The following is a 72,089-nucleotide window of genomic DNA, read 5'->3' as shown; positions in this document are numbered from 1 at the left end:
TTTTGGAATTTTGTAGCAAAATTTATGCCCTAAATACCGAAAAATGTTTAGGACTCAAGGTTGCACTATGTTAGTAACGATTGCTTTGTTTTTTCTTATCAAAAAGCATTTTAATGATTTAAAACATTCTTGGATAAAAATATATGAAATATATTAAGCCTAATGAAGATCAATACTTGTACAAAAGATTTTTCCTTGAATATAAGATATCTTGTTTTATGAAAACACACTTTAAATTTATTTTGATATCTTATATGCTTAATATGTCCTTTATAGAAATATGCTTGACTTTTAGAACTTTAGGACATACAGCTAGTTTTACAAAATCGGGACCAAGTTTTGAAAACTTAATTGAGTATAGGATTATTTTGACAAACTCTTTGTTTTTACTTTGAAAACTATGAATTGTGAGTTTGTTACTTTTGTGCAAATCCTATATGCTCATGTGTCATAGTATGCTTATGCAATGACTCAACTCTTACTCAGAAATTATGCAAGACACACACCGCAAGAGTTACAATATGCACTCACTCACACAACTTGTAACCCCCCAACCTGGGTCTGCCAGGGAGAGCACTGCATCTCTCCTCCTCCACCTGGCCAGACAATAGGGGGCGGGCCTTATCGGACTAATGACTGGCCTCACAAATCAACACGTGTCCTTTTTAGTGTATTTTGTCTTCACTCACACACTCCCTGAGAAAACTTCCCAGGAGGTCACCCATCCCAATATTGCTCCAAGGCAAACACACTTAACCGTGGAGTTCTTATGGTAAAGTTCCCGAAAAAAAAAGGTGCACCTTGTTGATATGGGTAGTAGCTTTTAATCTTTATAAGTCTTTTCATCCATGGAGTATCACATTCTCCCCCACTTATTGAATGCAACGTTCTTATTGCGAACCCACATTTCCAAACCCAGACGATGTGAATCTCATCACATTTTTGGCTAGGTTTTGGCTTTGATACCATCTTGTAATGCCCCAACCTAGGTCTGCCAGGGAGCACTGCATCTCTCCTCCTCCATCTAGACCAGACAACAAGGGGCGGGCCTTATCAGACTAATGACTGGCCCCACAGATCAACACGTGTCCTTTTTAGTGTATTTTGTCCTCACTCACACACTTACTGAGAAAACTTCCCAGGAGGTCACCCATCCCAATATTGCTCCAAGGCAAACACGCTTAACCGTGGAGTTCTTATGGGAAAGTTCCCGAAAAGAAAGGTGCACCTTGTTGATATGGGTAGTAACATCTAATCTTTTTAAGTCTTTTCATCCATGGGGTATCACACAACTAGTATTACAATTAATTTATACACAATAAAAACTCTAGGATGTGCTTTGGTGCTTCCAGTATCCGACACTTTATACCTGTGCTAGATAAAATCTGTAAAGATGGAAAATATTAAGAACAACAAATAGGTTAATATCATCAAAACATATAAACCAAGATAGTGTAGTTGTTAGGGCTAATATTCTCCCCATTTTTGATAATGTCTAACCTATACAAAATCTACTTAATCTTTGCATTTGTATTTGTTCTTACTAAAGCTTATTATACAAAGATAAGCTTACTTAGGACCACTAATGATTTGTTGTCATCAAAACAAGATAAATGAGATCATGTAGCCACTAAGGCTAATACTCTCCCCCTTTTTGATGATGACAAACCATTGATGTTCTATATGGGGTATGTTTTAAAGCTCTCCCTTAATTTATGCATATTGTTAAATGATATTTATAATCTGCTCCCTCTTACTATATGCATATGAGGCATAAAAACAATTTATGTTCATTTGAGTTTTAAACATGCATTCCATAAAATAAAAAGTTTATAACATTACATGCATATTTTCCCCCTCACATATATAACACCATAAATCTTATCCCTATGCATAACTCCAAAAAGAGGGAGAACATTATGTATTTTTTATACTTAAAAAGATGTATGGCTAATTGTTTTTTAAATTGTTTCAAGAATAAAAAGAATTAAGCTATGTTTGGTTAAAGTTAACTCAAATTTTTGAGGAACTTGAGAAATTTCTCTATACTGCTAAGGTTAGTATAAATACATATGATGTAACCCTATTTTGTATATAGTGAAATTTAGCCACCACTCGCTCCTATGGATGTAGGCATACTGTTGAATCATGTTAAATCCGTGTATTTTTGTTTCTTTATCGTTATATTTTTCTATACTATTCATCATAATTGTCGTACGTTTCACAATAATTAAGAACCAATTTTTATTTAAATATGATTGAAAAATTTTTAAATTAAATATAATGACATGTGAACTAATATTTTATTTATTCATTTATTACATGTACTTCATTTTTTCTCACATTCCTTTTTAACCAACCGAGAAAAAAAGTAGAAAATTTCTATTTTTCTTATCCTTTCTTATGTTTTTTAAATCTTAAACAAAACTTTATGTTTTCAAATGCATTTATCTCATATTGAAAGTTTGGAATTCGAGTATTAAATTGAAATTTGCCTCAATTTAAATAAAAATATAATACAATCTTATTTTGAATATCATGTAAATTTATACAAATTTAAATATAAGATGTGAAATTCATATTTTCAAACACAAGTTTTCTCGTATTTAACATCTTAGGGTTTTGAACTCAATTTAGTTGTATATAAGTTTTCAACAAGATGCAATACACATCTCCAAATCTAATATCTTAATTCTATGCAATTTAAAAACACCTCAACTCTCTCCTAAATTTAATTTTAATTATAATTATTGTCATAATACCCATGTGTGTAATATTAATAATATGTATCTTTGTCTGTAATAATAAAATGTTTATAATATTATCCTCTGAATGTAATGTTATTTTTGGTTCTTGAAAACTCTATACTTATGAATGAATTAGTTACACATTTTATAAATCGAGAATAAGCCATAGATAATGAATAAATAGTCTTAAATTTACCATGAAATGTTTATTTATTTATTAAATATTGGATGAAATAACAAGGAATATGTAATGAATAACTATTTTCATTATTCTCAAACTTCTCATTGAACTCTGCTTTATTCAAGAAATAGTTATTCCACGAACCAAACGTAACCTAAGGTAATAATTATATCTCGTGTGTGAGGTAATTACTTATGTTAGAAACCCCAAGAGATGTTTTTACAATCTTTTCATATTTTTTTGTTTTTGAAAAATAAAAATTCTCTAACCCAACATACATTTGGGAGCATGAAGTTCGAGTTTGAATTTTTGTGAATTTAGACCAAATATAATATAAAATTGTATTGAGTTTCTTCTAAATATGCATGAATTCAAGCCCAAATCCTAAAATTTAAGCTCCCAAATACTATCTAAGCTTGTTGTCCAAAGGTCGGTTAGGATATAAGATTTTGTTTAGGAAACAAAAAGAAAAGAAAATAAGAAAGAAATTTATTTTTCATTACATTTTCTCTCCATGGTAAATACCATTAAAAATGAAAATTTATTATAATAAGATCAAAAGTTATAAAGAAAAAGCATATGCTAGTTGTGTATAAAATCAAATATTTGCTCATTGATTTGTTACATATTTCTTTATTTACTTTTATTTCTCAATATGAAAATACTAGGAAAAATAATTCTATTTTCAATTTTAATTTTTATAGTTTTCTAATATTTGTATAGGAAAGTTGAATATTTTTTATTATTATTTTTCAATACAAATTTAAAATTTTTTTCTTAAAAATATAACATTTTTATAATTCACTAAAAATGGAAATTATTTTCACAATAAACAATCCCTTAACTTTTAGTATGGTTTAGCTTAAAAATCTAACCTTATTAATCATTTTTGTTATTTTTAAGTATTAATAAGACTACTCTTTTCAATTGTAATGCCCCAAACCAATAAGGCATCCTCCTAAAGTTCACTCTTACAGGAATTATTAATGTGCAAAATCATTTGTATTCATAAAAAAAAATATATTCTTCAAAAATAGAATATGATCTGATAATATAAAGATAACAATCTTTTTTTCTAGCGACCACATATCAATCTTTGTTCTTATTACGCTATACATTGTGTTCATCTTGAATCTCATAAAATTTCACAAAATTTATATTTGAAACCTAATTTATGATTTTCAATATTTATACTACAACCCTAATAAAATTCGTGATAATGACCACAACGTATAGCATAATAAGCATAGACAATGACATAATTGAAGAGTTCATGAACAAATATCATGTAGAAGCCTTTACGGCTGTTATGGGTAACCCAATTCACTGACACATGCCCTAACAAAGAAATTAAAGCTCTTCAAGAAGTAACTTGACCTTTGAACATAAGAGTTGTGCCTCCTCCTCCTCACAATACGTCTCCTAACTTGATGGGCTAAAGTCACTCATCTTTGGACCTCATGCATACTCTTATCCCAAGACCAATCTATGTAATTCCCTAGTTAGAATTGAGTTCAATTAGAAACTTGTAAAAGTTGCACGATATTATAAGATAGTTTAAATATAACTACGTTCATAATTGACTTAACAAGTTATATTAGATACTCTCATAATTTCATTAGTAGTCAAACTAATAATCATATATAAACTCATAAGTAGATAAGTAGAGAAGAATGACACTATAACTCAATTTTTCTTTATATTTTTTCACTTTTAGTTTTGACTAGTGCATTGAAGAAGCCCTCCCAAGACATTATTATTATCATTGATTGTGTGTAGGCTTAATTTTGCTCACAATGAGTAAATTTGGTAGCAATATAATCCAAAAATTCTAGCATGTTAGACATGTGATACACACACCATCACCTAGATGGTCTATATATAAATACAACAATTAAATTTTAAAATCAATACACAATTCTTTAGGATGATATGATACTACAAGTACCAAAAGTAGTATTTATATTAATTCAAGTTTTCAACGTAGCAACAATGAAACATATATTTGCAACATATTAATTATAAGTAATTATTGTTTTACCTTCAATAAAATAGTGTAACGATTTTGGGCCCAACTCCGATAAGGTATTATCCACTTTGGTCCACTGGTCTCACAAATTTATCCTATAAAAGACGTCTCATATAATTGGAGTTCAAACAATCCTTATAATTATTATGCTTGCAAAATGAAAAGGAGTAAACCAGCCAAATACAAAAGTTATGAAACCTAGGTTCGGAAAATATTTTTTATCTAATTTTAAGTTTTTTTAAGAATTAAAAATTTTAACTCATTTTTCATTTTTTTCTAAATTCGTATTAAAAAGGTAGAAAGTAAAGAGTTTGTTTAAATATGCAAAATATTTTTTTTTATTTTTTATTTATATATTTCAAAATATCACAAAAAATGCAACTTGTAATTCATTTTTCTAAAATTTATAAAAGGTACTATTTAGAATCATAGATTTTGGGGTTTGAATTAGAGTTATGTGAATTTAGAAGAAGCTCTATACATAATCTAGACAAATTAAAGCCAAAGATCCAAATTTTATGCTCCTACACACAAAGTAAGAGTTGGAAATTTAGAAAAATAATGAAAAAAAAAAAGTTTTCTCTATTTTCTATATAATGTGAAAAATTAGAGAAGGTGTAATTTTCGTAATTATTTACAAAATTTAAAATAAAAAAAGTATTTCCACAAGCAAATAATGTCACAACTACTTATTGTTGTTCATTTATTTCATACAAATGTTTTAGAAATGAAAAATTAACTAAAATTTTTTAATAATTTATGCAAAACTAAAATGGCCTTATGTTTTTCTAAGTAATTTCTTTCACATTATCGTATAGTAAAGGTTAAATAACTGAAGTACAAAAACAATTTGTCAAAATACTCATTTTTACAATTCAAACCTTAACTTCTATTAAGCATGCTAACGTAATCAAACGCCACCCATTTTCATTTATTTTTTTCACATTATAAAGCTAATAAACTTGTGAAAATATTCTAACAAGGATTGTGCATTCAGTCAATGCGGTTAATTTGGTACATTAACCAAATTAATCAAAAAATTTAATTAATGGTATATGCATATCAAACATAACTGACTAGAAGTTCCTATCAGAATCTCAACCAAACCAAATTAACCAAATATCTTACCGATTAATTTGATTAACCAAATAAATTTAGTTTTGTATAGTTGAAAAAAAAAAAAAAACATAGCACTTCACACCCTAAACTAGAAAGTTACATGTTGCGGGATAAAATCAGTGATGACCGATAAGACTGCTCCTGATCTCCGGGGGGGCTGAAAAAGATGGAAACAGAAAGACTTGGAGGACCCGGAGTGTGCTCCGGGGGATCACTCTAATGCCTAAGTGAGAGGAATGCTCTGCAGAGGTTGAATGCAACAGTAGAATGAGTTGAATGACTTATCTTGGCTTCTTCCCCACATCTCTTCTTATCGGGGCTCGAGTTGACCCTTGGTTGATTCTTCTTTATTGTGTTGGAGCATGAATCGCTCCCAGGTCATAAAGTGTTTGCGCCCATCACTCGGCTATTTAAGCCGCTGGTGTGGATCTCTCCTCCTCTTTATTGGGTTGGAGTTGATTGCTCTCGTCAGAATGTTTGACCCGGGGGGGAGGCGCGTTATTAGGTGTTGTCTTGCTCTTATTGGCTAGTTTATTTTGGGCATATCAGTTGTCCCTGTCACGCCCCAAACCTAGAAATGGGACCCAGGGTGAGAATGTAATCTAACCTGTCCCTGTATCATACAAATCACCACAGATACAGTACAAAGGATGAGGGTCCGACCCCGTGGGGTTCCTAGCACCCTAAACACATCCAAACACAATCATATACACATCAGAAAAAGGTCATCTATATACATATGCAGTACCATACCAAAGTCTATACAAGAGCAGACACAATGCTCTATAAAAAACGTACAAACAGGTGCCCAACACATCTCAAAATGGCAACCCACCAAAATTACAGTCCTAACACTTACCTAGCACTAAATGCGGTACACCGGCCACTACGCTCCCTACACTAGGACGCTAGTTCCAGTTACTCGAAGAACCTATAAAAATGTACGTACAGTAGGGGTGAGACACCTCTCAGTAAGGAAGAACACAGGTTATATCGGTGTGTGGCATTTGAGTGTTATCATGATACAACATACACGCTGTTAAATGCATTCCAGTACTTATTTACACAGTGCATACACGCACACATATGGGGCCATTTATACGCAGCCCCGTCACAATACATACACATGATCAGTAATCCTCAGTGTCGTCACACTCTTCAGCCCAAAGCTGGCCCGCGACATACTGCGTTGGCCCGTAGCTAACCCGCGAACACGCGCCACCGGCACATGGCTAGTTCCCGACTCCCATGGCATCGTACCGGCTCTAAACTGGTGGATCCACACCCTTCATCCTGATCTGCCGGAATAGGCTCACGCCCTTGGATATAGAGCCGAAAACTCTTTCCTACATGGCAGGCAATAACACGCCCTCGGATATAGAGTCGGACACTCTCAGTACCTGGAACAATTTCGGAACCGTGTTCCTACTAGCATTTCAACATATCACACACACATGTATGCTCATATAACCAAACAAACCACACTCATTTGGTAATCTTCATGGTTTTCCAAACAAATACAGTTTAAACAAATTCAAAGCACGGCCATCCTAATATCATAGCATAAATCACACATATACTCGGTTTTCAACAAAACCAGGGATTCAGTCCGTCGCCCCCTTTTTCCCAAAACTGTAATAATGAAAAACCCATAGTTTTCCCCATTAGATCCCCTCAAATGAGTAGCCAAAACACACACAGGACCGTGGACCATAGTTCCACTGAGTCCTATTTCAAAAATAACCAATATAACACAGTTTCCCCTTACCTTAACCCCGTAAGCAAATCCCGAACTCCAAGGTCCCTAAATAGCGAACCGAGTTCCAAAACCTACAAATCACAGTATAGAATATACTCACAAGACTTATACCTACAAAACTACCGGATCAGAATTGAAAATTGAGCCTTACCTCAATTTTACGCCGAAACCCAAAAATCTCCGAAACGAGATTCCGATCCGTAGAAGTTGTAGAGAATCCTTCCACGATCCTCGTGGTAACTTTCGTTTTTCGATTTTGTCAACGATCAGCGAAGAAATCTAGAGAGAGAGAGAGAGAGTAGGGAGAGTTTAGAGAGAGAGAAAGAGATAAACTTGAAGTAACTTAATGAAGAAGTAAAGGAAATTTCCTTTTATAACCCTTTGACCCGGCCCAATTTCATCAACGAAATGGTACCTTCATCGACGAAAAGTCAGGGATTTCGTCGAGCAATCGGAGATTTCGTCAACGAAGCCTGATATTTCCAATTTCCACCTCTCGGCTTTTCTTCGTCAAAGAACCTCTGAATTTCGTCGACGAAAATCCTTCTACCTTTGTCGACGAATTATGGCTTCGTCGACAAAGTCTGCAGAATTTCGTCTTTTACCCCTCTCCTATATATATATATATATATATTTATATATATATATATATAAACCCATTATCCCGGTTCGGGTTCTTACAATCCCCCCCCCCCCCTCAGTTTAAAATTTTTGGATGGAATTTTGAAAAATTGTTGTATCTGCACTTTCCCCCTTGTCTCTAGAATATATAATGCTCCTTTTTTTTTGCCAAGCCGGTGTTCCGAGCTGGGTAGAACTTGCCGAGCTGATGTTCCAAGCTGCTTTGTGGAGCACTTTTCCCGAGCTAATGTTCCGAGCCGAGCTGATTTTTTGAGATGATTGGTAAAGCACTTTTACCGAGTTGGTGTTCCGAGCCGGGCAGATCTTGCTGAGCTGATGTTCCGAGCTGCGTCGTGGAGCACTTTTTTTGAGCTGATGTTCTGAGTCGAACTGATTTTTTAAGCTGAATGGTGGAGTACTTTTACTGAGCTGGTGCTTTGAGCCGAGCAGATCTTGTCGAGCTGATGTTCTGAGTTGCACCGTGTAGCACTTTTCCCGAGCTGATGTTCTGAGCTGCTTCGTGGAGTACTTTTGCTGAGCTGATGTTTCGAGCTGCTTCGTGGAGTACTTTTGCCGAGTTGATGTTTTGAGCTGCTTCGTGGAGTACTTTTTCTGAGCTGATGTTCCAAGCTGCTTCGTGGAGTACTTTTTTCGAGCTGCTTCGAGCCAAGCAAATCTTACCGAGTTGATTCGTTAGGCAATTTTGGGCTCTCTCTCTCAACCTCTCCCTACTCCTTATTTCTAGAATTCTTCGCCAATCATTGATGGAATCGGGAAACGGAAGCTACCACGAGGATCGTGGAAGGATTCTTTACAACTTCTATAGATCAGAATCTCGTTTCGGAGATTTTTGGGTTTTAGTGTAAAATCAAGGTAAGGCTCGATTTTCAATTTTGATCTGGTAGATTTGTAGGTAATTGTCTTATGAACATATTCTGTACTGTGATTTCTAGGTTTTGGAACTCGGTTCGCTATTTAGGGACCTTGGAGTTTGGGATTTGCTTACGAGGTTAAGGTAAGGGGAACTATGTTTATATTGGTTCTTTTCAAAATCGGACTCGGTGGAACTGTGGTCCACGGTTCTGTGTGTGTTTTGGCTACATATTTGGGGGGATCTAACGGGGAAAACTATAGGTTTTTCATTATTACAGTTTTGGGAAAAAAAAGAGGCGATGGGCTGAATCCCGGGTTTTGTTGAAAACCGAGTATATGTGTGATTTATACTGTGATATTGGGATGGTCGTGCCTTGACTTTGTTTAAACTATATTTTTTTGGAAAACCATGATTTAGATTACCAAATGAGTGTGGTTTGTTTGGTTATATGAGCATGCATGTGTGTGTGATATGTTGAAATGCTATTAGGAACGCGGTTCCGAAATTGTCCCAGGTACTAAGAGTGTCCGACTCTATATCCGAGGTCGTGAGCCTATTCTGGTAGATCAGGCCGAAGGGTGTAGATCCACTAGTTTAGCACCGATACGATGTCATGGGAGTCGGGGACTAGCCATGTGCTGGTGGCGCCATGTTCGCGGGTTGGCTACGGGCCAACGCCGTATGTCAGGGGCCGGCTTCGGGCTGAAGAGTGTGACGACACTGAGGATTACTGATCATGTGTATGTATTGTGACGGGGCTGCGTTTAAATGGCCGTCGTATGTATGCGTGTATGCACTGTGTAAATTAGTACTGGAATGCATTTAATTGCGTGTATGTTGTATCATGATAACACTCAAATGCCACACACCGATATAACCTATTTTCTTCCTTACTGAGAGGTGTCTCACCCCTACTGTACGTACATTTCTATAGGTCCTTCGAGTAACCAGAACTAGCATCCTGGTGTGGGGAGCGTAGTGGCCAGTGTATTACGTTTAGCACTAGGTAAGTGCTAGGACTGTAATTTTGGTGGATTGCCATTTTGGGGTGTACTGGGCACCCATTTGTACGTTTTGATAGAGCATTGTGTCTGCTCTTGTATAGACTCTGGTATGGTACTGCATATGTATATAGAAGACCTTTTTTTGTTGCATATTTGATTATGATTGGATGTGTCTAAGGTGCCTGGGAACCCCACGGGGTCGGACCCTCATCCTTTGTACTGTATCTGTGATGATTTGTATGATACAGGGACAAGTTAGATTACAATTTTCACCCCCGTGTCCCATTTCCGGGTTCGGGGCATGACAGTTTGGCATTAGAGCTAACTAGGTTACTAGATCTTGTAGACTTGGTTAGGCTAGTTATGAGTACATACTAGAGTATAGGATGTGGATATGGGTAGAGTTGGTTGAGGGTTGTTCAATTGCTAGACCGGGATTTGTCGACAGTATTTCGTGTTTTTCCTTGGATGATGATTCCAGTAAAAGCAGGGCAAATCATTGATGACTTTCGTGTCGGTGTGATAGGACAGACCTAGACCTGGCAGGGAGTAGTTAACACGATTAGTGTAGATCCTTGTGTTAACTATACGTGTTGCAGGGATACTGATAGATTCCTATTACGTTACAAAATGGAGTCCAAGGATAATGACTTAGGAAGTGGCTCCGAGGAGACTGTGAGTGATGAGCCTCCTTTTGTGCCTCGAGGTTTGACGAAGTAGGTGTTACAGGAGATCGGGCGAAGTGTGAGGAGACGCAAGTGCTCTCCTACTGCTGCGGGGTGCACCATTGAGAGGTTCACACGTATGCATCCTCCGACATTCTCCAAAGGATCAGACCCGACGACAGCAAAGGACTGGATGGAGAAGACTAAGGGGATGCTAGGAGTCTTGCACTGCACGGATAGGCAGTGAGTCCTCTATGCTACTTTCCAACTGTTTGGGGAGGCGGGTCAATGGTGGACTATGGTGAGTCTACTGGAAAGGCAGAGAGCCGGTCCTGAGGAGATGACGTGGAGCCGTTTCAAGGAGGTGTTCTTTGACAGATACTTCCCGGCTTCCGTACGTGATGCGAAGGCAGATAAGTTTTTTACGCTAACTTAGGGGAGTTTGATGGTGCAGGGGTATGCGGCTCGATACATAGAGCTATCCCGCTTTGCACCATGTATGATCTCGAGCGAGTATGAGAAGACTCGAAGGTTCAAGAAGGGTTTGAGGAAGGATATCCGCAGACTAGTGGGTATGCTTCAGATTCGCGAGTTCTCGGTGTTGGTGGATAAAGCCACGGTGATCGAGACTGGTATCCGAGAGGACGAGGTGGATCAAGAATCGAGGAAGAGGACGGTACCTTCTGGTTCTCAGACAGGATCTCGTCAGGGATCGTGGAAGAAGAGGAGCAAAGGCTCGGGTTACCGCCAGAATACTGAGCGCTAGGACTCTCAGATGAGCCAAACTGGTGGTCGTTGTACCAGATGTCACAAGTGTCACGAGGGTGAGTGTCGGTCATTTGGGGGTAGTTACTACAACTGTGGCCAGCCAGGCCACATGTCTCGCAATTGTCGAGCACCGAGGCGAGACGTGCCTGCAATTAGTAGGGACCGAGGGAGTAATTGGATACCTCAGCGAGTCACTTAGATGAATACAGCTCCGGCCATAGTATATTCTCTTACTCTAGCGGACGCTAAGCATGCAGGTAATGTCGTGACAGGTACCTTATTATTGCTTTCGAATAAAGTTTCTGTTCTGTTTGATTCGGGTGCAACCCATTCTTTTGTATCTGTAAATTTTGTGAGACGGTGTGGGATTGAGACCCGAGACATGAATAAGGTATTAGCTGTTACTACGCCATCTCAGAGTGTATCTTTTTGTAGGAAGATGTTGATAGACTACTCAGTGAAAATTCAGGGAAAGCTGTTACAGATGAATCTTGTGGTATACGACATGTCAGGGTTCGACGTCATTCTAGGGATGGACTGGTTGTTCTCCAGTTATGCCATGATCGAATGTCATAGAAAAGTGGTAGTTTTTAGACCTCATGGGGAGCAGGAGTACGAGTTCGTGGGATCGTGTGTGCGTTCAGCGCCACAGATTCTGTTGGCACTACAGGCAAGGAGGCTACTCTTGGATGGATGTCAGGGGTACTTAGCTTGTGTGGAGGAACCGCCGCAGGATGAGTTGAGACTCGAGGATATTCGGGTAGTCATCGAATTCTTGGATGTGTTCCCAGATGATTTACTAGGTTTACCTCCAGATCGTGAGGTGGAGTTTGCGATAGAGTTGCTACTTGGTAAGGCGCCGATCTCAAAAGCTCCGTACTGGATGGCTCCAACAGAACTTCAGGAGTTGAAGGAGCAGCTATAGGAATTACTGGATAGGGGATTCATTCGACCTAGTGTTTCGCCCTAGGGAGCTCTAGTACTATTTGTGAAGAAGAAGGACGGGTCGATGTGGATGTGCATTGATTACCGTAAGATTAACAAGGTAACTGTGAAGAATCGTTATCCTTTACCTCGTATAGATGATTTCTTTGACTAGTTGCAGGGGACGTGGGTCTTTTCGAAGATCGATTTGTGGTCAAGATATCATCAGGTGAGGGTTAGAGCGGAGGATGTAGTGAAGACAGCTTTCCGAACTAGATATGGCCACTACGAGTTCTTAGTCATGCCTTTTAGGTTGACGAATGCTCCGGTGGTGTTCATGGATTTGATGAACAGGGTTTTCCATGAGTACCTGGATCGGTTTGTGGTGGTATTCATTGATGACATTTTGGTATAGTTGAGGAGTATGGAAGAGTACGTGGAACATTTGAGGTTAGTGTTACAGATTATGAGGGAGAAGAAGTTGTATGCTAAGTTGAAGAAGTGTGAATTCTGGTTGAGTCAGATTGCGTTCTTAGGCCATGTGGTTACTAGGGATGGAATATCAGTTGATCCTAGCAAGATTGAAGCTGTGGTCGACTGGGTAAGGCCGAAGAATGTGCAGGAGGTTTAGAGTTTTCTAGGTCTGGCGAGTTACTATCGTCGGTTCGTAGAGGGTTTCTCGAAACTGTCTGGACCTCTGACTCAATTGACCAGGAAGGGAGTCTAGTTTGAGTGGACCAATGATTGCGAGCAGTGCTTTCAGGAGTTGAAGCACCAGATGGTTACTACTCCAGTGTTGACCATTCCTTCAAGAGATGGTGGATTTGTGATTTATAGCGACGTGTCTCTGAAGGGCTTAGGATGTGTGTTTATGCAGCAGGATAAGGTTGTGGCGTATGCTTCTCGGCAACTGAAGGAGTATGAGAAGAATTACCCTATACATGATCTGGAGTTGGCTGCTGTTGTGTATGCACTGAAGATCTGGTGACACTAATTGTATGGGGTGCAGTGTGAGATCTTCACTGACCATAAGAGCCTCAGGTATTTCTTCACGCAGAAGGAGTTGAATATGAGGCAGAGGCGGTGGCTAGAGTTGATTAAGGACTATGATTGCACAATCAGTTATCACCCGAGGAAGGCAAATATGGTGGCTGATGCGTTGAGTCGGAAGTCAGGACCTACAGTTGTATCTGCGGTTGTAACTCAGTGTCACATCATACGAGATTTGGAGAGCTCAGGTATAGAGTTGGTGTTTGGTGGTCATCAGGCTTATTTTGCTGGTTTGGTGGTCCAATCGACCCTATTTTAGCGTATAAAAGTCGTGTAGGCTAGTGATGTAGAGTTGGCAGAGGCTATGGAAAAGGTACAGCAGGGATTAGCCACAGAGTTTAACATCTCTGAAGGAGGTGTGTTGAGGTTTGGGACCATACTGTGTGTTCCGAACGATGATGAGATCGGAAGGATGATTTTAGAGGAGGCGCATCGTTCTATGTATACGGTACATCCTGGTAGTACAAAGATGTATCAGGACTTGCACGATACCTTTTGGTGGTTTGGTATGAAGAGGCAGATTGCTCAGTTCGTGGAGCAGTGTCTTACGTGTCAACAGGTTAAAGCTGAACATTAGAGGCCGGCAGGGCCGTTGCAGCCTTTGCCTATTCCGATATGGAAATGGGAGCATATTTTCATGGATTTTGTGACCGGATTGCCGCCAACGCTTCACGGGCAAAATGCTATCTGGGTGATCGTGGATAGATTGACGAAATCTGCTCATTTCACACTGATGAAGGTTAGTTATCCTTTGAGTAGGCTAGCAGGTTTGTATGTGCATGAGATTGTGTGAATGCACGGGGTACCGGTGTCCATAGTATCAGATCAGGACTTGAGGTTTACTTCCTGATTCTGGATGAGCTTGCAGGAGGCATTGGGGACGAAACTTACTTTCAGTACAGCGTTCCACTCTCAGATTGATGGACAGTCGGAGAGGACGATACAGATATTGGAAGATATGTTGCGAGCTTGTGTGTTAGACTTCGGTGGTAGCTGGATATAGTTTATGCCACTTGTGGAGTTTGCTTATAACAACAACTTCCAATCTAGTATCGGGATGGCACCGTTCGAGGCTTTGTATGGTCGGAGGTGTCGCCGATCTCTTTTGTGTTGGGATGAGGTTGGTGAACGTCAGGTGTTAGGACTTGAACTTGTGTAGCAGGCATTTGAGAAGGTGGGTTTGATCCGGGAGAGGGTTAAATTGGCTCAGAGTCGGCAGAAGAGTTATGCAGATGTTCACCGCCGTGAGTTAGAGTTTGAAGTGGGAGGTAAGGTATTTTTGCGTATTGCTCCGATGAAAGGAGTGATGAGATTTGGTAGGAAGGGCAAGCTGAGCCCGAGATATGTCGGACCATTCGAGGTACTTGAGCGAGTGGGTCCGGTAGCCTACAGAGTTGCATTACCTCCAGCACTTTCAAGGGTCCATGATGTGTTTCACGTCTCCATGTTGAGGAGGTACGTGTTGGATCCTTCACATATTATTAGTTATGGTGAGTTGGAAATTGGGGATACTTTAGCATATGAGGAGATACCTGTTTAGGTTCTGGACCGTAAAGTTCAAAAGCTTCGTATAGATCCTTGTGTTAACTATACGTGTTGTAGGGATACTGATAGATTACTATTACGTTGTAGAATGGAGCCCAAGGATAATGACTTGGGAAGTGGCTCCGAGGAGACTGCGAGTGATGAGTCTCCTTCACATATAACATTTTTCATTTAGCCTGAAAGTATTTTTTTTGAGTTCACATGTACTTTTACTTAAGTTCACATGTACTTTTTCATAATCCATTTACTTTCAGTTTTTATCTTTACTAAGCATTACTCTTTCTCCCCCTTTGTCATTATTCAAAAAGAATAAGTCAATTATAAAGAACCATCAAAAGTCATTCTCTAAAGAGATAATATATATATGTTCCATACAACAAAAAGTTACATTGTAGCAGGAGTACAAATAATTTAAGATACATAAGTTGTGATTCTTTTAAACAAAAATTTACATAGGAACCTAAACTAGAGAACATCTAGCTTTCCTAGTCTTCTTCTTCAGAGCCATCTCCTTTCTCTTCTTCTTCTCCTTCTTCTTGAGTCCCTTCTTCTTCAGTATTTCCTTTATCACCTTCATCTTCAGAATTTCCCTCTTTTTCTGTAGAAGCATCATCATCATCATCACTAGCATCATCATCTCCACTCTGAGGAGCAGAGCTAATGTCCATGGGATCACTGCTTTTAGAGGATTTGGCATGGTATTTTTCCATATGAGTGACCCGTTTGTCAAGTGATGTGACCTTTTCTTTGATATTATGAAGACCAGTGCGTACTTCAGAAGAGAAACTAGAGAAATCTTGTTGAAATGATAAGAAGCAAGAAGGAGCTTCCGGAGATGAGCCAAGTTCTTGTGTGGAAGAGGATTGAGCAGCTGTTGATACTGGAGCAGAGGCTGAGGTTGAGGCTGAAGCGGAAGCTGCTGCAGATGCAGGTGGTGCATGTGTAGTCTTTGCAGCTTTCAAATACCATCCGGAACTTCCCTTATCATATCCCATTTGTTTGAGAGAAGTTTCATTAAAAAGATAATATCGAGTCCTTTTTATGAAAAACTCAGAAACATTGGTAATGTTAAGTTGAATAAAGAGGAGAGTAAGAATTCTTCCATAAGGAGGAATAACTCGATTTGATTCCAACTTGGTCCACATCCAACGAACAATTAAACTAGCCAAATCTAATTTCTTGCCTTTAAGTAGACACCAAAGAACAAAGCATTCGATATAAGAAAGATGATCAAAAGAGCCTTGTTTTGGTAAGATATTATTTGAAACTAACTTATGAAGAATTTGGCCTCTTAAATTCAATTGCTTGTACAGTGGAGGATGTGCAAAATAAACAGGCTCATGTTCCATAATCATGGGAAGAAATTCTGCGGGAGTGAATCCTTGTTCTAGGATGCAAGACTGAGCAAACACAGGACTATTAAAATCTCCTAGAGTAATTTTGAAAATGGGAGATAATATTTCAGAATTCAATAGTATTTTCTTTCCTTAACTTCTGAAGAGAAAATCCCATGTTCATATTGCATATTTGCATAGAAGATTTTGACTAAATGAGGAAAACAACCCTTGGGTTGTTGAGTGATAAAGTCATACCATCCAATATCATGAAACAAGGTAAGGATATCCGGAAATTCAGTGACAAAGAATGATACATCCAAGACTTTACCTAAGATTGGTTCTACAGAACTCAAGGAATTTTGATAACGAAGTCGAGCTTGAGGAGCAACTAACCATTTGTCGATATTTTGGGTTTCCCTCCCTGAGGAAGAACCTTTGTTTGCAGTCTGCTTGATTCGAGGCATGGAGATACAAACTTTCAAAAACCCCTAGATGTCGTGTGATGAATCTGAGTAGGGTAGAGGTTTCGGAGTAAAGGAAAGTGAGGGAAGATGAAGTGTTTGAAGTTCAGATGAATGAAGCAAGGAGCTTTAGAGGTCTGAAGTTAGGGTTTAGTGCGCTGGAAATATATAGATCCCGCTACTTCAGATGTCTGAATATAAGTACAGACGTCTGAAGTTTTAGAAACCTGAAAATTTAATGAGTTCAGACATCTGAAGTCCTAGGTTCAGTCATCTGAACTCTTCTGCTATAGTGTTCAGACATCTGGGGTGTGAACATCAGATGTCTGAAGTGCACATAAATTCTGGAATTTTACTTCTAATATACTTCTCTACTGTGGATTAACCCAAGTTCCCTCCTAATATGTATAAATCTTTCTTCACTTAGAGGTTTTGTAAAAATATCAGCCCATTGATCACTTATATTTATAAATTCAAGAATGATATCTTCTTTTTGTACATGATCTCTCAAAAAATGATGTCTTATGTCTATATGCTTAGTTCTTGAATGTGAAATTGGATTTTTAGATATATTTATGGCACTTGTATTATCACACTTTATTGGAATTGTTTTATATTCTAAATTAAAATCCTTTAATTGTTGTTTCATATATAGAATTTGTGCACAACAACTTCCCGCTGCTACATATTCAGCTTCGGCGGTTGATAAAGCTTTAGAATTTTGTTTCTTTGAAAACCATGACACCAATGATTGTCCTAGCAAGTGACATGTGCCACTTGTACTCTTTCTATAAATCCTACATCCTGCATAATCAGCATCAGAATAACTTATCATATTAAAATCCGTGTCCTTTGGATACCATAACCCTAAATTAAATGATCCTACCAAGTACCTAAGAATTCTCTTGATGGCTGTTAAGTGTGATTCCTTGGGGGCTGATTGAAATCTAGCACACATACACACACTAAACATAATATCCGGTCTACTAACAGTTAAATATAATAAGCTACCAATAATTCCTCTATAGTGTGTGATGTCTACTTGCTTTCCTCTTTCATCTCTATCAAGACTTGAAGTTGTACTCATAGGAGTTCCTATAGATTTACTCTGTTCCATGTCATTTTTGAGCATATCCTTGATGTATTTAGTTTGATTTATGAAAGTTCCATTTTTAGCTTGCTTTATTTGTAGTCCTAGAAAATAATTTAACTCCCCCATCATACTCATCTCAAATTCTTTTTGTATACATGTGGCAAATTCTTTACATAGATCTTCATTTGTTGCTCCAAATATAATATCATCCACATATATTTGAACTATTAGCATATCTTTGTTTTTAGATTTAATAAATAAGGTACTACCAACTTTTCCTCTTGTAAATTCATTTTAAGTAAAAATTTACTTAACCTCTCATACCAAGCTCTTGGAGCTTGTTTCAAACCATAAAGAGCCTTTGTCAATTTGAATACATGGTTTGGATTTTTAGAATTTTCAAAACCTGGAGGTTGTTTGATATACACTTCTTCATTTATATATCCATTTAAAAATGCACTCTTTACATCCATTTGATATAACTTAAAATCCTTATAGACTGCATAAGCTAAAAGCATCCTAATAGCTTCCATCCTTGCCACAGGTGCAAAAGTTTCATCATAATCAATTCCCACTTCTTGATTATACCCTTGTGCCACTAGCCTAGTTTTATTTCTTATAACAACTCCATTTTCATCCTTTTTATTTCTAAACACCCATTTAGTTCCTATAATTGATTTATCTTTGGGTTTTGGTATAAGTTCCCATACTTGACTTCTTTCAAATTGATTTACTTCCTCTTGCATTGCTATAATCCAAGAATCATCATTTAAAGTATCTTCAATATTTTTAGGTTCATCTTGGGACAAAAATGCATAATGATTACAAATATTTTTTAGTGAGGCTCTAGTTGTTATCCCTTTTGATGTTTCACCAAGCATTTGTTCTTTTGGGTGATTTTTGTCATATTTCCATTCTTTAGGAAGATTCAAATTTTCTGTAAAGTTTTCATTTGAAGCATCATTATCCTTTTCCTCTTTTATTTCTTCTTCCAGCTACTTATTGTAAATATGTCTTTCTTCTTCAATAGCTTTGAATGATTCAAGTTGCTTTACTAGTTCTTGATTTTGATCTTTCAAAGTTATATTTCTTTTAGACACTTTTATAAATCTTTTATGTAGTGAGAATAATTCAATTTGTAATTCCTTATAAGAAGGCAAGCTATCACATGACTCATCACAAGACTCATTTTGAGATTTAGATGAAGAGTAGTAAGAATTTACCTCTTCATTGTTTGCCATGAAACATATATTTGCCATCTCCTGTTCACTTGATTAGATTTCAGTTTCGCTAGAGGTCGAGTCATCCCAAGTAGCTTTCATTGTTTCCTTCTTTTTCTTCTTGTCTTTCTTGAATAATGGAAAATCCAGTTTGATATGCCCTGGCTTTTTGCAATGATAACAAATTGGTAGCTCATTCTTACCTTTACTTTCTTTTCTACTTGTCTCTCCTTTTTCAGTTTTCTTTTTATTAAACTTTCTAGGAAACCTTTTATTTCTTCTATAGAATTTTCCTAGTCTCTTAGTAATGAAAGCCAGCTCATCTTGATCTAAGTCATTTGTTTCGCTTTCTTCTTCACTAGTGCTATGGCTAGATGCTTTTAGAGCTATGGATTTTTTATGCTTAGGTTCAGGATTTCTTTCTTTCAATGCCATTTCATATGTGAGAAGTGAACCTATAAGTTCATCCAATGAAGTAGTTTTTAAGTTTCTACCTTCCGTGATGGCTGTGGTCTTTGGTTCCCAAATAAAGAGTAGACCTCTTAGAATTTTTCTGATCATTTCATAAGTAGTATAGGTTTTTCCTAAGGCACTTAAGGAATTTATTATGTGAGTAAATCTAGTGTACATGCTTGATATCGTTTCATCTGAATTCATTTTGAATGCTTCGTATTCACTTGTTAACATGTCTATCCTATTATCTCTAACATTAACGGTTCCTTCATAAGTTACTTATAGTTTATCCCAAATCTCCTTAGCTGTTTTGTAGGCCGTGACTCGGTTAAACTCATTAGCATCCAATGCACAGTATAACAAATTGATAGAACTTGCATTTATTTGAAGCATTTTATAGTCTAGGTCAGTCATATCTTTCTTTTCTTTTGGAATATGCTTTCCATCAACTATTTTAGTGGGGATAAGATTTCCATCCATAACTACTTCCCAAGCTTTCCAATCCATGTGTTGGAGATATATTTCCATTCTCTTTTTCCAGAATGTATAATTGTGTCCACAAAAGATTGGTGGACGGGTTGAGGATTGGCCTTCACCAAAGGGTGCTACTCCCATGTTTGCCATTAGATCTTTTTATAGTTTCTTGTTAGGAATTTCTTTTACTAGGCTCTGATACCAATTGAAACTAGGAATAGCTTCCCAAGAGGGGGGGTGAATTGGAGTCTTTTTAATTTGATGATATTTAATTTTTTTTCTTAAGATACTAAAGAAAGCACAACAGATAATTTATAAGCACACTTTAGAATACTTGTAATTTAAATGAACAAGACAATCAATAAAGCTAAAATAATTCAATCACTCAATCAAGGATAATTTTGCTTTTGTTGATTTCCCTGTGAATGTTTATCACCTTCTTTGAATTAGCTTTTAGTATGCGCTTCTTTTGATTAAGATTTCCACAAATTAACCAATGTACTCCCTTTTGGGTTTCTGAAAACGGTTAATCGAAACGTACTCTCTAAATACCGAGAGTCTTTGTTTCTTTCTCTTTGAAACTTGTAGCCTGCACTTTAAAATTATACAACACAGCAAGTATAGTATGTAAAATAGAGAGAAAGACAAGATTTTTACGAGGTACGACTTCAACACAGCCTACATCCTCGCCCTTAGCAAAATACCAAAGATTCCACTATAGCAGTTCCGTTACCGGGTGGAACAACGCCTGTTTACAACCACTCCTTTAGTCAAGGCTAGAGTCCGCCTTCTCCAAAAAATATGCACTTGTTTGGTCAACGTTCCAACAACTTGGAATCGTTCAAAATCTACAAGAGAAATATCAAAATCTGGTGTACAAGAAAAGCTCACACAAAGAGCAAATTAGTACAAATCAAAACTATGTACTTCAAAAGATAAAATATCAAGAATGAAATAAACTTTTGAAGCTTTTCAAAGAATTCACCAAAATCCTTTTCTCCAGATGATAAATCAGTAATTCTTCAGGATTTGATGAACAAAATATCAGAACAACAATACTTTCAGCTTTGCAAGAGATTGAGTAAAAGACATTTTGAGAGCAAGAGAGCTTTGAGAGAATTTTAATGCTTGGGATAAGTTTTTGATTCACAAGAACCATGTATTTATAGGCTTTTAAGTAGGTTTCCTTGCTCCAAGAGTTTCCTTAGAAAGTTTCCTGAGATATTAGAAAATTTGGGTTTCAAACGACTACAATTTAAAAATAAGAGTTTTAAAATTTTTGCCCGTTGAACAGTGTTCATATGTCTGAAGAGTCGAGGTCAGACATCTGAAGTTCCTGAAACCTTTGATAAATAGAATTGGATACAGGGTCAGATGTCTGAAGTCAGGGTTCAAACGTCTAAGGTCGTAGGTTCAGATGTCTGAAGTCGCAAGTTCAGACGTCTGAACTTGCTACTGAAACTCTCTGTCTGTTCTGTAAATTCTTCAGACGTCTGCACTTAATCTTCAAATGTCTAAAGTAATTATTCAGATGTCTGAACTTAAAGTTCAGTCATCTGAAGTCTCTACTTCAGTCATCTGAACTATTAAAAATCTATTTTATAAAATGTCTTTCTTTAGAACTATTTTGCTCTCCCATGATCTTTATAAAAACTTAATTTAATATATTTAAATAGGTCCTTAAATCTTTATAATCTCTTTCAAAAAGCTTCAAAATATATTTCAAATGATATTTTTCCTTTTGAAATACTTACAAATATGTTTCCTAAGCCTTCATGCTTAAGTTCTCTTTGCTCTTGAGATTCTTTGAACAATTTGTTTGAGTTGGGCTATATTTGAACTTTGCTTTGAACCACACTTGATCCATATTTCTTGAAACACCAAAACTCAACCTTTTTCAAGTTAAATCATCCTTTGTTTTTTATCACCAAAACCAATTGAAAGACCTTGTTAGGCCAACAATGAGGATAAATCATGCACCTCCTCCGGCTACGATTGACGACCCGTCAACGTGCAGCGCCTATACATCCGATCTTCCCATTACTTCAGGGGTCTTTTTGCTGCGAAATCGGTGAGTACCTGGGCCTTGACCGCAGGCTTTGGCAAGTATTGTATGTCAAACTCGCCCAATTCAATGGACCATTTCATCATCCTCCTTGAACTTTCTGGCCATTGGAGAATCTGTCTCAATGGTAGGTTGGTCAGCATAGTTATCTTATGAGCCTGAAAGTAGGGCCTTAATTTTCGTGCAGCACAGATGATGGAGAAGGCTGCTTTTTCAGTCGTGCTAACATTCTTTTCTGCTCCATTCAGCACCTTACTAGTGTAATATACGGGTTGATGCTGCCTGCCTTCTTCTCGGACTAGAACTGAGCTGACCGCATTTGCTATTGAGGCTATGTACAAGTATAGATCTTCTCCTGTCTTTGCCTTCTTCAACAAAGGTGGGGAGCCGAGGTACTGTTTAAGCTGTTCGAAGGTGTTGCTCTGTTCCTCCCTCCATTCGAATCCTCCTTTCTTCCTTAGCGCTTTGAAGAAGGGTAAGCCTTTGTCCCCTAAGCAGGAGACAAACCTGCTGAGGGAGGCTATCCTCCCTGTTAAGACTTGGATCTCCTTTTTCGTCCGCGGAGCCTCCATTTCCAGCAGTGTTCTTATTTTGTCTAGGCTGGCTTCTATACCTTGATGCATCACCATGAAACCAAGGAACTTTCCTGCCGAAACACCGAACACGCATTTTGATGGGTTTAGCTTCATGTGGTACTTGCGTAAGAGTTCAAACGTCTCTCTCAGGTCTTCGCAATGCTTCTCTGCTTTTAAGCTTTTTACCAGCATGTCGTCTACATATGCCTCCATAGTTTTACTGAGCTGATCTTTAAATATTTTGTTCACCAACCTTTGGTACGTGGCTCCTGCATTTTTTAATCCGAAGGGCATCACTCGATAACAGTACAACCCCGTTTCAGTGATGAAAGACGTTTTCTCTTCATCAGCCTGATGCATAGGGATTTGATTGTATCCCGAGTACGCGTCCATAAAGCTGAGAAGTTTGTGCCCAGAAGTTGAATCTACCAGTTGATCGATTTGAGGGAGAGGGAAGCTATCCTTCAGACATGCCTTATTTAGATCTGTGAAGTCTATGCAGGTGCACCATTTTCATTAGGCTTCCTTACTAGGACCACATTGCTTAGCAACTCTGGGTAGTTCACCTCCCTGATGAAGTTGGCTTGCATCAGCTTTGTTACCTCCTCATCAATTACCTTAATTCGCTCCATCGTGAAACTCCTTTTCTTCTACTTCACAGGTCAGTGGTTTGGGTCCACCTACAACCTATGTTCTATGATGGCAGGATCAATACCTGGAATATCGTCAGCAGACCAAGTGAACACGTCCGTGAATTTGTTCAGTAGCTGGCTTAGCTCTGCTCTTAGGGTGTCAAGTAGGCGACTCCCGATCCGCACAAATCTCTCCTAGTGGCTATTTAGAGATGAGCAATATCTTCATCTACTGTGCTGATTTGAGGATATTCCCCCCTTACTTCTAGATCTTCCATGGTTAGGGTTTCTCTTGCCTCCATTTTTCCTTCGAGGGCCATAATGTAGCAGTTCTGAGCTATTGCTTGATCTCCCCTGACCACCCTCGTACCGTGCAATGTGGGGAATTTCATCTTAAGGTGGTACGTTGATATTATAGCTCAGACTGCATTAAGCAAAAGGCGACCTAATATGATATTGTATACTGAGGGCCAATCAACCACCAAGAACTCTGTCAATGAACTAACTTGCTGTGGGGTTGTTCCCATTGTCACAGGTAGTATGATTGTCCCTACAGGATGAACCACATCTCCACCAAACCCAACCAAGGGGGTTGCAATTGGTTTGAGTCTTTCCTTTCCAATTTTCATCCCTTCCACTACTGACCAGAACATAATGTTTTTCGAGCTCCCATTATCTATTAATACGTGCCTGAATTTGTAGTTTGCCACCAATAAGGAGAGTACCAGTGCGTCATTGTGTGGTTGTTGTACCCCTTCTTCGTCTCGGCTGTCGAAGATGATATCTTCCCCTTGTCTGCTTCTTTTTCTATTTGGTTTCCCTTTCTCCACTAAGAGCACCTGTTTAGCGTACCTTTTGCGTGTGCCTCTGCTGTCTCCTCCACTAGCAGATTCTCCGAAGATCACTGCAATCTCCCCTGTGAATTGTTCGTCCTTATCGTTTGCGTTGGGTCTCCTTTGTTCGTGAGGTTCCCTTGACGGATCTTCCTTCTTGATAAACCTTGATAGGTATCCCCTTTTTATTAGGGCTTCAATTTCATTTCTCAGCTAAATGCATTCCTCTGTGTTGTGCCTGTGATCCTTGTGGAATTGGCAAAACTTAGACATGTTTCATTTATGCACAGGAGTTCGCATGGGTTCGGGCCACGGGACATAATCTTTCTTTCTTATCTGCATCAGTACTTCAAAATGCGGTATATTTAGGGGTGTATAGGTGGAGAACTTACTGGACTATCGTCTCATCTTAGGGTTGGCGAGCAACGTAGTGGCCTCATGTCTCTTCGCGGATTTGGAGGATTCGCCCATCTTCCGGCTATTCCCTTTCTTCTTCAACTCAATGCGACTTCCCCTGGTGTCCATCATCTCTTCCAAGTTGATGTACTTTTGCGCTCGGGCCATCAACTCCCCCATATCCATCGGTGGGTTTTTTCTTAGCGAGTACAGGAAGCTTCCAGGTTGGAGAGCTGTAGTTAGGGCTGCCAATGCTAACCCCATGTCTAGATTGCGGATCTCCAGGGTTGCGGCGTTGAAGCGATGCATGAATTTCTTTAGTGTCTCCCTCTCTCCCTGGACTATGCTCATTAGGTGGGCTGTTGTTTTGACAATCCTCCGATTACTTAGGAAGTGGTCGATGAATAGTTGTTCCATCTCTGAGAAGGAGCCAATTAATCCAAGTCGCAGGGTTCGGTACCAATCTCTAGTGCTACCCTTGAGGGTTGCTGCAAAGGCTCAGCACATAATGGCATCAGGAGCGCCTTGCAGCTGCATCAGCACCCCGAAGGTATCCAAGTGGTTGATTGGATCGGAGAGACCCTCATACCTCTCAAAGGTGGACATCTTGAATCTGCTCAGCAGTGGGACCTCCATCACTTCTCTTGTGAAGGGTGGCTCCAAGGATCGTGGAGACGCTTCCCCATAGAGGAGGTTGGTCTTGCCCTCTTTCCTCATTTTTCCTATCTGCTCTATCTTTTTTATCCTCTCCTCCAACTCCGAGGATCTTTTTTGTTGGTTGATGTCTACGCTATTCACGTCTTCTACCTTTTTAGTGGGGAAAGTTTTCTCCTCGCTCTCCTTTAGTTCATCTGTTTTTCGAGGTGGATCCGGACTCACCCATTGTTGAAGTGGGGCGCACCCTTCCTGACTCTTTTGGTGTAAGAGCAAGTTGAGCATGTCCTCCATTTTCTTCTAAAAGGCGAGGAACTCCTACCTGCTGACTCCTAAAGGTTGTGTGGGTGTAAAGTGGGTTGACTGGGCTGACTCTTTTCCATCGGGGCCAGAGCTAGAGCCGTGTGAGGTTGACATTTTTTTTTTTAAAGGCGGAGGTGGAGCAGGATGAGTGCCTCTATAGAGCGTTCCCCACAGACGGCGCCAACTGTTGCAGGATAAAATCAGTGATGACCGATAAGGCTGCTCCTGATCTCCGGGGGGCCTGAAAAAGATGGAAACAAAAGGACTTGGAGGACCCATGGTGTACTCCGGGGGATCACTTCGATGCCTAAGTGAGAGGGATGCTCTGTAAAGGCTGAATGCAATAGTAGAATAAGTTGAATGACTTACCTTGGCTTCTTCCCCACATCCCTTCTTATAGGGGCTCGAGTTGACCCTCGGTTGATTCGTCTTTATTGCGTAAGAGCGTAAATCGCTCCCAGGTCATAAAGTGTTTGCACCCATCACTAGACTATTTAAGCCATTGGCGTGGATCTCTCCTCCTCTTTATTGGGTTGGAGTTGATTGCTCTCGTTAGAATGTTTAACCCGGGGGGGAGGCGCGGGCTAGGTGTTGACTTGCTCTTATTGGCTAGTTTATTTTAGGCATATCATTACACATTCATTCTTTTGTTCTTTCTTTCTTTCTTGTAAGCTAATTTTCATAACTTAAATGACAAAAAGAAGTCAAAACACTACCTAAGTTACCAATTAATTGGCAATTAAGCAACATGCATTTCATTCCCAATCTCCAATATCCCCAACTCATTTTCCAATCAAGAAAAACATGCATTTGGAGTATTTCATTCCCAAAATCCCAATTACAGAACACATCCATACATATGCCCACTCATCCCATTTCCGAATCTCACCTCATCTACGGGCTGCAACTGCCTACAACCTAGAAGGCTTTGGTCGACAATTGCATATACAAGTACGAGAGGCAAGTGCAAGAGGTGGGGTGCGACGATGCGAGCGACTAGGATGCGAGCTTTTGCAATTTACGATAAGCGGACAATAGTTGCCTACGATTGTGAGAGTGCTAGGTCGCCGAGCGGCTGAGGTGTGACGATGACTAGGTTAGGCACTGAGGTAGCTGCGAAGCCTGCGATTCTGCAAATTATGCTCAATATGGCGAGTGGCGACTACCTATGAGAGGATGAGAGCCAAGAGGCACAAGGGAAGAGCTTTCACCTTAGAGCTTGCTTTTCATTTTTCAACACTATCAAGAAGTGAAAACTATACTTTCAGGGCATTGGCGCAGTGAAAAGGAGTTAGACAATCAAGTAGGAGCATCACGAATTCAAATCTTGATAGATGCACTTGGTGTAGACTCTTAATGAGAGTGTCCTGAAATGTGTCTTGGGAGGCAAGTTAGTCGAACGTCTAACCTAGGTTGTGATTACCTATGACCGCATCCGATGTACAAGGGTGGCAAACCAGGGGGAAGGTCATCGCCCCGTGGGTGTTGGTTTCACACCGGGGGGTTCGAAGGGCTCATTGGTGGCAGGAGTCCCCACGTTAATAAAAAAAAAAGTGAAAACTATGGATGGTATGGTTATTATAGTATATAACATACACCATATTTTTAATATTTTATATTATTTATGTTTCACATTATAAATCAGGTAATTCGTTAATTGAAATTTTGAAATCCTCCTACCGAACCAAAACCAAATTACCAAAGTTTCATTATTTTTGTATCGAATTGAACAAATTAACTGAATTAACCAAACCAATCGATTACGGTCGTTTAATTGGATTTCTTCCGAATACTGCTTAACCCAATTCCAATTAGACCACTCTTTGTGTGTGTGTGTGCACGTGTGTGCGTGTGTTTTTATTTTATTTTATTGCTTAATAGATTTTGTATATGTACTATTGGACTAAAATCAATGTCTGCACCCTTTCATAATAGAGACACTATTTAGCGACTTGAGGAATTCCAAATCTACTCAATGAAGATATCTTTCGATACAAATGATATTAGGTAATTTAAAAACTTGAACTTGATCCATAGGATGACTCGGGTGGTAAACTCAAGATTGTTTTGATTAGATGGTTACAGTTCAAGTTTTGGGGACTACAACTTTCCACGTGAGATAATATGGAGATATTAAATGGAGAATGATAGAGGGGTAGACTTTTGGAGAAATTATTGGATAGATCGGGTCTACCACGTTAGGAATAGAGTAATCTAATTAAATAATGACAACTATTAAATAGACACATAAGTAAATCATATTCAACTGTTACCTCTCAAAATAAGTCCTCATTCCTTTCTTGTTTAGGAGATAAATGTCGTTTCATGCCTTTTTCATGTATTTAAATCTATATATTTTTTAAAATAAAAAATCACATTAAAAAGTAAAAAATAAGAAAAAAAAAACATTATGAGTTCAAGACATACCATACCCTTTGTTAAACGTCCCTGCCAGGAGTATATAGTCTAAAGAGGGGGTGAATAGACTCTTTTCGCGGAATATGTATTTTTCTACAAAATAAAAATTCTTGGCAAGATACAAGAAATTATATTGCAATATAAATATAAATCATGCACAAGATATAAAATAAAGAGTGTAAGAGAGAGAAAGAACAACACCAATATTTTTACGTGGTTCAGCATCAAGCCTACGTCCACGGTTTAGCACCAAGTCAAGGATTCCACAATCTACTAAGGATACTCCTTCACCGGCGAAGAAGCCTTACAACTCGAGAACAAATCCCTACACTTGGGAACAAATCCCTCCCACACTCACCAAGAGCTTTCACTTCGGTTCACAAAGAACCTTACAACAATGGTTCACAAAGAACCTTACAATAGATTGGAAATACAAATTAATGCTCCTTAAATGAGCCAATATGAAATACAACCAAATCCTCACTCTATTATCTCAAGGAATGAATCTTACAAGATAAGTGAGCAAGAGAGGATTGAACACTTGTGAAGAATAACTAAAATGCCAAGTGGAAAGTGCTTAGGTTTTGGATAAAATGATATTTTTCACAAATATGATCAACAATGCTCAAAACCATGTTAATACAAGTCTAATAGCTTGTATTTATAGCCCAAGATCCAAAGGAGCAGTTAACTAGCCATTGGGAGGAAGAAAAACTATTTTATTTGGTAAACTAGTCGTTTTCTGCTCGTTGGAGCGGTTTTGCCTGTTGGACTTGTCGACGAGTCCTTGCTCTCATCGACTAGTCACACACTACCACTTGTTGACGAATCCCCTATTTTTGTCGATGAGTTCCCTAAATCAGAAAAAGTTATCAACATGAAAGTTATGAAATTTTGTCTTAGCTTTCCAAGGACACCAAGTTCGTCATTTTTTAACTTTTCTAGCAAAAGTTGTGCCCTAAATACCAAAAAGTATTTAGGACTCAAGGTTGCATTACGTTAGTGATGATTGTTTTGTTTTTCCTTGTCAAAAAACCTTTTAATGACTTAAACATTCTTGAACAAAATTATATGAAATATATTAAGCCTAATGAAGGTTAAAAGTTGTCCAAGTGAGTTTTCTCCTGAATATAAGATATCTTGATAATGAAAACATATTTGAAAACTCGTTTCGATATCTTATATGCCTAATATGTCCTTTATTGAAAATATACTTTACTTTATTTGCACCCTTAAGACATAAGACTCGTTTTGGCACATTTGGGACCTCGTATGAAAATGTTTGTAAAACCAAGATGTTAAAAACTTGTTCATTTGAAAACCATGTTTGAGTTTAGGATTCATTTAACAAACTCTTTAAAGTTTAATTTTGAAAACCATGAAAATTGAATTTGTGTTTATGATTTTAGTGCAATCCTATAAACTCATGTGTCCTAATATGCATGTGCATTGCTCAACTTTTGTTCATAAATCATGCATAAACAAAACGCAAGAGTTACAAATTGAACCTACCACTCACACAACTTTTATTACAAATAATTCAACGATTATAAAACATATGGTTGTGCTTGAGTCCTTCTGGGTATGTGTCCATTTGATCTTTCCTTCTTGACACATACTTGGTCCGATCTTTGCCTCTCACTCGGTACTTCAAGCATTTGCCACTTGTACCTCTACTAACCACAACTGCAAATATAGGAAAAACACTAGGAACGCACAAATTGGTTAATATCATCAAAACACATTAAATATATTATTGTAACCAATAAGGCTAGCACCCTTATTTACTTAAAGAAAATAAAAAAAATAAATTACATTTTCTACCACCATAGATCTAAAATTGAGAGTATATATACTTGCTCGAAGAAAAAAGAAGAATATAAAGTTGTCCTAAAATATAAAATGATTATAAAAGTTTGTTTCTTAATTCTTTAAGATGTGTCACATCATAATAACACTACAATTAAATGATAAAAAATATATATATTTTCCTAATAATTATGAAAATAAAATGATATATATAATACATATTTTAAAAATACCTTTTTCTAATAATTCCTTATTAGGATATATATATATATATATATATATATTATTTATACCGTTTTATTTATTTTTTAAATTTTATTAATGATTCATTTCTATTTGGGCAAGCCCTTTGTGTCCACCTAGACAGCACCAAACTAAAGGGATAAAAACATTATTTTTCCCTTCTTAACACATTTATGATAATTCATCAAGAAAATCACAAGATATATTACAAAGAGTTTTAAAAAAAATTATAATTTACTTATATTTCAACTTTTTATATATATATATATATATATATATATATATATTTAGGTATATATATACTCTCAAATTTAAATCTATTCTACTTGGTAATTTAATTTTTTTTCCCCCGTAAATAAGATCATGTTATGTCTTGAACTCATTTTTTTTTTTTCAATTTTCAATGTTCTTTTCCTTTTAAAAATGTATAAGATTAATTTCATAGAAGGTAAAAATTTAAAGATGCATTAATTTCTTAAATAAGAAATTAAGAAGATGAAGATTTATTATGAAAAATGAATAATAATTACGATTTTCTTATATGATTTACTTAGGAGTTGTCACCATTTAATTGGATTAGTCTATGGATGATGTGATAGACTTAATCTACCTAATAATTTACTCAAACTCTACTAATCGAAGTTTTTCCAATACAAACAATCTCAAACACCTTGAGAAACTCAAGTTGTAAACTCGTAATCAAAGTTTGTAAGTCATTTTATAGCAAATTACCATCGCTTGTTTTAACATGGTCGCTTTAATACTTTTTATATATATAACACAAACATAGCTAATAAATATTTAAAATAAAGTGTTTTTGCAATGGTAAACTCCTAGCTAACACACCATTCCATAAATTCAAATTTAGTATTTTTTGGCGTTGGTTTCTATATCTTTTCAATTTTAAAATTGAAATTGAAATTTTAACACACCATACCAAAATTAGGATCGATAGTTCAATTATGCGAAGAGAAGGTATCAGCACCCCCTACACACCCGTTCTACGAACGATACCTAATTAAGTATGAATTATCCCTAAATAAAATTTAATAACATTTAATTAACTCCTTTTAAAACAAACAGATAAAATAATAAATAACTAAATAAATGAACAAAATTAACAAGAGGTTAAAAACCTCAATACGATTTAAGAATGTCTAATAAGACCTGTTGGCCCTAAGTAGAGTCTAGAGGGGGGTAAATGGACTCTTTTGCGTATTTGTGTTTTTCTCTACAAAATATAATATCTTGGCAAGATGTAAGTAATTATATCACAATGTAAATGATATAAATCAAGCACAAGATATAAATTAAAAAATTTAGGGAAGAAAAGCTTAACAAATGATTTTAACGTAGTTCGGCCTCTTACCTACGTCCACGCCTTGAGATTCTCAATCCACTATCACGACCTCCTTCATTGGCAGAGAATTCTTTACACCACGAGGGAATAAATCCCTTATTACACCAAGAGCCTTCTTACGGGAACAAATTCCTTTACGCTCACAAAGAGCCTTTCCAAGGGAACCAATCCCTTACCACTTGGTTCACAAAGAACCCTTACAATTTGACAATGAATTACAAAGATGTAGCACCCAATAATGCTCCTCAAATGAGCCGATATTACAATACAAAGAAAACCTCACACTAATCTCTCCAAGTAATGAATCAAAATAAAGATTAGAGAGCAAAAGAGATAGCGAGCACTTGAATGATGAACTAAGAAGTGCAAAGTGCTTGCAAATGATTTTCACTAAATGTATATTACTAAATCAATGTTTAAAACAAGTCTTTGGCCTTGTATTTATAGGCAAAGTAGAGTACTAGCCGTTTTATGGCCGTTGGTCATTTAATATAATTGTTTACTTTAGAAACTAGCCGTTTATAGCCGTTGGGGCTTTAATCTCGACACAAACCGTTGACTATTTCATCTGGGGCACATTCTGCCTGAAACCGTCGACTATTTACCCCAAATTGTCGACTGGTTTTCCTTTCTCATCTATGAAAGTCTTCAACATGAAAGTTGGGGGATTTTTTCTTAACTTTTCATAGATACCAAGATTGCCCCTTTTGGAGCCTTTTAAAAAAAGTTATGCTCCAAATACTGAAGGGTATTCGGGAAATTCGAAAGGTGCATAAATGAGGCTTTAAACCCAACCAAGATCAAGTTTTCTAAAAGATTATAACACTAACATGATTTAAAACTTGTCCCATATAAAAATACATTTGAGTAAAGGATATTTTTATAAAACTCTTGTTTTGACTTTGAAAACTCATAAGTACTGAACTTATGATTTGGTGATATTCTATATACTCTTATGTCCTAGTATGCATATGCAATTTGCTCAACTCTTACTCAATAAACATGTATGAAACAGAACTACAAGAGTTACAACAAATAATACCTTAAACACTTCCCATTACATATGTTTCTATATTAGCTTCCATTGGTATGTGCTTGAACTCTTCCGATTGAGTGTCCTCTTAATCTTTGTCACTCGAATGTCTGCTCGGTATGATCTTTGCCTTTGATCCAGTACTTTCATGCATTTGTCACTTGTACCTGTACTAAACATGGTTTGCAAAAATAGGATACACTTGGAACTGTAAATAGGTTAATATCATTAAAATACATCAAATATAATTATGTAGTTACTAAGGCTAACAGATCTAATAAGACCTCCAAACGAAAGGATCTTATTAAATAAACCCTCTTCAGAACTAATACAATTGAGGTGTAAAATACCTCATTGCCCTTTTCTAAATCATAGGGATGCACACACACAAAAACAAACACAATCAACAAATTTTAAGCAAAATCATCTTTAAAACATCCCCTAATTTTTTAAACTTTTTGTATAAATTTTTTGGAATTTTTCAAAAAAAATTTAAAATTTATTGAGATTTTAAAATATTTTTCCTTACCTGAAGCTACTGCTGCAATGGGGTCCCTATAGTCTAAGCCACAAAACTAAAGGTACAAAGCTTCAAATGACAATCCGATTGATCAGAAAGTAAAAAGATGAGTCACAGACAATCTGTAAAAATTTCAACTCAATTGGACGATAATCACCATCTGATTGTCTAGATCAATATGATTATGCAGGCACCTCCAATCTTAAAGCGGCTGTTGCAATGGGGCTGCTATCCAAACCACAAAACCAAAGTTACAAAGCTCCAAATGGCAATTTGAACGACAAGAATGAATAAAAAATGATTTATGAACAATCATTCAAAATTTCAGCTCAATTAGACGAGAAATCACCATCCGATTGTCAAGATCAAGCTGACTACGTAGGCACCTCTAATCCTTAATTTTTAGCAAACAGTTTTCTTCTCTCCCTTACTCTTTCTTAACTGTCTCCAAGATGCACAAAGCTCTCTTTTTTCTCCTTTTCTTATCTTCTCTTCAAGAGTTTTTATTTATAGGCTTGAATGCATTGATCATGATATTTAAATTCAACCATCCAACCACCTATTTATTGTCAATCTCTCAACATCCAACCACATTTTTATTGCTAATCTACCAACACCTTATTTAATTTTAACAGCCAACCACCTTTTTGTTTATATTTATTTCTATTGTATTGTACTTAATTTTTTTTTTATATATTTTCTACTGTATTTTCTTTCTTTATTATTTTTCTGCTGCTGTAATTGTATAAAAACAGAATATGTCTTTTTTTATTATATTTGGCCCCTGGATAAAATAGGGTGCCAACAAATAATATATTGACATTTTTTACCACTAGGCATGGGGGTTAAAGTTTGATGATTAATACCAACCATGTATGCGTAAGGTAAGAAGCTCATATCAAAAAAGAAATATAAAGAATTATAAAACATGAAGTTGTCAAACCCTTTTTTTTTTTTTGGGTTGGGGGTGAGGGGGAGTAAAAAGTTAGAAGAAAATTAATTAAGACCAATGACAAAGTAAAACACACACTAAAGATGATCATAAATGCAATTCACTTCTTGTGATATGTAAAATGTTAAGAGCATCGTAACGTCCCAAAGAAGGATCCGAAATGACAAGAAATAATTATATTAAAAATTTAATGGAATCGCTAGAAACCTGTTATTTTCTTAAGTGTGATTAGTTCACCTAATTACTACTTGTTGATTGGTTTCTAAACTAATTCTAAGGCCAATGAACCAGTAGTCTCAATCTGTATTTACTATAATTGAAACCGAGAGTTCAGTTATGCGAGGGGAAAGTATTAGCATGCCCTACACATTCGTTCTACAAACGGTACTTAACCATGAAGTATCGCTGAATCTAATGGTTTTTAATTAACTCATTAAAATAAATAAATAAATAAATATTTAAAATTCAAAAAGAAAATATGTAATAAAATATGATTTATGAATGTCTAATAATACTTCCAAATGAGGGGATTTTATTAGATAAACGCCCCTCAGAATTAATATAGATGAGATCTGATAATACTCAAAAAGTTTATCAAATTTGAGTAAAAAGAGTCTTTAAAACATTCCTAAGTTTTCCAAAAAATTTTTAAGAATTTTCTAAAAACAATTTAATATTTTCCTACAATTTTTTGGAATTTTTAAAGACTTTTTCTTATTCTTATTTATTTTGGTATTTTTTATTTTTCATTTTTTTTGTCATCTAGGTCAAAAGAACTCAAATAATTTTCCTTTTCTTTTTCTAATTTTTAAAATATTTTTTATGATTTTTAATTATTTTTCAAAATTTTAAAAATTAAAAATAAATTTTAAATTAAAGAGATTAACCAACAGTTTGAAACGAATTAGACTGGCTTCACCGGTCTAAACCAGGTTAATGTTGACTGGGCTAAATCGAGTTGACCTAGTTAAAGAAGGGCTGCCACATGTCATCTAACGATGGCGATACGTGATGTTGATTTTTTAATTTCATTTTATATTTTTTTATTTACTATAGTAGGGTGATGCTAGCATGACATCATTTACCATGTGGCAGAATCCAATAGGTTTAGGGAATTTCGCACAAATCAATGACGTGGCAATGATCTGACTGTTTAGAGAACACATCTGATGACTAAGATCGCACCACGTCGCTCCTAAACGTAGGTTCCTTGACGCGTCACGTGTCACTGTTCGTATAGTTACACGTGTCCCACTAATATTTTGTATTAATTTTTTAAAATATTAAAAAAAGTTTCTCTCCTCTTTTCTTTTCTATTCTCTCTGCTCTCTCTCTCTCTCCCCTTCCCATTCTTTGAATCTTTCTTTTCTTCTTTCTCTCTCTCTTCCCTCTCTCTGTTCTCTTCTTCGTTCTCTTTTGATTTCTCGCAGCTCTCTCTCTCTTCTTCTTTATCTCACTATCTTCTTCTCTCTTCAATCTATTCTCTTTCCTTCTTTAGCTTTTCGAATTCTCTCTCTCTCTCTCTCTCTCTCTCTCTCTCTCTCTCTCTCTCACATTTCTATCTTGTTTTCTATCCTCTTTCACATTCTCACGCTTTTTTTTTCTCATTTTGCAAATTTTGATCATAATGGAAACATGAGCAGAGAGCTTCGAGCTCTTTACTTTCAAATTCAAGCTTGGATCAATTATTTCGAAGATAAGATCCTCCTTTCCTTTTGTTATTTTCTTTAGTTCCTTATCTTTTATTTTCTTTGGATTTTCTAGTTGTTTTCTTGAGTTTTCTAGCAAATTCCTACGGTCCAAACAAGTTTAAGTTATCGGATGGCTTAACCTAGGCTCCAAAATCGAATAACCTATAGTTAATGGTCAAGTTAGGGTTTAGGCTCATTTTCAGGGTTTGGGTTTAGAGATTAATTTAGGTTGGGCTTAGCCCAATTGAGCCTCATGTGTTTTGGGCTTAAGTAGGATTTATTATAAATTAGGCAAAGTTTGGGTCTTAGCTAACGGGCTGGAGCTAAGTTAGGGTAACGGGTTGAATTAAATTGGGCTTAAGTTAAGGTAAAAGAATCAGTTGACCTAGGTCTCGAGTCTGGTCATTCAGGTTTGGGTCAATGGACCTAGGCCCAGTCAATTTGACCAGGGTCTTTTGATCGAATCTAGAAGTGTTCAGATATAGGTATTTGGATATAGGGTAATGGAGTATGGGTGTTTAAATCTAGGGTAATTGGGTATGTGTGTTCAGATCTAGATTGTAACACCCCGACCTCGAGGGGCCTGGGATATTAACTTTTTACTACTGATTTACAGCGGAAGCAAAATAAACTCAATTGTTATTAAACTAGAGCGCTAATTATCCATATTACAATCATTTATTTCAAAAGAAGAAAATTACACAAACATAAATATCTGAAATCATACTAATATTTCTAATCAATCTTTATTTTTCTAATCCCCACCCGCATGCTTGTTAAGCCTGATTTCCAACATGCCCTTCAGAGTTATCTAAAATAAAAATATGATTGGAATGAGACGACGCTCAGTAAGTAAATAAGATTATTATTAGTGTGTGGCCAAATGAGTTTTTTAAAAATTTCGTAAAAATAATATTTAATACTATAACTTCAAAATTTCTTTTAGAATAAATATAAATTTAAAAATTTCTACATAAAACTTTTGTCATTAATTACAACAGTAAAATTTTATAATTATATACTATAACTGTTAAATTAAACTTTTAACTTTAAAACTGTAAAAATATTTAATGATAAACATACATATACTTTTCCTTATACGTTTTCCTTATATCGTCATTTAAGCACTAAAATGATCATTTTCACTTAAACTTATACTTTTTTTCAAATCATTAGTAACTTTGTATACGTAATTAAATATGTATAAACATATATTATAAAAATCCACCCTTAGGCCTATTTGCCGTAAGTCATGTTTACCCATGACTGGGTTATGCGGTTTGAAGACTGGACTTAGCTGGCTGGCCGACCAAACTAAATCAACGTACGTAAACTTTAAGTGAGATTTTCCTTATTAAGTCCTGGTCCGGAACCAGGTGTGCACTCAGGAGAAATCCACTAACATAAATAACCACTCTGTAAACAGTGTGGGTGCACTCTGATCCGTATAAACTTTAAGCTGCGGTACCGAGCATTTGTAACTTTGAACTTTCGTTGCCATAAGGGGTTTTAAAATCATCTTATTATAATTTATGCAATTTAAAATAATATCGTAAGAATCTCATCTTTACTCATATTTTCATAAAAAAATGCAATGTAAAAATAAACTCATGCCACACAATTTTTGTGTTAAAAATATATATAATTTTATTTTTGAATTAAAAAAAATACTGAAAATTTACCCGAGGGGATTAGAACATTTCTTAACCCAAAAATAGATGTAAGTATATTAAAGATAGAACGGGTATAATTAAATATGCATAAAAATAAACTTATGAAAATTTTGTGGAACTAATTAATATAATTGAAATTTACTTATAAAATAAACTTGGGTATAAATTTTAAATAAAAAAAACTAACATAATCAAAATTTACTTATCTACTTCTTTTACCGTGTGCTACGAACACAAAAACTATCTTTAAGTAATGAGATCGGAAAGAGTGGGTGAGTGAGAACTTACTCAAAATTCTCTCTCCACCACAAATTCTTTCACTCACTAATCCTTCTCTTCCTTGGAAAATTGTTGTGAAAAATGAAGGTTGAGAGCTCCCTATTTATAGGAAAATTTTGGGGAAGAAATGAAATTTATAAAAGTGTGGGGAGATGGGTGAAATTATAATTTTTAAAAATTAAAGAATGGACAAGGGATGGGTAAGGTATGGGTTGAGTATGGGATGGGAATGGAGGCCATGTGGGAGTGCTTGCCACCATTCCTATTAAATAAATTTTTAATTAATCACTTACCTAATTAATTAATCAATTAGTTAATTAATTATTTTATTATTTTTTAATCATTATTATTATTATTATTATTAATATCATTGTTATTACTTTTAAACTATTTTTAGTATTTATTTATTTTATTATTTATTTTTGAACAAGAATTAAATTTAAATTTTGAAAACTCATGTGGGCCCCACATAACTTCGAGACTCGAATGGATCCTACGTAACTCGAATAACTCTTATATGATTTTATGCATCCTACATAACTTTGAGACTCGTGTAAACCTCCATATGGCTTCGGGACTCATGTGAGTCCCACACAGTCTTGTGGGCCCCGCATAGGATACGTATATTATTATTATTTTATCATATATTTCTACAAATTATATCAGTCAAAATATTATTTTATGTACTTATTTACGTATATAAACAGTGTCTTGTGGCTCCGGGACTTATGTGGACCCCATATATGATACCTATATTATTATCATCTTATTATGTATTTCTACAAATATGTCTGTCAAAACACTATTTTATGTATATATACTTATTTACGTATACAAATAGTGTCTATCCTGTTTATCTTATGAAATTCCATTTTGACCAGGTCGACCTCTAGGGAGCGACTGAGCCGCAATGGTCTCTGAGCACTCGCTTAGACAAGGTCTTTCTTAGGCATCAAACATGGAATTAAGGATCCTACAGAAAAACACTTCTGTATTGATATTAACTTAATGACCATTTTTATTATTTTATTATTATTGTACTTTAATTATATATATATATATATATATATATTTTTTGGGTCATCACATAGGTCAACACTCAAGTCTAGGTATTCGAAATTCGAGTCAAATTCCCGAATCCTGTTTGGTATATTTTGGAAAAATTATTGATTGCTGTTAGGTTTGAATTTAAATTCTAATTATATAATCAAAATTCAACATTGCCAAAAATTGAATTAAAATTAAGCACAAGTACCTACCTCTGTTATTGAATTCTCCACTTTGCAATCTTCTACTCCTTTTGCCCCATCCTCAAGAATCTTTTTTTTTCGCAAAACTTCTACAATCCAAAACCTCTTGTTCTTCTATTTCTCTTTACTCCCCAATCTCAATCACTCAGATTCTCATATTTTCTTCTCACAACTCTTTCTCAAATTTTCAATAAAATAATTCCGTTATTCCTTTTCTATCTTTGTTTGTCAATGTATGTTCCTTCCCTCAAAACCCTACTATTTATAGGTTCGGGGGATTACTCAATTTAACATTGACTAGATCAATCAAATTTGATTTAAATTGACTCATATGTTTTAATTTACAATTTTCACATGTCTAATTGCATATATTCCTTTTGTGCTTACAGGTTTGAAGTTGAAGATACTTGCGCACCATTTTTATTTCATTTTTATTTCATTTTTTGTATATTTTTTTATTTTCAATGTAAAAATTTCATTTTCTGTTTTCATTTTTCTATATTTGTTTCCTGTATTTTTATTTTATTTTATTGAATTAACAATTATGTTTATAAGTTTTGAATAAAATGAGGTGTCTACAAAAAGAATACAAGTGAAAAAAAATTGTGTGCAAACATTTACAAACATTATTACATTTAACATTGTCATTGAAGACGGTAAATTTTTAGAGTCTTTTTATTCAAATCATACATATTTAGTGTCATTGTTAGTCTAATTTAATTATGCTTTATTTGTTAGTATAATTATAATTATACTACTAGACTACTTAATAATGGAGAAATCATTAGGTAGACCGGCTTTTCCAAACCATGTATATACTAAACCAATTAAATGTCGACAACCTTTAAACTGGCACATCAACAAATTACAATCAATTGTTCCTTCCCAAAATGAGCTTTAATTTCCTTTCTTATTAAGAGATAAAGACACCTTTCTTCTCTTTTTTATATATCTAAATTTATACATTTTTAGAAGAAAAAACTCAAAATAAAAATTAAAGAAGCATATTTTGGATTTGGGATGTAACATAATCTTATTTATTTGAAAAAAAAATTAATTACATTTTCTATTACCATAAATCTAAAATTGAGAGTATACATAATTTCTTGAAAAAATATAAAATTATTTATAATATAAGTAGATTATAAAAGTTTGTTCTTAATTCTTTAAGATATGTCATGTTACAAAAATATTATAACATAAATAATAAAAAAATATATTTTTCTTACTAATTGTGAAAAACAGATGATATATAATATATATTTTAAAAATCTAATAATTCCTTATTAGAAACATATATGAGTATATATTTTATTATTATTTATATTATAATATTATTTATTTATTTATTTAATGATCTAGAACTTATATTTGGGCATGTTTTTCAAATCCACTTAGACAATACCAAACCAAAGGGATATACTAACGCTTACTCATTGATTCATTCCTAATAGTTTACCAAGTAAATCATAAAACACATTATAAAGAATTAAGAATAATTTTTATAATCTACTTATATGTCAATTTTATATTTTTTTTAAGTAAATAATATTCTCAATTTTATACCTGTTATATCAAGTAAGTTAATCAATATTTTTTTTCATAATTTAATTTATTTTCCCCCTTTCTTCAAGTAATTATGTCTTGAATTCATTTTTTAATTTTTTAAATATATAAATTTAAATACATAAAAAGTAGAAAAGTTATTTATTTTCTAATTAAGAAATTAAGAAAAAATAAGAATTTTTTATGAAAAGAAATAACAATTAATATTTACTTACGTCTACTTAAGTGTTGTCACTATTTAATTAGATTATTTTATGAATGATATGGAAAATCAGTATTACAAATAATTATAAATGTGTGTGTGTTTTTTTTTTTTTTTTCCATTTCTTATTATATTTTTATTTTAATAAAAGGAATAGCTATGGAAACAAATTAAGAATTTTAAAATCAGGCCAAAAATCACTTCCAAAAATTTCTTCGATGTTATATATATATATATATATATTCTATCATTACTTTTTCGCGAGGGCATTTGCCAATCGCCGCCTCCCTCAGTCTCCTTCCATGGAGAAACTGAGAAAATTGGTGAATGAGATAGCCTACACCTCGCTCTCATCCTCTCATAAACTCTCTCCTCTCCAACGCTCTGTAATCCCTTTCCTCTCCATCGCTTCCTCTCTATACCGACTCGCCCTCTCCCTCCGCCGCCAGCTCTACTACTCGGGCATCTTCCGCCGGCGCCGGTAAGTTCACCAAAGGCTTTCTCTTCCTCTTCCCTGTTTGGATGCCTAGAGAAAATGTGCAAAAAGCATAGAAAATTAACTAATAGAAGTTTATATTCACTTTGTGCTTTTTGATTGGAAGATTACCGGTGCCGGTGATCAGCGTTGGGAATTTGACGTGGGGAGGTAACGGGAAGACGCCGATGGTTGAGTCGATTGCTCTTTTCTTGGCTGATTCTGGGATTTCACCTCTCATTCTCACCAGAGTATTGCCTCTTTTCTTTCAATTTCCTTTTCCCCCCCCCCCCCCCCCCCCCCTTTTGGGTTTGAAGTAATTTGAACAATGGTGAGCGACCTGCGCTATTGTTTAATTTGGTGGGGGTTGTACTGCCCTGAAAGTTCTTGATATGCGATGAATATTCAAAATTTTGCCTTCATTATTGATTACGAGAGCATTATGGTAGCTCTTTTAAAGGAAACATTATTGGGAGTTGGATTAACAAAATAGAATCTTCATATACTGAGTATGAATGAAGTCAAAATTAAGCCTGGTGCTCATTCCACTGGCAAAGGATCATTTGCTTAGAATTCATGTTAGATATTTTTCGTATTATTTATGGCTATTCGATTTTAATATAGGCATGATAAATGCTAGAAAATCAGGTCAATGAGTTGACCTATTGAATGTTTGTTGAAGAAATTAGTTCACAGTCTTGGCGTTTGAGTTCCATGACAATGCTAGATATCTGCATACGGGGAAATATTGTTCTGGGCAGATTTCTTACGAGATCCTGCATGTTTAATTCATGCAACCTGTTAATGCCTGTGGGAATCTTCATGATTTCTGTACTAAAATTTTTGCTACCATGTTCTCAAATTGCTCATAGTTGCAATTAGAAACCCAAATTCTTGAAATGGTAGAGTTTTTACTTTTTTCAATCAATGATCCAAGTTCTTTAAAGATGAACGGTTAGCCTCTTTAATAACCATAGGTCAAACTAAGGTAGTTTTCATTTGGCAGTGCTTGCCCTTGGCTACCTGAGACTTTCTTTAGGTCATTTTGTCCATAGGGTTATGCTTGCGGGGATGAAGCGAACATGCTTCAAAGGCATCTTCTCGGAACATCTGCAAGGATTGGTGTGGGTGCAAACCGGTTCGCAACTGCTGCTTGTTTTCTTGAAAGATATGGTTATGTGGATCCTCGTAATGGTGTATCATTTGACAGACCTTGCATTGACCAGGAAGTGGAACTTCATCTTAATTCTGAAAAAGTTGGTGCAGTAATTCTGGATGATGGAATGCAGGTAATTATATTCTCATTTCAATTTGTTCTCCAATATTGTGGTGCATATTGTCTTATACTAGAACATTTATCATAAAAAAATTTACTTGCATCATTGATTGTTTGTGTTTTGTTTTCTGATGGGATAATGGCTGGCTACCTCTTTTCCACACAAGTGTTTCTCATCAAGGAAGAGAATATTTGCTTAATTTCTGTGATTGATAATGAATATTATCCTGTACCATGATTGATTATTTATCTATTCTAAATTTATTGCTGTGTGGTTTTTAGCAGATAAGCCTAGGAATGCGTATTCTATTATTAGTGGTGCCATGCTGGTAATGCTTTCCTCTTTTTTTTTTTTTGGTATGTGTTTAAGACAGCACTTGAGCTTGTGGCGTGATTTGGAGATTGCAATGATCAATGGTTTGATGCCTTGGGGAAACTGTCAATTAGTTCCATTGGGGCCTTTAAGAGAACCTTTGACTGCACTTGAGAGAGCAGATGTTGCTGTAGTTCATCATGCAGACTTGGTAAACAAACATGTTCTTTCAAACTTTTTGTACTCACCAACTCTCCTCCCTCCCCCCTCTCTCTGCACACACATTCACAGACACACATGACACTGAGATAGTCATTTTTACATCAATAATTAATTTTTATCAGTCAAAGGCCCTCAATTGAAGTTATGGTTCGAACAATAGTCAAATTAATTAATGTCAATCAATTTTAGACCAAACATATGGGTTTGGTTCCACCTCAATTAGGAGCACTTTAATCATACAATCAAGATAAAAGAGATGAACTTGAGTTTCCATATAATCAAAAGTACATTCACAATTTTGAATAGCCAGATTAATGAGTCTGTTTGTGCAAGACAAATAGGACCACTTAGCTTCGATCTCTTATTTATGAGAGATATGATATTTGAATGGCCATCCTTTGCTTCAACGCTTTCTCCTATTTATGGATGCCACATGGCAGTTATTCTCTTGAACTGCCTTGAAAACTTCATTAATATGATTTTCTCCCTTTTCTGCCCCATGTCTGGCAGCTTTGTTCTTCTCTCCTGCAAGTTTCTCTTCCTGCTTATTTTGGAAATTTAAAATACAACTGCTATTTCTCTTTCATACTTCATTTACATGTGTTATTTCCTGTCACTTCCACATGTCAAATTTAAAATGAGGGTTAACAGTGTGGATATTTTGTGTGTATATAAATAAATTAAATGAACTAAAAATGTTGATGCTTGGACATTGTGCAGGCCGTGGAGCAAAATCTAAAAGATATTGAGCTAATGATCCGAGAAGTCAATGAATCCATACCTATTTTCTTCAGTAGAATGTCTCCTTCATATTTCTTCACTGCAGTAGACATTAACTTGAAAATTCCTTTGAAAGCTGTTTGTAACAGGGTTGTACTATGTGTTTCTGCAATTGGTTTCTCAGATGCTTTCGTACAGGGTGTTGGAAAGGTATTATTTTTCTGAGTTTCAAAAGTGCTTATTGAATATGGTGAGAGGCTTCATATATGTTGGGTTTGGGGAGACAATCGATGCAGATGGAACTTGAGTGCGTGGCATTATTTGTGTGTGTTTTCTGTGGTTATCTTCCCCTTGTTTGTCCTCTTTTGATTTTTGCTTTTTCTTCTAAATGGCTATGACTTACTGCAGATAGGACCATCATTTGTTGACCGGCTAGACTTCAGTGACCATCATTTATTTCAAGATAAGGTATATATCCCTCCTCCTCCCTCTCCTTTTAATGATTAATGCAGAATTAAATAGGATGTATTAAATGCTGCATGATGGTAATTATATTGGCTGATGTAGGATTGAGCGTCGATCTAATTTGTCAAGTAACTGTCTTATTTTCAATGAATCTAGGATATTGATGTGATTAGGACAACACTCGGGAATCTTGAGGACCAGTTTGGTTCCAAGCCAATTCTCATTGTGACAGAGAAGGTGAACGTCTCTTGAATCATATTGATTATACTAAGGACAGTCTAAAAGCTTATTTCTTCTCACCTTCAAAAAAAAAAAAGACAGACATTCAGAAGCTTTGTTTGCTATGTTGAGTTTCTTGAATTTTGCAAAATGGAAAGTTCAAGTATCCATCCTGGTATTATTGTTTGGTACAACTCTGATGTTCTGTATGAGTCACAACTTTTTGTTAGCTCGGTTCCATTGACTGGAAGCATGCCCACCTGTTATCCGATTGTGGTATCGTTTATGTCACTTGTTTTTCAAGGAGGTTAAATGTGAATGTGAAAACAAACTGTTAAATAGTGAACGAGAAATGGGATATGGAAAGTTTCATGCAGTAATATACTGAACAATGACACCCTTTCCCCACCTCTAAATTTCCATTTTGTGTTACCAGGATTATGATCGAGATCCTGAGATCCTCAAACATTTAGATCCATTTGAAGTTCTAGTACTGTGTTCTCAGCTTCAAATTATCTCAGGCCAAGGAAACACTGAGGAAAGCCTCAGGAAGGTATTCAAGCAGCTCCTGAAAGTTATTTAAGCTCAAGCCGGAGGGGCTGCATTCTGCCCATGCGTGCAGCATCCAGAAATTCAAAAGAGAAAACTATGAGCACCAAGGCAGCTTATTGAATGAGACAAGCTACAATCTTCTTCTTTTTCTTCTTCTTCTTCTATTCTATTTTTTCCTTGTAATAGTGAAGCTTTCTTCTTTCCTATTCTTTTCCTTGTAATAGTGAAGCTTGGAAATTGAAGTTGAGCTTCCCGCCAAAAATAAATTTTCTGTTTCTTCCTGCAGCTTCCAAGAAGCAGGCTTGTTTGTCTTTCCCTTACTCACCTCTGAAAGTACTTTCAGGTTCCTCTAATTCTTATTTCTTTCACAGATTAGGGAATTTGAAAAATGACATCAAGACAATAATACAATTATTCAAACCCTCTCCCCTTGAGTCGTCCAGATTCGTCTCGTCCCATTCGATCTCTCCAAATTTCTTCAACATGAAATAATAAATTATGTTTTATTTTTTATTTTGCAAAATGAGGAAAAAAAAAAAAAAAAATGAAGAACAAGTGTTTGTTTTTGTTTTTTTAGAGTCTGAATAAATGTCTTGCTGTCACTAAATTACTCAAAAACAAACAAGACATTATTGGTTACCCTCATCTCCTGCTTGTGCCTTCTAGCTAGGGTATTCCATCTTAAGAGTGAATATTCCTTGGTAATGATTCTTCATTTTGAAGTATTCTTTGTTTTTTTCGTTCATCCATTTCTCCCTCTATGTCTTGTGGCTGCTATTTATTAGAATCAGATAACACCATGTATGGCTAGCAAAAAAAAAAAAAGAGGATAACACCCTGTATTTAAATATAAGTGGTTTTCAACTTAAAAGCTTAATTTCTAAAAAATTAATTAAAATCTTGAAAATAAGTATTTTGAAACGAAGCAAAATACTTTCTTAGCCTTTGCAACACTTTTCATCCTCAAAACCTACTTATGCAATATATAAATATATATATATATATATATATATATATTCTGTTTTACATACAAAAAAATTGAATAAAATAGATTTGATCACTTAAATATGACATATTTTCCTTATTCTATTTTACTTATTTTAAGTTTAGGTTTTGGATCAAAGATTTTATTTGGAGAAAAGAAAAGTAGGAAATTTATTTTCATTGTATTATATCTTTACGTCAAATAATATTAAAAACAAAAAAATAATATATTATTATTAAAAAAATAAGAAAAAAAGTGTTTTTCATGTACAAACTTAAAAGTTTTTTTATTGATTTGTTACATATTTTATTCCCTTTCTTTTTGATAACTAAACATAAACATGAAAAAATAAATTTCTATATGCTTTTCTTTCCTTTTCCTTATATTTTCTAAGTTTCAAACATGCCTTTAGGAGTATCGAATTCTGTGCCTTAAGAGGTAAAATTCGTAGCAGTTAGCTTTCCTCCAGTGGGGTTCTTAACTACGAGTGCAGCCGGTGACGGGGGAGAGCATCCCGAGTGTGACAGACCACTGAGTAAATGCCACGTGGAGATGAATGTGGATTTTCTCCCGCCCCCCGCCCACACTGGATGGAATTACGTCCAGGTTCAATGAACCTAGAATCGCGTCCTCTTCAACTGACATTATTGACCCGTCTTCTTCTTCCTCCCGATTTCGGGGCAGGAAAAAACAGCTCCTAATCATGAAACCCTCTTTTTAATGCGCACAAACTCACGCACACACAGACGAAATCACAGAAATAAGAGAGAGTAGCTTAGTTTAATTTCTTTCAATGGCATTTGCTTCTTCTTCAGCTTCCGTGCTTCGGCAATCGATTTCTACGCATTCAGTCACTGCTTCCAATGAGCCTAAAGGTACTCTTTCCGTCTCGCTCTCTATTCCGTTTGTTGCAGTAGTTCGTGGGATTCTGCGTGGTGGGTTTTGAACCCTAACGATTAATCAACTTAAACTCCTATGTTTTTCTTTGTAATTTTGCTCATTTTTTGATGATCTTTTCTCGACTGAATTTGTTTCATTTGAAGTTTGAGCTGTTGCATTGCACAAGCTTTGAATTCCCGTATCAGGGATGCTCTTCTCTTATGGCCACTTAGAAAATGGCTCGTTTTCTGTTGTTTGGGTCCGTGCTAGAAATTATTTTATGTTGTTTGCTTCGATAGTGAAAAATATAGTTATTTTACTCTGAAAAACTGTAAATTTGCTCTTTTTTTTGTGATCTTTTCTCGACTGAATTTGTTTCATTTAAATTTTGAGTTGTTGCATTACAAAAGCTTTGAATTCCCGTATCAAGAATACTCTTCTCTTATGACCACTTAGAAAATGGCTCGTTTTCTGCTGTTGGGTCGGTGCTAGAAATTATATGTTGTTTGCTTCGATTGTGAAAAATATAGTTATTTGACTCTGAAAAATTGGAAATAGCTTTCCAATTCTTTAATGGGGAGTCAAATCTTGACGAAAATTGTTATCGTCATTTTTTACTTCTGTGCGAAGTATAGCTTCAAATTATTTCTGGATGTTCGTTTCTACAGTGGAAGATATGCTTATTGAGACTAAAATCAAATTTCCCTGCGTACTGTAGCCTATAGGTACATCTAAAAGAGCATCATGAGCCTCATACTTATATTGTCATCCTTGCTTTGCAGGTTGGCCAATATGCTTGTAAACCTTCCTGCTCGTAGTGCTTTGATTGCTTTCATCTTAAATCATATCACTCCTTTTATCAGTGTGGTTTTTTGGTTTTATTACTATGTGACAACTTGAACTTAATTTCAACCTACTTCTGACCATGTTATCCTTAATTTGGTGCTGCCTGATCTAAGGGGGTTAATTTAAATGTGCTTGCATTTCATTTTCTGCAGCTCCATGTATTGGCTCACGTCTGCTGGATCGACCATTGGTTCTATCACTAGCAGGGAATTCTTACCAAAGGAAATGCTTGGTAAAACCAATTTGTGCAGAACAAAGAAAAAGCGATTCGGTGGTTCCTCTAGCAACAAACGTTGTTGCTCCTGGTATGTTTCATACAACGGATTCAGAGTCTTCTCTTCCTCATTGGATTATTACTGATTGGATAGATTGATGGCATATGTTACTCTTGCTTTGGCATTGTGCAGAAGTTGCCAATGAGATGGAGATAGAAAATTATGAAAAATTGGCACATGATCTTGAAAATGCTTCCCCCCTTGAAGTTATGGACAAAGCCCTTGAGAAATTTGGTAATGACATAGCCATCGCTTTCAGGTATATATTTCCTTTCTTCTTTCATTCCCTCTTCTACTTTTTTTCCTTTTTTCATTCAAATGCTATCTAACCAAACTTGACCTGCTAAATTTTCCTTGAATATATGAATTGACTGAATTCCAGGCAGTGATAAAAGTATTAATAGTGTTTAGAATGATAACTACTGCAAGTGGACACCCATTCTGTGGCTACAGGTTCAATCCTTTAAATTGTTTGGAGTTTGAACTTTGAACCACCCATATAAAAAAGTAAAGAGTTGACCTTTTACTTGCTTCTGCATATTTCAAGCTCAACTTCTAATTTGAATCTAGCCATGGGCATAGATTAGGTCTGTATGTATGTGGTAGGCTTTGCTTGGCTCTTATGAACCTCTACAATGCTTGCGTTGGCTCAATTTGGAATGACAAATTATACTCTTTCCTATAAAATTCAAACTAACCATTGAATCTCTAATTTGAAAATCAAGCACGTAGTCATTTTATAGTGCATGTCATCCTTGCTTATTAAGTCTAAGAAGTAAAATGGGCAGCATGAACCGGCATACATGAAGTGCTTGACGAACTATGAGGCCAAGGGCTTAAAGAGAGGGTTTCTTATGTGACTTGCCAGTTAGGTCTTCTATTTTTTTGTTTTATATTATTTTATGATTATTGTTTTATTTATTTTATTTTTTGGTGGAATTGATCGTCCTCCTTATCATTGTACTGCCCTTTTCTCTCTTAATATATTTTCTTTTATTATGAAAAAAAGGTGTAACAAGTAAAGTAAACAAATGGTTTGGCTCAACTTCATAACTTAAGGCACTTGACTGGCTTTGCAATCCTAATAATTGGCCAATAAAAACAGCAGTATGTTAAATCTTTGAAGATAATTTTTAACTGTAGTGGAGGATTTTTAAACCGTTTTAAGTGATGGAAGTTATTTTTGACAAATAGATGAATAGAAGGGAATTCAAGCAAATTCAGGTTTTGAAGAGATATAGATAATGCATAGCTACATGCATGCTAATAAAGAAAAATAGAAACATTCATTTTGATTCCCGCTATTGTTTACCAAAATTCTACTTATATTTGCTACTAATTATGAGACAATTTTACTGAAGAATAGAGATGCCTTTTGCACTCTATGGTCTTAGTGTTTACTTTCCATAACAGTTACTGCCATAGCCAATCCTGTCATACAGATCTGTTTATTGTGTATTTACAGCATAGTGAGAAAAAAAAAAAAATGCAACTGAAATATATTATCATCTCCTTAATTACCTATTCAAAATTTTTATTTTATTTTATTTTATTTTTTTAATGTTTATTTTAATAATAATTACAAGATTTGATTAGTCATCCTGAATACCGAAACTAATATTTCAGTTATTTTGATTTGTGCAGCGGAGCTGAGGATGTAGCCTTGATTGAGTATGCACAGCTAACTGGTCGTCCTTTCCGGGTATTCAGCCTGGATACTGGAAGATTAAACCCAGAAACATACCAATTTTTTGACACTGTTGAGAAGCACTACGGCATTCGCATCGAGTACATGTTCCCTGATGCGATTGAGGTTCAAGCACTGGTAAGGAGTAAGGGGCTCTTTTCATTCTATGAGGACGGGCATCAAGAGTGCTGTAGAGTAAGGAAGGTCCGGCCCCTAAGGAGGGCCCTGAAGGGTCTCCGTGCTTGGATCACTGGTCAAAGAAAAGATCAGTCTCCTGGCACAAGGGCAGAAATTCCTGTTGTCCAAGTGGATCCCTCCTTTGAAGGAACAGGTGGTGGAATTGGGAGCTTGGTGAAATGGAATCCTGTGGCCAATGTGGAAGGCCAAGACATATGGAACTTTCTCAGAGTCATGAATGTGCCTGTAAATACCCTGCACGCGCAAGGATACATATCAATTGGATGCGAGCCATGCACAAGATCAGTGTTGCCAGGGCAGCATGAGAGAGAGGGCAGGTGGTGGTGGGAGGATGCAAAGGCCAAAGAGTGCGGCCTTCATAAAGGAAATGTTAAACAAGATGGCAATGACGTTATTGGTGCCCTAAAAAATGGGAGTGGCGCTGCCACTGATATATTCAACAGCCAGAATTTGATTACTCTGAATAGAACTGGGATAGAAAATTTGGCCAGATTAGAGAATCGAAGTGATCCGTGGCTTGTTGTCCTGTATGCGCCTTGGTGCCATTTCTGCCAGGTAAAAATGATTAGTTTAAAGAATTTGTATGATTTTTGTGTCATTTGATTTGCAATACTTTGATATTTAGTTTCTAACCAAGTTGTCGCTGATTGTGAGCAGGCAATGGAAGGATCATACGTTGAAGTGGCAGAGAAACTGGCAAGGGCTGGAGAGATCAAGGTGGGGAAGTTTAGTGCTGATGGTGATCAAAAGGCATTTGCAGAGAAAGAGCTGCAGCTGGGGAGCTTCCCCACGATACTGTTCTTCTCTAAACACGCTTCCAAGCCCATCAAGTACCCATCAGAGAAGAGGGATGTTGATTCATTGATGGCTTTCGTGAATGCTCTATGGCGTTGAAATTGATTTGTCTCCACTTGGTTCCACTGCTTAGTGCTTATGAGAGGTTAAAAGCAAAATTGGGTCATGGGGGTTAATAGCGCGCTTGGTTGCTGCTTCTTCCATCCCAACTTGCCACGCATTGACGAAATTATCCTAAAGATCGTGGTATTGTACATTTGAATCCTGCAAGGTTTATGCTTCTAGCCCATTTTTTTTTTTTTGAATTGGAAAATCAATATGATGAGAATCATCTTGTTGAAAAAATTGTGCGTGGCATAGCATGGCATAGCATAGGTGGTATTTTTCTTATAGCAGCATTACAAATCAACAAAGTTGAGAATTGAATCTCATACACACGTACGTCTTCATTTGATACAGATACAAATTAATACAAGCAAGATATCTTATTTCAATTTCCTCTCCATTTCGCATGGTTAGACTTAACATTCAATGTAGGGGACCCTAATCAGGGGTAAAGTTGACGAAATTTGTGTTTGGTTGATAAAAGTTTGATTTGTTGCAATTGGTCTAGGGTCATATTATTGGCGTAAGTTGTCAGAGAGATTATAGGAAAAACATGATTGTAAATTCTTGTATCAAGGCCTTAATTGTAAATCCATTATATCAAGGCTTGATTGTCTTGCAATTAGTATAGACCAAAAATAGAAATCCTCTTGTATATATTCCATGTAATATTCATTGAAAAATATATAGATTTTTTCCTTGACTTTTAGCATGGTATCAGAGATAATTTCGATTTTGTGCCCAGCTTTTTCCTAACCCTACCACACTGCATTCTTTGTCGTTGTGAGCCTGAGCCTCTTTAACGGTGATTCTACGGCCGTTAAGATCTTGGCCGTTCATTACTTCGTTTTGTCTTTCATCACCTCTGTAACGACTTGCTTATTTTATCATAAAGTAAAACATAATAAATAAAATAGTCAATCCGAACCCGAAGTTAATGAGAATACATTTGACATTCACAGCGGAATCCTAAGTAGTAGTAAATGCAAATCACATTCTCAACCACACAATACACAATACCAAAGTCAACTATAATCCCAAAACATTGTGTTTATATACAATCTCCAAAACATACAAAAAAATAACTCTAAGATCCCATATCATAATCTCCTGATCCTAGTTCAAACTTACCCTCCTAGTGGGGTAGTACAACTGACTCAACGACGGCCACGATCAACCGGTCTTTCTAGGTTTTCTGAAAATTATTTAATATTCGAGGGTGAAACACTTTTCAGTAAGGGAAAATAAACTAAATACAGTTGTATGACAATATGAATATTTAATGCTATAATACATATACAGTACCTTTTATATACTAGAAAACATTCAACATATCATATTGGAATAATCATATACTTTCATAATTTCTAATAATTCATACTGATCATGAAATGTTTGATATACTGATAATACTGAAAATTTACCCAAGATGTATAGCTAGCTATTGTCATGTATTACCTCCCATGACGGGTTGTGTAGTCCAAAGGCGGGACCCGACAATGGCTGGCACCACTGTCAAGTCAAAAATGTCTATAAGTACGATGGACTCGCCACACCTTGGTCCGGACCGGACTGTCAGGTGGATGTATACAACTCTACACTGAAAGCCACATCAACTATCCATCTCCCACCCTCTTGTGGGGTGGTTAGCACAAGTTTGAACATAATATCTGATCTATATAGCAACGGTACCGTGCCCCTGTAACTGAACTGAACTATCATCCGGGTTCTGATAATACATAATACATGATAATATACAGTTTAATGTAAATAGATTGATAACATGTTCTATAATAACGTAAAAACATACGGCCTCACGATGTTTACTTTCATATCTGTGGCCTTGCGCCAAAATCATACATATGGCCTTGCGCCGAACATTCCATAAATATCGTTTTGAATAAATAATTCATTTATCATGTATTTGAAACCATAATGTACTGCATTATCTCATAATCTGTAAAAAATATGCTTTATTCATAAAATTTCCATAACATAATGCTTTTCAGGTAAAATAATATTTTATGCCACACAATGCTGAATAAACCGTACATTCCATTCTAAAAATCATATTTCCTAGCATATCATACTAATATATATATACATTTCAACATAATAACAGTATTTTTCAAAACATGCATTATTACCAATCTCTTTATATATATTATGTAAGAACTTGAACTGTGATATATGAGTTTATTGTGTAAAAGAAGGGAAAAATGGAATGGGCACGAACTTCGTCGACGAGGCCACAATTTTTCGACGAAGGTAGTGGACTTCTCGTCTATGAAATTCAGAGGCTCGTCGACGAAAAAAAGCCGAGGGGTTCAGGAAAATTTAAATATTAGGGTTCGTCGATGAAATCGCTATCTCGTCGACGAAATCCCTGAAGACCTCGTCGACGAGGACACCAACTCGTCGACGAAATCCTCCGGGTCAAAGGCTTATAAAAGATCTTTTGGGGGTTTGCTTCATGGCTAAGTTTCGGAAAAGCTCTCTCTTTCTCTCTAGAACTCTCCCTACACACTCTCTCTCTAATTTTCTTTGCCGTTCGTTGCCGGATTCATAAATCCAACGATACTGTGAGGATCAGTGAAGGATTCTCTACGTTTCTACTGGATCGGAATCTCGTTTCGAAGGATTTCGGGTTTCGGGGCCAAAATCGAGGTAAGGCTCGGTTTTCATTTCTAATTTAGTATATGTGTAGTAGTACGGATTGTAAGTATGTTTTGTATTATGGTTTGTAGGTTTTGGAGTCTCGGTTCGTAGTTTTGAGGACCGTAAAGTTCATAGTTGGAATTCAGGTTAAGGTAAGGGGATTCTGTTTATATCAGTCCATTTTCAAAATCAGGATCAGTAAGCCTGTAGGCTACGATCGTATGTATGTTTTGACTACTTATTTGGGGAAATCTATTGGGTAAAAATGCGGGATTTTCGGGTTACAATTTTTGAAAAATTTGGGGATTTTGGGTATTATCTCTACTTTATTTGGAAAACCGTTTGTCTTATTTAAACTGTATTATTGAGGTGACCGTAATCCATATTTGCATAAACTGTATACTTGAAATTGTAAATGATATGATTTGTCGTAAATCAAATAAGTGTGGTATGTATGGTTGTATGAAATTGTTCCAGATATTTGTGAAACAGTTATGTGGCGGCTAATTACCGTACGCTGAAATATATAGGAACGTGAGTTCCAAAATGATTCCAGGAGTTTGTAAAACAGTTATGTATCAGTTAACTACCACGAGCGAGAGTGGCCGGCTCTATATTCGGGGTGTGAAATATCACCAGTATGTTCCGGCTGGTCACCGGTGGGTGTGATTTACACCGTACGTAGCAATGAATTCACAGTGGGCTTAGGTTGTCGCAGTGTAGTTTGGCACGTGGCAATGTAATCGGGGTGAGACTAGGTGACCTTGTGTAGTTGCGTATGTAGTAATAGATTCACTATTGAGCCTGAGTTGTAGATCTTCGTAGTTGCATATGTAGAAATGTAATCGCTGTGAGACTAGGTGACCTTGTGTTGTTGCGTATGTAGCAATGGATTCACCATTGGGCTTTGATCGTCGCAGCGTAGTTGCATATGTAGCAATGTAATCGCTGTGAGACGGGGTGACCTGGTGTAGTTGTGAACTAGTGTGACGACATTGACCATATGTATGTATGTATGTTGACTATCGTATGTATTGGAATGGTTTTCTGAAAATACTGGAACTGTATGGAATTGAATGAAACTGTACGAATTGTTTCAACTGTATAGTATGTATAGTGTTATAAAGTATGTAAAATGACACTGGTATGCCACACACTGATATAAACTGTTTTCTTTCTTACTGAGATGTGTCTTACCCTGAATGTACGTACTATATTTTTCAGGTCCATCAGGTAGCGGTAAGTAGCATCCTAGCGTCTGGGAGCAGGGGTGTCGTAACTACTGCTAGTACCTTTTAGGTACGAGTTTTGGTATCCAGGTTGTCGGGATAGTTTTACCTGGGTATGTTTTGTATTGTGGGTATGTTATCCTAGTTTGTATAGACTCTAGTATGATATTGGTTGTGTATAAAAGACCGTATTTCGCTGCGTATTTTGATGAGTATGGACGTTTGTATGTATGTATATCGGGCATCTGTTCACCCCACGGGGTTGGACCCTCTTTGTATGTGGTATCATGTATGTTTTAAATTGATATAGAGACAGGTTAGGTTACTAAACTCACACCTGAGACCCACTTGCGGGTTCAGGGCATGACAGCTTGGTATCAGAGTTAACCAGGTTGTTAGGTCTTGTAGACTTGGTTAGGAGTATTGATGTGTACATACCAGAGTATAGGATGTAGGAAATAGGTAGTGTTGGTCGAGGGTTGTTCTTTTGCTAGATCGGGATGTTTCGGCGGTATTCCGTGTTTTTCCTAGAATGACGATTCCAGTAAAGGCAGGGCAGATCATTGACGACTTTCGTGTCAGTGTGACGGGACAGGCTTAGACCTGTGAGAGTAATAGATGACATGATTAGGTCTATGATTGTGTTAACTATGTACGATGTAGGAATTCTAACCAATTCCTATTATGTTTTCAGAATAGAGCCCAAGGATAATAACTTGGAAAGTGGCTCCGAGGAGACGGCAAGCGATGAGTCTCCTTCTGTGTCTCGTGGTTTGGCGAGACAGGTGATTCGAGAGATGGGACGGAGTGTTAGGAGACATGAGAGTTCTCCTACTGATGTGGGGTGTACCATCAAGAGGTTCACACGCATGCACCCTCCGACATTTATGGGAGGACCAAATCCGATTGTGGTAGAGGACTGGGTCGAAAAGACCGAGGGGATTTTGGAAGTTCTCCACTGCACTGAGAAGCAGAAGGTTTTGTACGCCACCTTCCAGCTGATTGGGGAGGCAGGGCGATGGTGGACGGCAGTGAGCCTGCTGGAGAGGCAGAGGGCTGGTCCATCTAGTATGACGTGTGGCCGTTCCAAGGAGGTATTTTTCAAGAGATACTTTTCAGTCTCCACTCGGGATGCGAAGGCCGATGAGTTTTCGGGCTTGATGCAGGGAACTTTGACGGTATAGAGGTATGCTTCCAGATATATCGAGTTGTCTCGATTTGCACCATACTTGGTTCCGAATGAGCACGAGAAGGCTCGGAGGTTCGAGAGGGGTCTGAGGAAAGACATCCGCCGTCTTGTAGGGATGCTGCAGATCCGTGAGTTCTCTGTCTTGGTGGATAAAGCCACCATAATTGAGACTGACCTTCGGGGAGATGAGATAGTGCAAGTTCAGGGGAAAAGGCCAGTATCTTCTGGTCCTCAATAGAGTAAGTGGAAGAAGAAGAAGAATTACAGCTCTAGTTATCGGCAGAACACCGAGCGATTGAGTTCTCAGGGGGATTCATCCTCCGCACCGTGCACCAAGTGCTATAAATGGCACGATGGCGAGTGTCAGCCATTCTGGGGTGTTTGCTACAACTATGGCAAGTCGGGCCACATGGCGAAGAGTTGCCAGGAACCGAGGAAGGATATGCCTGCACAAAGCCAAAACCGTGGGAGTAATCAGATGCCTCGAGGGAACTACCAGGCAACCATGGCTCCGGTGAGAGTATATTCACTTACTCCAATAGATGCGGAACATGTTGGGAACGTGGTGACAGGTACCATGTTATTACTTTCGAATAGAGCTGTTGGTTTGTTTGATTCGGGGGTAACCCATTCGTTCATATCTGCTAGTTATGTGAAATTATGTGAGATGGAAACCTGTGTGATGAATGAGATGTTGTCTATGATTATGCCGACTAGGAGTGTAACGACGTATAGTAAGATGTTAAGAAACTACGCAGTTGTAATTCAGGAGAGACTGCAACTGGCAAATCTTGTAGTATACGACATGTCGGGCTTCGACGTCATACTGGGAATGGATTGGTTGTTCTCCAGTTATGTGGTAATTGATTGTCGTAGGAAGGTAGTAGTGTTTAGACCTCCTGGGAAGCAGGAGTTTGAGTTCGTGGGATCGTGTGTGCGTTCGACGCCACAGATTTTATTCGGAATTACAGGCGAGGAGGCTACTCTTGGATAGTTGTCAAGGGTACCTAACTTATGTGAAGGAACCGCTGCGGGATGAGTTGAGACTCGAGGATATTCAGGTGGTCGACGAGTTTCCGAATGTGTTTCCTGATGAATTACCCGGTTTACCTCCAGATCGTGAGGTAGAGTTTGCGATAGAATTGCTGCCTAGCAAGGCACCAATCTCTAAAGCTCCGTACCGGATGGCTCAAGCAGAATTTCAAGAGTTGAAAGAGCAGTTGTAGGAATTACTGGACCAGGGTTTTATTGGACCGAGTGTTTCGCCCTGGGGAGCTCCAGTATTATTTGTGAAGAAGAAGGACGGGTCGATGCGTATGTGTATTGACTATCGTGAGATCAACAAAGTGACGGTGAAGAATCGTTACCCTTTGCCTCGTATAGATAATCCTTTTGACCAGTTGCAAGGAACGCAGGTCTTTTCAAAGATCGATCTACGGTCAAGGTATCATTAGGTGAAGGTTAGATCTGAGTATGTAGCAAAGACTGCTTTTCGAACTAGATACGACCACTATGAATTCTTGGTTATGCCGTTTGGGCTGACCAATGCGCCAGCAGTGTTCATGAATTTGATGAACAAGGTTTTCCATGAGTACTTAGATCAATTTGTAGTGGTATTCATTGACGACATTATGGTGTACTCGAGGAGTACGAAAGAGCATGTAGAACATTTGAGGTTAGTACTATAGATTCTACGAGAGAAGAAGTTGTATGCTAAGCTGAAGAAGTGTGAGTTCTGGTTGAATCAGGTCGCGTTCTTAGGCCATGTGGTGTCTGAGGGAGGTATCTCTGTTGATCCTAGAAAGATCAAAGTTGTGGTCGACTGGGCTAGACCGAAGAGTGTGCAGGAGGTACATAGTTTTTTGGGACTGGCGGGTTACTATCGTCGGTTCGTAGAGGGATTCTCTAAATTTTCTGGACCTTTGATACGGTTGACTAAGAAAGGAGTGAAGTTTGACTGGACTAGTGATTGTGAGCAATGTTTTCTCGAGTTGAAGCACCGGTTGGTTACTGCTCCAATATTGACCATTCTTTCGGGGGATGGGGATTTTGTGATTTATAGTGATGCGTCCCTAAAGGGTTTGGGATGTATGCTTATGCAACAGGGTAAGGTGGTAGCTTATACTTCTCGAAAACTTAAGGAGTATGAGAAGAATTACCCTACGTATGATCTGGAATTGGCTGCTGTGGTATATGATCTAAAGATTTGGTGACACTACCTGTATGGTGTTCAGTGTGAGATTTTCACTGACTACAAAAGTCTCGGGTACTTTTTCACGCAGAAGGAACTGAATATGAGGCAGAGGTGGTGGCTAGAGTTGATCAAGGACTATGATTGCAGATCAGTTATCACTTGGGAAAGGTTAATGTGATAGCTGATGCGTTGAGTCAGAAATCAGAACATGCAGCAGTATCTGCAGTTGTAGCTTAGCATCATATCAGATGGGATCTGGAAAGCCTTGGCGTGGAGTTGGTATCTGGTGATCATTAGGCTTTCAATGCTAGTTTGGTGATCCAACCGACCCTGTTTGAGCATATAAAAGCTACGCAAGCTAGTGATGATGAGTTAGCTGAGATTGTAGAGAAGGTACAGTAGGGTTTGACTGTAGATTTTAACATCTCTGACAGAGGTGTGTTGAGGTTTGGGACTAGACTGTGTGTTCCAAAGGACGAGGAGATCAGAATGATAATTCTGGAGGAAGCGCACCATTCTCTATATACGGTACATCCGGGTAATATGAAGATGTATCAGGATTTGCGCGAGTCCTTCTAGTGGAGTGGTATGAAGAGAGATATTGCTCGGTTTGTGGAGCAGTGTCTGACGTGTCAGCAGGTGAAAGCTGAACATCAGAGGCCGGCAGGGGCATTACAACTTTTGCCTATTCCGGTGTGGAAATGGGAACACATTTCCATGGACGTTGTTACCGGATTATCGACAGCACTTCACGGGCAGAATGCTATTTGGGTAATTGTGGACAGGTTGACAAAATCTAATTACTTTGTACCAATGAAGGTTAGCTACCCTTTGAGTAGGCTAGCTGATATGTACGTGCATGAGATTGTGCGAATGCACGGAGTACCGGTGTTCATTGTTTCAGATCGGGATCCGAGATTTACTTCTCGATTTTGGAAGAGCTTGCAGGAAGCGTTAGGGACGAAGCTTACATTCAATACAGTGTTCCACCCCCAGACTGATGGATAGTCGGAGAGGACGATACAGATCTTGGAAGATATGTTACGGGCTTGTGTATTGGACTTCGGTGGTAGTTGGATTCAATTTCTGTCACTTGTGGAGTTTGCCTATAACAATAGCTTTCAGGCTAGTATAGGGATGGCACCGTTCGAGGCTTTGTATGATCGAAGGTGTCGATCTCCGTTGTATTGGGATGAGGTTAGTGAACGTCAGGTTTTAGGACCTGAACTCGTGCAGCAGGCGTCTGAGAAAGTAGGTTTGATCCGGGAGAGGATTAGATCGGCTCAGAGTCGTCTAAAGAATTATGCGGATGTTCGCCGCCGTGAGTTGGAGTTCGAGGTGGGGTGTAAGGTATTCCTTAGAATCGTTCCGAGGAAAGGAGTGACGAGATTCGGAATGAAAGGCAAGTTGAGCCCGAGATATATCGGACCATTCGAGGTACTTGAGCGAGTAGGTCCGGTAGCCTATAGAGTTGCATTACCCCCAACACTCTCGAGAGTCCACGATGTCCATGTTGAGAAGGTACGTGTTGGATCCCTCTCATGTTATCAGTTATGATGAGTTGGAGATTGGGAATACTTTAACGTATGAGGAGATACCTGTTCAGGTTCTGGACCGTAAAGTTCAGAAGCTTCGTACCAAAGATATACCGTTAGTAAAGGTATTGTGGTGGAACCATGAGATTAAGGAAGCTTCTTGGGAACTGGAAACAGAAATACGCCGAAATTGTCCGCAGTTATTTGAGTAGTATTTGGATAGCAGAGTGGTATGAGTATGTATGTATGTATGTAAACCTCTGTTATCGTATTGTATTTAGTGGTTAGTCTCAGAGAGAGTCCTGTGGTATTGTGAGCTCCTGAGACCGTGTATGTATGTGACCACAGTATTCCTCCGCCATAAGTGAGGGCATGTATGTATGTATCATAACGGGGCTGCGTATAAATGGCCGCCGTATTCTCTATAGAGTGTATGTATGTATTGTAACAGGGCTGCGTATAAATGGCCGTCGTATTCTTTAGAGAGTGTATGTATGTATTGTAACGGGGCTGCATATAAATGGCCGCCGTATTCTCTAGAGAGTGTATGTGTGTATGTGTAATGGGGCTGCGTATAAATGGCCGCCGTATTCTCTAGAGTGTGTATGTATGTATCGTAGAAGGACTGTGCATAGATAGTCATCGATTCACTCCAGAGTATGAATGTGTTTGTATAGAGAGATTGCAAATTTCGAGAACAAAATTTTTGTAAGGAGGGGAGATTGTAAGAACCCGAACCGTGATATATGGGTTTATTGTGTAAAAGAAGGGAAAAATTGAATAGGCACGGACTTCGTCGACAAGGCCACAATTCATCGACGAAGGTAGTGGGCTTCTCGTCAACGAAATTCAAAGGCTTATCGACGAGAAAAAGCCGAGGGGTTTAGGAAAATTTAAATATCAGGGTTCGTCGATGAAATTGTTGTCTTGTTGACGAAATCCCTAAAGACCTCGTTGACGAGGACACCAACTCATCGACAAAATCCTCCGAGTCAAAGGCTTATAAAAGATCTTTTGGGGGTTTGCTTCATGGCTAAGTTTTGGAAAAGCTCTCTCTCTCTCTCTCTCTCTAGAATTCTCCCTACACTCTCTCTCTTTAGTTTTCTTTGCCGTTTGTTGCCGGATTTGTAAATCCAACGATACTGCGAGGATCAGTGAAGGATTCTCTACGTTTCTACTGGATCGGAATCTCGTTTCAAAGGATTTCGGGTTTCAGGCCAAAATCGAGGTAAGGCTCGGTTTTCATTTCTAATTCAGTATATGTGTAGTAGTATGGATTGTAAGTATGTTTTGTATTATGGTTTGTAGGTTTTTGAGTCTCGGTTCGTAGTTTTGAAGACCATAAAGTTCGTAGTTGGAATTCGGGTTAAGGTAAGGGGATTCTGTTTATATCAGTCCATTTTCGAAATCAGGATTGGTAAGCCTGTAGGCTACGATCGTATGTATGTTTTGACTACTTATTTGGGGAAATCTATTGGGTCAAAGTGCGGGATTTTCGGGTTATAGTTTTTGGGAAAATTGGGGATTTCGGGTATCATCTCTACTTTGTTTGGAAAACCGTTTGTCTTGTTTAAACTATATTATTGAGGTGACTGTAATCCATATTTGCATAAACTGTATACTTGAAATTGTAAATGATATGATTTGCCGTAAACCAAATAAGTGTGGTATGTATGGTTGTATGAAATTGTTCCAGATATTTACTTAACAGCTATGTGGTGGCTAATTACTATACGCTGAAATGTATAGGAATGTAAGTTCCAAAATGATTCTAGGAGTTTGTAAAACAGGCATGTATCGGTTAACTACCATGGGCAAGAGTGGCCGACTCTATATTCAAGGTGTGAAATATCACCAGTATGTTCCGGCTGATCATCGATGGGTGTGATCTAAACCGTATGTAGCAATAGATTCACAGTGGGCCTAGGTCGTCGCAGCGTAGTTTGGCACGTGACAATGTAATCTGGGTGAGACTAAGTGACCTTGTGTAGTTGCATATGGAGCAATGGATTCACTATTGGGCCTGAGTCGTAAATCTTCGTAGTTGCATGTGTAGAAATGTAATCGCTGTGAGACTAGGTGACCTTGTGTAGTTGCGTATGTAGCAATGGATTCACCATTGGGCCATGATCGTAGCAGCATAGTTGCGTATGTAGCAATGTAGTCGTTGTGAGACAAGGTGACATGGTGTAGTTGCGAACTAGTGTGACGACACTGACTGTATGTATGTATTATGTTGAGTATCATATGTACTGGAATGGTTTTCTGAAAATACTGAAACTGTATGGAATTGAATGAAACTGTACGAATTGTTTCAACTGTATCGTATGTATAGTGTTATGAAGAATATAAAATGACACTGGTATGCCACACACAAATATAAATTGTTTTCTTCCTTACTGAGAGGTGTCTCACCCTGAATGTATGTACAATGTTTTTCAGGTCCATCAGGTAGCGGTAAGTAGCATCCTAGCGTCTAGGAGTAGGGGTGTCATAGCTACTGCTAGTACCTTTTAGGTACGAGTTTTGATATCCAGGTTGTCGGGATAGTTTTGTAGACACCTGGGTATGTTTTGTATTGTGGGTTTGTTATCCTAGTTTGTATAGACTCTGGTATGATACTGGTTGTGTATAAAAGATTGTATTTCGTTGCGTATTTTGATGAGTATGGACGTTTGTATGTATGTATACCGGGCATCTGTTCACCCCACGGGGTCAGACCCTTTTTGTATGTGGTATCATGTATGTTTTAAATTGATACAGAGACAGGTTAGGTTACTAAACTCACACCTGAGACCCACCTGCGGGTTCAGGGCGTGACATATTATACATGCTTCCTGAAAATAAATTTGCTGATAAATAATAATAATATAGTTTGCATGGAAAATAACTGCTTTGGTTTATTCCCTTACCTGACACTGAGAAGAAAACCCCCCTAAAAATCAACTTGTCCTGCACTCGCAGGGTTCCCCGTTCAACACCCTGAATTCAACAACTTTCATAACTAAATTTCAGTATTTTTTCATGAATAACATTTCCTATAACTATAGGAAGACTAAATTTTGCATAAAAAGTCTTATCTCAACTCAGGGATGAATTTCAACTCAATCCCACCAACGATCCGCTCCAGCAGATTTGGAGAGAACTTCCCCAGGAGCGTCGTGGTTGCCTCAGATTGTCGATCCGGCGAACAATGGGGCCGAAATCGAAGAGAGAGGAGAGGGAAACCGTAAGGAGGAGAGAGAGAGAGAGAGAGAGAGATTTTCGCTGATTTTTTTCTGTGTAAAATATGAAGTTTACACTATTTATAACATGGACTTCGTCGACAAGCCACGTCACCTCGTCGACGAGGTTAAGAGGCAATTCGTTGACGAACTCTACCCTTCGTCGAAGAAATTTAGAGGCCCAAGTATCCTCTCGGTATCTTCTCATCGACGAAACACACCTTCGTCGACGAGCTCATAATGCAATATTGTCGACGAAGCCTGCTACCGCTTTTTTATATTTTTCTATTTTCCCTTCTCTTATTATTTAAATACCATTATTCTTCGGGTCATTACAGCCTCGACCTCCCAATTTCCCGATCGTTAATGATCTTAGATTTAATAATCTCGCCGTAAGGATTGAAAGCCGAAGTCATGAATTGCTCGTCGGTAGCCCATTCGAGCTCTTTGACGAAGCATCTGTTTCCCCTTCTGCTGCAGCCAACAACATCCTACTGCTATTTTTGTGTGACTAAAAGTCGAAGTCAAGGATTGCTCGTCGGTAGCCCATTCGAGCCCTTCGACGAAGCAATTGTTTCCAACTGCAAAACAGGTATGAGACTCCATTGCTACTTATTTTTATGGAAGCGATACATCTCATGTGTATGACCTCCGGCGGCATGTAACCTGTCTGAAGCAAGCGTGTAGCTCTCTTAAGAAATATTTCAATGACATTTTTGTCGCCCGAACCCCATGGAATGTGCTGTTGATATTCAGCACTTTAATGACATGCTTCAAGAAGACCGAGTGTATGCCTTCTTAGATGGCCTAGATGATAGGCTTGATAACATTCGTAGCAATATATTACAGGTGCGACCATTCCCAACAATTTAACAAGCATATGCTCATGTTCGCTAGGAAGCTGTTCGACAAGCTGTTATGATCACCAGTGGCTCCACCAAGACTCAAGGAGCAATTCTGGTCTCCAATGGCTTCAGGATTGGACAATCAACTCTTTATTCTAGCTAATCTCTATCTCTGGGCAATGGGAAGACCAAAACCTCTTCCAAGCTGAGAGTCTCTCCCTTAGATGGAACCAAGTGTTGTCATTGCGGTAATCTAAAACATACTCGGGATAGTTGCTTCGAACTACACGGATATCCTAATTAGTGGAATGAACTTAGGTTAGAAAATGCCAAGATGTTGCTAACGGAGGAACAGGTCAGGTTGCAGTAGCTGTAGTCGAGTCCAGTTTCTCTCTCGCACCACATGGAGACCGCCCAGGGTGATTCACCAATATCGAAATAAGGTTACTGTGGTACTGATCTTTGTAGTTCGTGTTGCGATGGTGATAGAAGCTCCTGGATACTGGATTCGAGAGACACTGATCACATGACGTTCAATGAAAATAATTTCTCCAAAACATCTCAACCTCAGTGCCCCTGCATTGCTAACGCCAATGGGGTCATATCTCCAGTTACAGGGGCTGGAACTGTGGATTTGCCACCCACTTTGTCTTTATCTCATACTTTGCTTGTTCCTTCTCTTTCTTATAAGCTGCTCTCTATGAGCCATGTTACCAAAGCTTTGAACTGTGTTGTACTAATGTACTCTACTTTCTGTTTACTTTAGGATATTCTTAACGAGGAGATCATTGGGCGTGGTACTAAGAGGAGTTGGGGGTTGGGGGGGGGGAGGCTCTATTACATCGACGATTTCAGTATAGGCTGTGCACATCACATGCATCCTCTGGTTGACAAGAAAGAAGGACAAATTTGGCTTTGGCACCTTCGGTTAGGGCACCAATCCTTCAGTAATGGGAAATATTTGTTTCCAGATTTTGTAACGACCTAAAAAAAATTAAATTAAATTATTAAATAAATAAATAAATACATAATATAAAATAATATAATGTAATATATATATATATATATATATATATATATACACATATATAATATAACCTAAAGGAATAGCATTCCTTCAGGATTAAGAAATCCTGAGTTCTCCCCCTAGAAGACTCTCGCCTCTCTCTCTCTCTCTCTCTCTCTCTCTCTCTCTCTCTCTCTCTCTTCATTACTTCTCCATTTGTAAGTCGAATAAAAAAATAAACACCACCACGAGGTCCCGACTTCAATCCTTAGCAAGTTAATCGAGTAGATTTTAGGTTCGATCCTTATGTCAGGAATTTTTATAATTTAACCGATTAAATTTTAATATGAGATTACAAGAATTATATACACGCTTTTCTAAATATTCTGGCATATGGAAATTAGATTTTGGATTATTATTATTATTATGAGTTAATTAAATTGGTGTTTGTGAGTCTAGGGATTTTATAATAATTATTATTTTAAAGTTGAACCGATTGAATTAAAGTATTTGATTTCTGGATTATTGTAGTAGATTTTCTAAATGATTTGATCGGTTAAAATTATTGGTTTGATTTATTATATGTATTTTGTAAAGAATTAAAGTGAGTAGGGTTAGTTATCTCCATTTTTCCTTTAAATACATATTTTGAGTTTGATAAATTGTGGAAATGATTAAACCTGTGTTTTTGGTTTGATAAATTGTGGAAATGATTAAACCTGTGTTTTTGGTAAAACATATATTGAGTATAAAACGACCAATTTTCCAGTAGTTTATATAATTATGAGAAACACTCAAATCATGTGGTATGAGAATGAATTTTATTGCTTAATTAAAGTTATGAGTTTATTGTTTGATATAATGATATACTGGAAATGTGTTGATAAAATATTATTTCCTGGAATGGTTGAAAAGAATGCATGTATAGTAAATAATTATAGTGACATATAGACCACGAGTATTGTTAAATTGCAATGTATGATTTAAGAACTCCGATGGACTATAGCACGCTCGATACCGTAGCTATAGTAATGAAGAGTAGAGTTATAACAACCTGGAATTTTTGCACAGGGTTTGTCGACGAATGCCTGAAATTCGTCGATGAGGGAGGAAGTTCGTTGATGAAATTATTGAAGAACTCATCGACAAGGTGACGTATTTCGTCGACGAATTTGGCCTTATAAATAGTGAAAACTTGAATTTTTATCTATTTTCAGTGCTCTTCTATCTCTCTCTCCTCTCTCTCTCTCTCTCTCTCTCTCTCTCTCTCTCTCTCTCTTTACGTCTCTCTCTCTCTCACTACTCTCTTCGTTTCTGGGTCTGTTTCTCGCCGAATCGAAAATCTGAGGCTACCACGACGCTCCTAACGAAGTTCTTTGCAAGTCTGCCGGAACTGATCATTGGAAAAGTTGGGTTGAATTTCATTCAAATCTTAGGGTAAGACATTTTATTCAGTATTTGTCTTTCCCTCAGTTATGAGAAATATTGTAGGTAAGAAAATACTGATATTTTGTTCTGGAGATTTTGTTTTCAGGATGTTGAGTTAGGAACCCTACGGGTATAGAGCCAGAATTTTATAGGGACTTTTCAAAGTTAAGGTAAGAGAAATATGCTATGTTAGGAGGTTTCATAAGGCTATCAGAGATTTCGTAGACATATATTTATACCAGTTTATTATACAATTTTTACAAAATATGAGTTTAAATGCTTGTGTGACTTGAGTAGATTTTCATGTGATGAAGAACTTATATAACTTTCATAATATGTCATACTATACTGAATACACAAATATAAACAGTATATACAGTTTATATAGTTTTTCCCAGTATATGGAGTTATACAGAATATACAGAGATAGATATATATATATATTCACAGAGATTATACAGAGAAATTTACATGCATATACAGTTTTTATACGAATAGTTTCATGAAACAGATATATATATATATATATATATACACACATATACAGGTATACAATTTTATTCTGATCAGTATATATATTACAGCTTTATATAGAACAGTATATACAGAGTTATAGCATGTCATATTTCCTATTACCATAACATACAGAGTATTTAGACAAAGTATACAGACAGATATACAAAGGTAGCATCAAGATGCTACAGATACAGTATACAGAGATTACTGTATTTATAGTACAGAGAGATAACGTTATAGTAATTTTGGAAACATGATGAAAACAATAAAAGAGTATATATATGTATATATGTATATAGTATCAGATCCTTGTGGAAAGATTACAGACAGATACAGTACAAATAAAGAATACAGAGCATGGTACCGTTGCTATATACAGATAGAGTGCAACCACATATCTCAGATAGTGTGTTGGTACCGTCGACCGTACTCGAAGAGTATGCAGCTCCCCAGCTCACCAGGTGGAAAGGACCGATTTGACGAGGTAGCAGCCAGTCCCGAGTCTAAGGGTGGATGTAGTTTGGCCGGACTGAGGTAGTGTAGAGTATATTGACTTATCTGGAGGGCCGACCAGATGAAGTCACGCCTACGGGCCGCACAACCCTGTCATGAGGGGTCAAACCATGACGTACAAATTCCTAGGGATAAAGCACAATTATATATATGTATACAGTTTTACAGTATATGATGAGTATAGTATGATATTAGTAGTATGAAAAGTAGAAAATATAGATGATACAATTATATTTTAAATTTTGAAAAGAAAGATATGCTTTACAGATTATTTATTGTATTATAGATCAATTGCTATTTAAAAAGTATTCTTAACTTAGATGTCACACACTATTAATAGCATATTTCCACTTACTAAGCGTCGACTCACCCCATTACTTTAACATTTTCAGGTGAGCCAGTTAGGCAAGCAAATCATGCTCGCGGATAGAGAGTATTTGATTACCCTGATTATAGGGTGAGTTTTTGACAGAGTTGTGTATATTTTTGGATAGATGATGCTGGAGGGGTATTTTTGTATGACTATGGTCTGTATATATTGGATTCTGGTATTGTATAGTATATATGTGAATGGTTATGTGATTTGTGTTCTGCTGCTTAGGTATGGATGTAGATACACAGATATATATATAAAAAAAATTGATATGGATTTTAAGGATGTTACATTTTGGTATTAGAGCCTAGGTTGCTAGGTTCTATAGACTCTAGAGTGCAGCGAAAAATAATACCAGAATATTGGAAAAAGATTTGAGGTTTTGTTTTGTGATCTAGATACAGGATTTCGTGATTGTTTCTGTGTTTTTCCTGGGATGACGATTTCAGGAAAATCATAATAAACTGTCGACGAGTCATATGTTTGGGTTGTAGGAGTGGATTTTGGGGTTAGGAGTAGGAGGGATAGTTGATAGAGGATTTGAAGTTTTAGTTGAATAAGTTGGGTCTGTAGGAAGACAAAATTTTGAAATGGTGTTCTATGTGTTTACAAGATGGACCCAGGAGGCAATAACGCTTACGCCAGTGGGGATGATGGAGCGGGTCCTTCTGGCGCAGCAGGTGGAGATTCAGATGTTGTGCTACCCAGTGTAGCTCAGCAAGTCATGGCTGAGATAGCGCGGAGTTCTAGAGAGCAGGGAGGTCCATTATCAGCTCAGGGATGTAGCATAGAAAAATTTATGAAGATGAATCCGCCAGCTTTCTTTGGAGCGACTGATCCTATAGTTGCAGAGAACTAGGTGCAAGAGGTAGAGAAGATTCTGACAGTACTTCATTGCACCGATGAGTAGAGAGTTTTATATGCTACGTATAAGCTGACGGGGAAGGCTGAGAGATGGTGGTCAGCCACCAGACTATTAAAGGAGCAAAGGGCGATACCAGTGCAGATGACCTGGGCCTGATTCAGGGACATGTTCTTTGATAGATATTATCCTGCTTCAGTCAGAGATGCTCGAGTACGGGAGTTCCTGAGTCTGTCCTAGGGGTCGTTGACTGTCCTGCAGTATGCGGCAAGATTTATTGAGCTCTCTCGTTTCTGTCCCTATATTGTCCTAGATGAAGCAAAGAAGACTGGAATGTTTGTGAGAAATTTGAGGCGTGATATTTACTGACAGGTGGCGGTACTGAGGATCCAGTATTTTACAGAATTGGTTGACAAGGTCACTATAGCAGAGGAGAGTCTATCTAGAGAGACGGAGACGCAAAGTCAAAAGAAGAGGGTTGCGCCCTCGAGTTTTCAGGCGGGTCCCAGCCGAGGCCTTTGGAGAGGAGGTAGATTTGGCGGAGGCCAGAGACAAATGGTAGAGCATAGGGGATTTTAGGGCGCACAACTTCCTGCTATTTGCCTTAGATGTGGACGGAGACATCCGAGTGAGTGCTGACTGGGGGAGAATGTTTGTTATCGATGCGGGAGGCCCGGTCATATGGCTCGATCATGTCAGATGCCGTCGAATTATGCATAGGCTCATAAACCATTTTGAGGTGGATATTAGGCGCCCCGCGGTGGTCAGTAGAGGAACACTGTGCTGACGAGGGTCTATGTGTTGACACCGGGAGACGCTAAGACGGCTAAAGACGTGGTCACAGGTACTCTTACTGCTTTACCATATAAGATGATTGTTTTGTTTGATATAGGTGTCATCCACTCTTTTATATCGGCGGGGTATGTGAAAATAGCTGGAATATAGATACAACCATTAGATATAGAATTGTCTGTGGGTACGCCGATGGGATCTATGATTAAATTGCATGAGGGTACTTCGAAATTTTCCAGTAAGTATTCAGGAGAGAGTGCTTTTAGTCGATCTTGTGGTCCTGGATATGTAGGGATTTGACGTGATACTGGGTATGGATTGGTTAGCCATTTATCACGCTAGTATTGATTGCTATCAGAAAGAAGTAATTTTCAGACCCCCGGGTGAGGCAGAATTTAGATTTACGGGTTCACACGTGCGTGCTTCGCCACAGCTAATGTCAGCTATTCAAGTGAGGAGACTGCTACATGATGGTTGTCAGGGGTATGTCACATACATAAAGGAATTGCCAAAAGAAGTATTGAGACAAGCTGACATACCAATAGTGAGAGAGTTTCCAGATGTATTTCCAGAAGAATTACCTGGTTTGCCGCCTGATCATGAGATTGAATTTACTATAGACTTATTACCGGGATCTGCACTAGTATCTAAAGCACCGTACCGTATGTCACCAGTCGAGTTGAAATAACTGAAAGATCAGCTACAAGAATTATTAGATAAGGGTTTTATCCGGCTCAGTGTGTCGCCCTGGGGAGCGCCAGTTCTGTTCGTGAAAAAGAAAGATGGAACCATGAGATTATGCATTGATTATAGGGAAATAAAAAAATTGACAGTCAAGAATAAATATCTACTCCCTAGGATCGATGATTTATTTGATCAGCTCCAGAGGACCCAGGTTTACTCTAAAATTGACTTGTGGTCAGGTTACCACTAGGTGAAAGTTAAAGTAGAGGATATTTCGAAGACCGATTTTTGTACCAAATATGGACATTACGAGTTCTTAGTGATGCCATTTGGATTGACTAATGCACTAGCGGTTTTCATGGATTTGATGAATCGGGGGTTCCACTAGTATTTGGACCAGTTTGTGGTGGTGTTCATTGATGATATACTGATCTACTCGAGGAGTTTTGAGGAGCACGTATATGTGTATATACGCAAAATGATATGATTAGTCTGTTAATTAACGATATGAGATATCCATGTATCACAGTTTTAACATATGTTATATAGTATCAGAACTTGGTTGGCTTGGTCTAGGCTAGCACTTGCACGGTACTGTAGTTATATATCTGTGGTCTTCGTCATCATGATATCTGTGTTAACGCCGCTGTACGGAGTGGTGTGAGATTGGATGGTCGACGTGGTTTTAAGAAGTGTGTGATCGCCCCTGGTGTACGGACTAGGTCTGGTAGACCCATCGGACTTACAGACTATATGATTGACTTGGCAGTGGTCAGCCAACCATTGTCAGGTCCCGCATTCGGGCCACACAACCCAGTCATGTGGGGGTAATACATGACAACAGCCAACTAACCTACCAAGAATGTTTTTATGTTATTATTATTTTATGAGTTGAGATATGATTATGAAAATGCAATATGTTCTGCCATGAGTGGACATGTATATATGTTTTCCCAAATTTGACAAAACAGTGATAAAATATGTTATGTATGGTATATGTAGAACACTAAATATTCATGTTGTCACATACTGGTATTAGTTTATTTTCCTTACGGAGAGGTGTCTCACCCCTAAATTTCATAAACTTTTCAGGAGCCCCAAATAGGAGAGCGGAAAAAGCCCTACTGAACTAGTGTTGTGTATCTGCCTTTTTTGAAGGGTAAGTTTTGTAGGGACAGTTAGATTTTTTTTAGGAAAATGCCCCTAAGTCTTATTTTTGAGATGTATATATAGAAATACAGTGAATGTAGTGGCTCTGATATTTGTGGCAAAATGATGAATGTTTTGTATCTACAATATTGTGAATATATATATTTCTTACTGCTTAGGCTTCCGATTGTGTTATGATGTATCCCTGGTACCCACAGGTCCAGGTGGATTATGATTGGTTGAGCTAGGTTATGAGATATGTGTAAAAAAAAGTGTGGAAATTGAGCAAGTCGTCACAATGCTAGGTAATTTAAAAATATTATACAGCTTATTAAATTATGAAAATTATGTATTAAAGTATGGTGTGGCTTGAGAATATGAATATAGTACAGAGATATGTTTTACGAATTTCAGTATCATGATTTTACGAATTTCAGTAGCATGATTATATAAATTTTAGTACCATGATTATATAAATTCGAGTACCATGACTATACGAATCTCAGTACCATGATTATACAAATTTCATTATTATGATTATGCAATTCTCAGTGTTATGAATATACAATTCTTAGTACTATGACATATGGATTACAATTACAGTTTATTCAATATCATGGTAATTACGGTTATTTCAGAATCATGGTAAATCAGATAGTTGTATATAGAAATATATTATATAGTATTAGGCCCTGTTGAACTATGCAGTTATAGAGCACGGTATCGTTGCTACAGATATTATGTTATGTTATGAGTGCAACCACCTATTTAGATAATACGTGGTAGTAAGTCGATCATCTAAGCCCTTGACGTGGACAGACTCCCCATTAGATATGGGTTGAGGTGGACAGATCAGACCGATGGAGTATAGTGATTTACCCTAGTCGGTCAGCCAGTGTAGATCCCGCCTACGGGCCGCACAATCCTGTCATGAGGGGTTAAATCATGACACGCTGTTATCCACAGGGAAAGTTTTCAGTTACTATTACGTATGTACAGATTTATAGAAACAGGGAACATACTTACGTATACTAGAAGTACTTTGAATAGTAACTTTCAATACTGTTATGTTAAGCAACATGGAAAGAGGTGGTGGATTTTA

The 72,089-nt window shown here is 37.1% G+C and overlaps 3 protein-coding genes across 8 annotated transcripts; 2 read left to right on the top strand and 1 right to left on the bottom strand.

Annotated features, from left to right (window-relative positions):
- Positions 1 to 24,015: 24,015 nt before the first annotated feature.
- LOC131149690 (uncharacterized) lies at positions 24,016 to 25,242 on the bottom strand. Its single transcript, XM_058100374.1, has 2 exons — positions 24,857 to 25,242; positions 24,016 to 24,610 (listed from the first exon to the last, which is right to left on the bottom strand). Exons 1-2 carry the CDS (start codon positions 25,240 to 25,242, stop codon positions 24,016 to 24,018), a joined length of 981 nt encoding a protein of 326 aa, XP_057956357.1.
- A 15,794-nt stretch (positions 25,243 to 41,036) lies between these two features.
- LOC131154495 (probable tetraacyldisaccharide 4'-kinase, mitochondrial) lies at positions 41,037 to 45,316 on the top strand. 6 transcript variants are annotated; one of them, XM_058107314.1, is made up of 9 exons: positions 41,045 to 41,259; positions 41,381 to 41,504; positions 42,309 to 42,391; positions 42,464 to 42,542; positions 42,904 to 43,053; positions 43,785 to 43,994; positions 44,193 to 44,252; positions 44,406 to 44,486; positions 44,905 to 45,316. In XM_058107314.1, exons 1-9 carry the CDS (start codon positions 41,081 to 41,083, stop codon positions 45,049 to 45,051), a joined length of 1,113 nt encoding a protein of 370 aa, XP_057963297.1. In that variant the 5' UTR covers positions 41,045 to 41,080; the 3' UTR covers positions 45,052 to 45,316. The 6 variants fall into 6 exon arrangements, with proteins under 6 accessions (XP_057963306.1, XP_057963289.1, XP_057963301.1 ...); XM_058107323.1 differs by lacking the exon at positions 42,309 to 42,391 and having other exon boundaries at positions 41,037 to 41,259; positions 42,480 to 42,542; XM_058107306.1 differs by having other exon boundaries at positions 41,037 to 41,259; positions 42,309 to 42,542.
- Positions 45,317 to 46,672: 1,356 nt separating this feature from the next.
- LOC131154487 (5'-adenylylsulfate reductase 1, chloroplastic-like) lies at positions 46,673 to 51,179 on the top strand. The gene is made up of 5 exons (XM_058107297.1): positions 46,673 to 46,880; positions 47,883 to 48,035; positions 48,138 to 48,264; positions 49,650 to 50,445; positions 50,548 to 51,179. Exons 1-5 carry the CDS (start codon positions 46,799 to 46,801, stop codon positions 50,782 to 50,784), a joined length of 1,395 nt encoding a protein of 464 aa, XP_057963280.1. The 5' UTR covers positions 46,673 to 46,798; the 3' UTR covers positions 50,785 to 51,179.
- Positions 51,180 to 72,089: the final 20,910 nt, after the last annotated feature.

The sequence above is a fragment of the Malania oleifera genome, chromosome 1 (assembly GCF_029873635.1).
Source record: "Malania oleifera isolate guangnan ecotype guangnan chromosome 1, ASM2987363v1, whole genome shotgun sequence".
Classification (NCBI taxonomy): domain Eukaryota; kingdom Viridiplantae; phylum Streptophyta; class Magnoliopsida; order Santalales; family Ximeniaceae; genus Malania; species Malania oleifera.
Note: the sequence above shows the minus strand (reverse complement) of the source record. Positions and strands in the feature narration are given on the sequence as shown.

Bases quoted from the DNA above. Each gene is read 5' to 3' on its own strand.
- LOC131149690 (XM_058100374.1), bottom strand. From the start codon at position 25,242: ATGGAACAACTATTCATCGACCACTTCCTAAGTAATCGGAGGATTGTC. The intron at 24,611-24,856 runs GTTGCTCGCCAA...CCTAATAAAAAG, and splicing joins AAGAGACATGAGGCCACTAC to GGGATACCTATCAAGGTTTA.
- LOC131154495 (XM_058107306.1), top strand. From the start codon at position 41,081: ATGGAGAAACTGAGAAAATTGGTGAATGAGATAGCCTACACCTCGCTC. The intron at 41,260-41,380 runs GTAAGTTCACCA...TTTGATTGGAAG, and splicing joins GGCATCTTCCGCCGGCGCCG to ATTACCGGTGCCGGTGATCA. The intron at 44,487-44,904 runs GTGAACGTCTCT...TTGTGTTACCAG, and splicing joins TTCTCATTGTGACAGAGAAG to GATTATGATCGAGATCCTGA.
- LOC131154487 (XM_058107297.1), top strand. From the start codon at position 46,799: ATGGCATTTGCTTCTTCTTCAGCTTCCGTGCTTCGGCAATCGATTTCT. The intron at 46,881-47,882 runs GTACTCTTTCCG...CATTTTCTGCAG, and splicing joins TGCTTCCAATGAGCCTAAAG to CTCCATGTATTGGCTCACGT. The intron at 48,036-48,137 runs GTATGTTTCATA...GGCATTGTGCAG, and splicing joins AACAAACGTTGTTGCTCCTG to AAGTTGCCAATGAGATGGAG.